Below are 54,004 nucleotides of genomic sequence, written 5' to 3'. Positions count from 1 at the left end.
CCTTCCAAACTGCATGGCTATATAGTAAGGGGGGGAGGCTGGGTGGGCATTTCTGTTGAGGAACATAAATACCCATCCAGCCTCCCCCCTTACCATAGATCCCCACAGCACAGAGTTGTGTAAATAATAGGTATGTTGTCTAGCACTAGTGATCTGCGAAGTACAAACTTGCAGATAACCATAGGTAGCGCCTAGACTATGTTTGCTCTCTGATCAGCAGACACCTTTACCCACAACCAAACCACATTGGTGAGGGCCAGGAAGGAGCTACAAACAGCTGGGTCATCTTTTTCACATTGAATGTATCAGCAATGGTATATAGTGCTGAGGAGAAAAAGGGAAAACAACAGTAAAAGCATTAGATAGAGGTTTACTTCATCACAATTGCAATATAATACATCAGGTACAAAAGGGCACAGGCTAGGGGAATTATATAGGCACAAGGCTATAGCAAGCTGCAGGTAATTTAGAATAGGAACTGTTACCAGAACCCTTCTCCCTCACCACAAGTTAAGGGCTGAAGGCCATGGTAGGCACGCACCTGTGGCCACCTAGAAAATGGTTTGCAGGATAGAATTTAGATATGTTGTTCCATAACTATGGAGGATTGTAGGACTGTGTTCAATAATGTGGAAAAGACATTCAGTGCATATATGCTTCCCCCCACCCCACCCCCAGCAACCTTGAGAATGGTTGGGCACTTCATAAAAGGGGACTGGGGTTCACTAAATATAGAAGGATGGAACCTAGCGGGGAAGCGGTACAGGCCCAACGGGAAGCGGTACAGCAGCTCCAACGGCTGGAGCACAGCATCAAGGGCCTACAGCATGACCTGCAAGCACACAGTACAGCCCTGATGCAGCAAGTGGCGTCTCCTTCCACCACTGCACAGCAACCACTGGCAAACCTGGTGAAAATAGAGGTAAGATTTGAATGCAGAGAACATACAGAGAATGGGGAGCCCTTGACCATGAGGGATGCACACATCCATTCTCAGGGCCTCTTCCCCTCCCCCATCCCCACCCCACAAGGAGCCACAACTGAGTGTGTCCAATAGAGAACAAGACATTTGTACAATGAATCGGGTAGAAACGATCATCACTATCAGAGTCCAATGTATTAGAGTCCACTGCTGTCCCTTGCAATCCTGTTGACCAGCTGCAGTACAAGATGCAAGAATTGTTTGTTTAGCACATACATAGCAGAAGGAGAAGAGGTGGCTGAGAGGCAGTGCTTTTTTTGTGCCGGTACGCAATGGTACGGCGTACCGGCACCTTTTTTTTATCCCCCCCTCCCCCCGGCGAGTCCTGCACTTCCTATCAGTCCCCTACTTACTTTTTTTTAAGACTCAGCAGCGCGAATGGTGCAGGCAGCAATTGAAAGAGGCTGTCAGCATCGGAGCTTCCCTCTGCGAGTCCCGCCTATGTTGTTTCAACTTCCTGTTTCCGCATAGGCGGCACTTGCAGAGGGAATCTCTGACGCTGACAGCCTCTTTCAATCGCTGCCTGCACCGTTCGCTCTGCTGAGTCTGACACTGGCAGGCAGTGGAGAAGGAGGACGGGCTGGGAGGAGGATGGGCTGGAAGAAGAATCGTTGGACATGGGAGAGGGAAGGGCAGGGGAGAGAGGAGAATTGCTGGGCATGGATGGGAGGGGAGGGCAGGGAAGAGAGAATTGCTGGACATGGATGGGAGGGAAGGTCAGGGGAGAGAGGAGAATCACTAGGCATGAAAAAGAGGAGAATCGCTGGACATGGATGGGAGGGGAGGGCAGGGAAGAGAGAATTGCTGGACATGGATGGGAAGGGAGGGCAGGGGAGAGAGGAGAATCACTAGGCATGAAAAAGAGGAGAATCGCTGGACATGGATGGGAAGGGAGGGCAGGGGACAGTAGAGAATCGCTTGGCATTGATGAGAGGGGAGGGCAGGGGAGAGATGAGAATCGCTGGACAGGGATGAAAGGGGAGGGCAGGGGAGAGAGGAGAATTGCTGGACATGGATGATGGAGGGTTGGCGGGGAGAGAGGAGAAATACTGGACTTGGGTGGAGGAGAGGGGAGAGAGCATTATTGCTTTTATGGATACAGGGGAGGGAAGAGAGGAGAAATGCTGGACATGGATGGAGGGGAGGAGAGAGGAGAAGTGCTGGACATGGATTGAGGGGAAGAGAGAGGAGAAGTGCTGGACATGGATGGAGGGGTGGAAAGAAAAAAGAAGTTGCACATGGATGGAGGTGAGGGAAAGAAGAAAGGAGAAAAACTGCACATGGATGGAGAAAATAGGCAAAAGCTGGATCCACGTTATACCTCCTCCTGTCAATTCCCTGGAGGAGGACCCAGCTTTTATTTATGGATGTATACTATTAGGGACTTTTGCCTTTGATTTAGATAGGAACAATGTTTTGAAATTGTATTTCCGACATATGGCTGATAGTTTTTTTGGGTTCAAAGATAAATATATTTCCTGACTTATCAAGGGAATCACAGACTAGGAGGTGTGAACTCTTGGCTTTTAAGCCAAGAATCATTGCCCTAGGTGGAACCTTCCTAGAGCGATTCCTTTGTAAGTGTTTTATTTCCTGATTACTTATTTGTTAAACCCAGGAAATTATAAGAGTTTGTGGAGTTAAAAGAACAGATGAAGAACCCTCTGCAGCAACTTCCTTTAAGTTATCACTGTACCGGCTGCAATTGCCGATTAACCTTCCTCCCTCAGAAAATATGAATTGTAAGATTAACCATTCCGTGTTTTTCTTATTTTCTTTGAGATTGTTTTCCTGATCTTGGATCCCTCAATTGTGGATAATAATGTTGACTAACAAAGATGATATTTTTCCTTAATGTTTGTTTTAATTGATATTTTCTCTTTTCTTTCCCATTTATGTATTGGACATAAATGTAATATAAAATGAATAAATAAAATAATAATAAATAAAAAAAAGCTTTCCTTGCTGGTATCACTGAATTCTTGGCCCTGGCATACCCCACTCCACTTAATTTCTTATATGCTTTGGATGTTGCCTGCATTACTAAATCAGATATATCCAAATCAATGAAATTCAGAAGATCATCATCTGCTACAGTAATCTACAGTTATATTTTCATGTCTGACCTCTGCACTTCCAAACGTGTTCAGAGATTGACAAAAACGGACTTTCTGCTGATGGCTTTTTTCAGGGCCACATTTAACTCTTTACTTCTCAAGCTATAAATAAGTGGGTTCAGCAGTGGGAGAGTGACTACATATATTGCAGTAGGCAGTTTATTTGATTTTGCAGAGTCACCTGAATTGGGTTGCACATAAACTCCTATCAGTGTCCCATATAACAGACTGATGACTGTCAGGTGGGAGGAACAGGTGGAGAAGGCCTTGCTTTTCCCTTCCTTAGTACGGATTTTCAGTATGGTGGAGATGATAAACACATAGGATGTCAGAGTTAATAAAAACGGGATAAAGACCGAAAACACGGATATCGCAAAAGTCATAGTGTCAATAACTGTGGTATCTGTGCAGGAAAGTTTCAGCAGTGCTGTTAAATCACAGAAGAAGTGATTTATTACACTAGAGTTACAAAATGAAAACTGGGATACGACAGTAGCATGTGGCAATGTCTCTGGAAGAGCCATTATCCATGAGGCAGCTGCCAGAAGAGCACAAGCCCTCTTATTCATGATGATGGGGTAGCGTAGAGGATTGCATATTGCAACATAACGATCATAGGCCATGGCAGTGAGAAGCAGAAATTCTACCTCAATAAGAGAGTTAAAGCAACACATCTGTAAAATACAAGCATTGAAAGATATGGTATTATTTTGTGCCAGGAGGATTGTCAGTAATTTTGGCATAGTGACCGTCACAGAAGTGATATCTAGGAAAGACAAGTTGGCCAAGAAGAAATACATTGGGTTGTGGAGGTGTCGATCAACACACACTATGCAGATAATAAGGAGGTTTCCCAGCAAGGCCATCATGTAGAGGAGTGAGAAGAGAGTGAAGAGAGGGAGCTGCAGCTCTGGGAATTCTGGAAACCCCAAAATCAGGAATTCTGTCACACCAGAGTGATTTCCTCTTTCCTTGTACTCATGCTCCATAAGAGTGCTGTAACAAAGAAGACAGAGAATAAGGGGGAAATGAATAGAAACTAGGAAACATTGAGACTACTAAACAGTAACAAACCTTCACATAAATGCTAAAGTTTCAGCGGCAGTCTTGCGAGATTGCCATGGGAACTCGCAGCAGTCTCATGAGATTGTTGTGGGAACTCACGACAGACATTTTCAATAATATGGACAAGAGTAGAAACTGCATGGGCAGGAGCGTATGAGGATCGCTCCTGCCCCAGGTGATTATAGTAACAACCGGCTTGCAAAATTGGCCAAATGTGAGACAGCTCCAGCACATCACTGGGGTTAAGTGACTTGCCAAAGATCACAAGGAGCTGTAGTGGGAATCGAACCTACATCCCCAGGTTATTAACTCATAGCACTAACCATTATGCTACTTTATATACTTTTATAAGGTGCAATCTAGTTTAAGACACTTATTAGTGCTTATTTAGGCCCTGTTTTATAAAGACACTAGTAAAAGAGGTCTGTTTCCAACAGAAAGGAAACGGGTACTAGCAAGGTTCCAGGGCCCCCTCCCTACCTCCCTCCCTCCCTCCCTCCTTCCCTTCCTCATCCTACCCCTGTCCAGGCGGCGTCATTGGGGAACACGGAGCCTGGGCTGCCTTAGCCACGTAGTGCGCACCTCCGGCACACGCAGGCTGGGCTGTTTTGCTATTTTTTTGGGCACTCCGCGTCACAGCTCGTCTCACACTGGCTCGGCCCTGACTCGTCCGGATTCGCCACTCCTGTCATCGCGGCTCCTCCCCTCTCCCCTCTGCTAGCCAATCTGGTGTCTCTTTTCCTTCATAGCCTCCCTCTGATCCTTTTCTATTGGCCCAGATGATTTCCTCTCCTTCTTCGCGCCCTATGGCTGTTCTTCCTTTCTTGCTAGACCCCTGCTGACGTCAGACGCCAGCACTGTATCTACGGATCTCTCCTCCTGCACTCTGCTTCTACCTCGGTAGGTGTTTGTTTTTCCCTGTTACTTACTTTCTATCTGCTTGATTCCTTGTTGCTGAACTCTGCCTGGCTCTCTGACTACTCTTTGTACCTGCTGCCTACCTGTTGACCCAGCATGTACTCTGAGTACTGCTAACTCGTAGCACCCGCGCTTGAGACACGTTGCGTTTTCCCAGGCAACATGATGACATCAACGGAAGGCTTCAGACATTACGAACCAGGCTTCAACTTCCTGGCAGTCAGCTTCAGAATGTTGGAGGTGCAAATTATTATAGTAGATATAGGAGTATGTTTACTAAGATGTGTTAGCGTTTCTAACACACCTGTAAAATGAAGGCACATTAAACTCTAATGCGCCTATACATTTCTATGGGCGTGTTAGCGTTTAACACTCGTAAACAGCTTACGCGCATTAAAACCGCTAACGTGCCCATAGCACCCCTTAGTAAACATAGGCATCTGTAGGTTTTTTTTTAATTACCAGCCTAAGCAGAAATTGCACCTGCATTACAGAAGTGGATATTTAGACCTGCTCACAAGCAGGTGTAAATGTGCCCACTTAGCAAAAAGGTACCAAAAGTGAGGTTACAAATAACAGAGATAAAGGCTATACACGTTTGGAGGGCAAAATCTGAACAACTTTGTACTGTAAACTCTTGTCTGATCTTCAAGGCCCTTAAAGGAAATGGCCCAGAGTACTTGACGAACAGGATCTCCTTCATCACACTTCCTCCCAAGCAGTATCCCTAACCACACCCTCTCAAAAGGACATCACACAATATGGTACCTGCCAATGAGCCTTCTCTGGAGTAGCCCGGACACTCTGGAATGCACTCACTTAAATACTTTGCTTAACAGAAGTCCCTCTCTACTTCAGAAAGCAGGTGAAAGCTTGGATACACACACCACACCAGCTGCACATCCTATAATAGGACATATTTATCCACTCCTTTCCTAGCTGAGATAATACTTCTGACCTATGTGCAACTTTCTTTTAATCAGTCCCCTTATTTTCCAACTCCTGTTACTCTGTCTTATCTATCTATATGTTCCATCTTTGCTTTCACCCTATGCTGTCTATTAAAATATGTTGACATTGTAAATCTGTACTTTGTATTATTTGAATATTTTTACTGCTCTAATTGTCTATTGTCAAAGTTTGACTTCTTCTTGCTGTACACAATCATAAGTGAATTCTTTCATAAAGGCAGTAAATAAATCTTATAAATAAATATAACATCATCGGTAACCTCCTATGAATTACATATATATAGATGTTTTAATTTTTAATTTATATTTATTGAATTTACAATTATAAATCAAGAATAAACCTTGATGTATAATTGTAAAAGAAATTAATATATAAAAACTCCAAAAGAAAAATATAAAAACATAATCATATAGGAAAACTGAGGGTCTTTTACTAAGCTGCAATAGCATTTTTAGCTTGTAGTGGAAATCAGCTGGCAGCAAACGCCTATATATATATTTAATGGGGGGGGGGGGGGTAGGCAGTGGAGGATTAAGGGGGAGAACTACCTTTATCCCTCCTGTAAACGGATGGCCTGAATGAGCTCTTTTTTTTAGGACATAGATGTGCAAAGGAGCATCTGTCAATATCAACATTCAAATATTAGAGGAGTGTCCTAATGGTTATTCAATTGGGCTGAGAACCAGGAGAACTAGATTCAATTACCATGTAGTTCCTTGTGATCATAGGCAAGTCACTTAACCCTTAATTACCCCATGGAAGAAAATTGACTGTGATTCTACTATGGACAGAAAAAATACCTGTATATAATATGGAAACAATAGAAAAATGGTATATCAAATGCATGATCAATATTTATTTATTTTGATTTTGCTGATTCCTTTTTGGTAGTCGATCTAGGTGAGTTACTTTCAGATCTTCTAGGTATTACCCTGGTGCTGGAAGGCTTATCGTCTAATTTTGTGTCTGAGGCAATTGAAAGTTAAGTGACTTGTCCAAGATCACCAGTGGGATTTGAGCCAGCTTCCCCTGGATGTCAAGCCCAGGTTGACCACTAGGTTACTCCTCTCCTGCTTTATGAAACAGGAATACATGTATAGATTTTGGATCTGCACTAGCCCTTCCCACATCACACCCCCTTACAATCTACACACTGTGCCGTTATACATCTGTTAATGGACAAGCAAACAGCAGCAGCAATCCAAGGAAGGACGTGGAGGAGCATTTTCGAACAGGGATGCCCATCTCTAAGGGCACCCATCTCTAAGGACGTCCCTGTGAAGGGGCGGGGCATCCCGTATTATCGAAACAAGATGGGCGTCCATCTTTCGTTTCAATAATACGGTCGGGGACGCCCAACCTAACCTTTCGAGAAATTTAGTATGCCCTATCAGATTGACTCTACACTTGTCTTTTAGATTGTGCACTTGTCTCTAGATTGTACACCTGTCTTTTAGATTATAAACTTGTCTTTAGATTGTACACTTGTCTTTTAGATTGTAAGTTCCTTGAGCAGGGATTGTCCTTCCATGTTAAATTGTACAGCGCTGCGTAACCCTAGTAGCGCTTTAGAAATGTTAAGTAGTAGTAAGTAAGTAGTAACATTTAGGTCGACCTTAGAGATGGAAGACCTCGGTTTTCGCCAATAATGGAAACCAAGGACGCTCATCTCAAAAACAACAAAATGCAAGCCCTTTGGTCATTGGAGGAGCCAGCATTCATAGTGCACTGGTCCCCCTCACATGCCAGGACACCAACCGGGTACCCTAGGGGGCACTGCAGTGGACTTCAGAAATTGCTCCCAGGTGCATAGCTCCCTTACCTTGAGTGTTGAGCCCTCCAACCCCCCCCCCAAACCCACTCCCCACAACTGTACACCACTACCATAGCCCTAAGGGGTGAAGGGGGGCACCTAGATGTGGGTACAGTGGGTTTGTGATGGGTTTGGAGGGCTCACATTTACCACCACAAGTGTAACAGTTAGGGGGGGATGGACCTGGGTCCGTCTGCCTGAAGTGCACAGCACCCACTAAAAACTGTTCCAGGGACCTGCATACTGCTGTGATGGAGCTGGGTATGACATTTGAGGTTGGCATAGAAGCTGGAAAAAATGTTTTTTAATTTATTTTTTTACAGTGAAAGGGGGTTGGTGAGCACTGGGAGAGTAAGGGGAGGTCATCCCCGATTCCCTTCGGTGGTCATCTGGTCAGTTCGAACACCGTTTTGAGGCTTGGTTCGTGAAAAAATTTGACCGAGTAAAGTCGGCCAAATGCTCGTCAGGGATGCCCTTCTTTTTTCCATTATCAGCCGAGGACGCCCCCGTCCTGCCTTCGGTACACTGCCGACACACCCCCATGAACCTTGGTTGTCCTCGCGACGGAAAGCAGTTGAGGACATCCAAAATCGGCTTTCCATTATGGCGATTTGGGCAACCCTGAGAGGACGGCCATCTCCCGATTTGTGTCAGAAGATGGGCATCCTTCTCTTTCGAGTATGCCGCTGAAAGACAGCAAAAGTTTATCAAATGTCAATTTTTATAGAAGCAGGACCCAACCTGGCCAAGTTTCAGAAAAACCTTCATCAGGGGTCACATAGGTTTCCACAGTACAATCACAGATTCAAAGCATGTACTGCAATACCTGCTTAGAAAAAGCTCTGGTCCAATTCCAAAAGTCAGTAACCACCATGTCTGCCATGGGCGTTTGCAGCCACTATTTTGGAATTAAGCATGGCATGATCAAGAAGTCACAGGTTTTGGTTCTGGTTCCGGATCCGGCCAAAACTGAATGGAAGATTTTGTCTGCAGATTAGATTTCAGCTGGAACCAAAACCAAAACCATTGGTTTTGGTTGGCCTCTAGTTTAGAACTTCTAACTAGCAGACTTAAACTAAATAGAAAGTAGCAATGGTGATCACTGGTGAATATGTATACTGAGTATTGCTGTCTATTTTTATAGTGATGCTCAGTATATATATTTAAATGTTACAGCATGTGCATACATCTACCACAGGCTCTAGAAATTATCCCCTGTAAGTAAATGTGTACAGCCACAGGAGAATAAAGTAGTCATGAAATTGACAAGATTATATTTTTAATAATTTATAGCTTTCAATGTTTTGTAACATTCTGAGAAATTCTTATTAGCACATTTCTGTCTATTTTGCACAACGACAACATGGGCACCGAAAGGAAGCTTTCATAGATTTTTATGGTAACCAGTAAATAGATTATTGCTTTAAGATTTCCCATAGGGAAATAATTTTAAAACCACACTTAGAATTCTGGAAATATGAGTTTTAGATCTTATGTAATTATATTATGCAGCTTAGATTCCCATAGCATTATTTACAAGGACATGGGTTTCTGGAATTTGATGAGCATCTCCTGTAAAATTGTTCAGCAAATTCTTTCAGCGGACCCTTTGGCTGTAATGATTAGAAATTAGTCTTTCATTCTCTATGGTAAACAGCTTCTACTCCTCAATAGTAATAGTAAATGATCTGGCAAAAATAGACTGCCTGATATTCAGTCTGTAGTGGTATTGTAAGAAGGAAGAGGCTGTCCTACCCTGGTTAGGCCCCTAGAGGGCGTAGTTCCCCTAAAATGTCCAGGGAAAAGGGCTGGGTGAGTTGCTGAAGGGAGCCAGAAAGGGGAGGTATAGCTGGAGGTCGCTAGGACCGGGGCGAGTCCTGGAGGATAGCTGGAGGTCGCTAGGACCAGGGCGAGTCCTGGAGGATAGCTGGAGGTCGTTAGGACCGGGGAGAGTCCTGGGGATAGAAACAGGTGCAGCAGGTTATGGGCTGGGTCCTGTTTGGCTATTAACTACTTATACTCCTCCTGAGGTGTGGAGGGAGGAAGGAGAGCTGGCAGCTGGAAAAGAGAGCTGGTAACTAAAGCAAAGCGGAATCCCCATGAGAAGTACTGGCTGTGCCCTTTGGACTGGTGGTAGAACTGGGTGTTCCCAAGAAGGAAGCTGGCTGGGGGAAGAAGGCCCTAGAGTGCCAGGTAGAAGAACTATGGGTTCAAAGAGGTACTGTGTGTCCCAGCTGAAAAGCCTGTGTGTCTAGAACAGTGAAGAGGGACTGTGTGTCCGGGGACTGTGGGTCCGGGGACTGAGTTAGTACTGAGCCCAAATGGATGTGTGAGAGGGCTCAGGGGGAAGAAATCTATGGACATTGAACTGTGCAAGAAGAAATGTTTAAAATGGAAGATTGCACTGAGTAGGAAGAAATGAAATGGTTAAGCTGGAAGAACTGTTTAAGCTTGTGAAAGTGTTTTAAGCTAAAAGAAGTGTGCCCCAGAGGCTGGAATAAAGATGTGTATGAAAATAGCCTGAGAGGTGAAACCTGACTGTGTTTGCTGTTTGAGAAGCAGGTCACCCTGAGCAGAAAAGGGTGGTAGATTAATTTGCATAAATCAGCATACTGAGAACCAGCTCACCCTGAGTGAAAGAGGGACCTGGGAGCCTGAGGAGGGAGCTTCATCATCACAGTAGCCTCATCATTTTCACAGTATGTAGCATCTGTCTCACTCACAGGCACTCACTGACCCCACATATTCAATGCTGGGGCATGGGCGGTTCCTGCATTGAGTATCTGGGAATTGGTGGTCACCCTGAAGTTAACTGAGCAGGCACCAACTGATATTCAGACTGGTTACCAGTTAACTTTAGCCTTTTTGCTGTCCTAAATTTATGCAGTTACTTAGCTGGTTAGTGGACTGAAAATTGCCATTAACCAGCTAAGTGCCAAACAAATCTGATTGAATACTTTGACAGAGTAAGAAGAGAATTGGATCGAGGACCTACACTAGATGTCATACAACTAGATTTTAGCAAAGCCTTTGACACAGTTCCTCATAGGAGGCTTTTGAATAAACTTGACAGGCTGAAGTTAGGACCCAAAGTGGTGAACAGGATTAGAAACTGGTTGACAAACAGATGCCAGAGGGTGGTGGTTAACAGAATTCACTTACAGGAAGGAAAGGTGAGAAGTGGAGTGACTTATGGATCAGTGCTGGGGCCGATTCTATTCAATATATTTGTAAGTGACATTGCCATAGTGTTAGAAGGTAAGGTTTGCCTTTTTGTGGATAATGCCAAGATTTATAACAGAGTGGACACCCCAGAGGGAGTAGAAAACATTAAAAGAAAGGATCTAATGTTTAGCTATTAAAATTCAATGCAAAGAAGAGCAGAGTGATACACTTAGGGAGTAGATATCCAAGGAAGCCATATGTGCTAAGAGGTGAGAGGTTGATATGCATAGATGGGGAAAGGGACCCTAGGGTGATAGTATCTGAGGACCTAAAGGTAATGAAACTATGTGACAAGGTGGAGCCATAGCCAGAAGGATGCTAGGCTGTATATAGAGAGGCATATCCAGCAAAAGAAAGGAGATGTTGATGTCCCTGTAGAAGTCAATGGTGAGACCCCATTTGGAGTATTGTGTTTAGTTTTGGAGGCTGTATCTTGCTAAGAACGTAAAAAGACTTGAAGTGGTTCAGAGGAAGGTGACAAAAATAGTATGGGACTTGCATCAAAAGATGTGTGAGAAGAGACTGGAAGACCTGAATATGTATACCCAAGAAGAGAGGAGGGACAAGAGGGATATGATAAAAATGTTTAAATACTTGAAAGGTATTAATATAGAAACAAACATTTTCCAGAAAAGGGAAAACAGTAAAACTGGACGACATGAATTGAGGTTGCAGAGTGGTAGACTTAAGAATAGTGTCAGAAAATTATTTTTTATGGAGAGGGTGGTTGATGCCTGGAATACCCTCCTGCAGGAAGTGGTGGAAAAAAAATCTGTGACAGAATTCAAAAAGGCATTGGATAAACACAGAGGATCTCTAATTAGAAAATGAATGGTATTAAAAAAAAAACCTTAAATGGTTGCATGTGTGTTTGCATGTCAAGTGGCACTTTAGATGGTGACTCTGGTTGTGAAGAACTAAGGCTGGTGCTGGACAGGCATGTACGGTCTGGCTCCCATATATGGCAATCCGGTTTAGAATATCAATGGTCTATGTTTCAGAAATGCCAAAGAGAGACACTGATCAAGTATTTTATATCACATTCATTGTTGGTTTAATCATGATAATGAGTGTGACTGTTGGGCAGACTGGATGGACTGTTCAGGTCCTTATCTGTTGTTACTATGTTATATAACCAGCTAAGTAGGTGTTCTGCCCCAGCACACTCCTAACCTAGCCAGTCATGAGATAGCTGGGTCACTAAGTGGGGTTTAACTGAGCAGGAACTTCTTTCTTTCCTGGTTAAACCCTTTTGAATATCCGGTGGAAAGAGTTCAGGCTTCACAGGACCACAATGCCAACATGAATACACATGAGTTTGCCTCTGATATGAATTTATAGCTCAAGAATTTACTAGGTTCTTCAGTCCAAAAGGGTCCTTTGCCTCACTGTGTCTATGGTACCAGTCTATGGATCAATCATTAAATTAATAATTATTTGCCTTTTAAATTAAGCATTATTTTCACATTTAAAAAAAAATCTCAGATTCCAGTTCCTTTCGTAGGACTGTTACGTTATTGCTGAAGAAGAAGTTTACATAAGCCAGTGAACTTCAAAGCTAACATGATTTTGAATTTATAGCAAACAGTCTAGGGTAAGGATTCAAGACAAGGGACAGTTAAAATTTATTTCGATTTTTTTGCTCACACCTTTTTCAGTAGTAGCTCAAGGTGAGTTGCATTCAGGTACACTGGATATTTCTCTGTCCCAGGAGGACTCACAATCTAAGTTTGTATCTGAGAAAATGGAGGATTATGTGACTTGCCCAAAATCACAAGCAGCAACAGTGGGATTTGAACCAGCCACCTCTGGGTTGCAAGACCAGTGCTCTAACCACTAGGCCACTCCTCCACTACAGCAACATTCCATGTAAAATCTCAGATAGTAGCAACAGAATCTAAAATAATTTATTTGGATTTTACTCGCACCTTTTTCAGTAGTAGCTCAAGGTGAGTTGCATTCAGGAACTCTGGATATTTCTCTGTCCCAGGAGGGCTCACAATCTAAGTTTGTATCTGAGAAAATGGAGGGTTAAGTGACTTGCCTGAGATCACAAGGAGCAGCAATGGGATTTGAACTGACCACCTCTGGAATTCAAGACCAGTGTTTTAACCACTAGGCCACTCCTTCAGCTGCTCATATTATAACTCTCTCATCCATCCCCTCTTTTCCTACATGTTTATTTTCTATTATCACACTTTCTATGGCAGCAGGCGAATGACATCTGGTGGAGAATCCATCCTAGACAATAGCAGGAGCAACATATACATGCAACAGGACAGACACAGCTCCATCCAAACATAGTTACATGGAGGGGTATTTTCGATATTATGTCTACATCTGAATTTGGATGTTTTACACAAAACGTCCAAATGCTGAACATGAAAGAAGAATAATATAACACAGACAGAGAGGGCACTACAGTATACAGTCAGACAAACCAGAAGCAAAAAGCAACACTGGGCCTTCAGAACTAGGACAACAGGAGTTCTTTATTAATCAATGACCCGACACGGGCCGTGTTTCGGCGCCAACAAAGGTGCCTGCTTCAGGGGTCGATGTACTGATGCAATGACGTGCAGATGACAAAACACGAATGCCTTAAGGCACTGAGAGGTTGTCTACAATATTCGCTATGGCGAAAAAAACGCTAATAGCGCTGGTTCCAACAGAAAAACTTTCTCCTGTGTCGTAATCGATTATATGTTGTTGCGCTGAAAAGCGCTGGCTCCGATAGAAAGTTTTTTCCTCTGTGGCGTTTTTTGCCTTTGTTGGCGCCGAAACACGGCCCGTGTCGGGTCATTGATTAATAAAGTACTCCTGTTGTCCTAGTTCTGAAGGCCCAGTGTTGCTTTTTTCTTCTGGTGAACATGAAAGAAGGTCATTTTTGAAAAAGAAAAACGACTATCTTTTTTTTTTTTTTTAAATACTATGGTCGTTTTGTATTGTGGACATTTTTTTGGTCCATTTTGGGGAAAAAAACGTCCAAGTGCAAAACGTGCAAAATCAAGCCATTGGGATGTAGGAGGAGCCAGCATTTTTAGTAGACTGGTCCCCCTGACATCCCAGAACAGCAATAGGGCACCCTAGGGGACTTCATAATATGCTCCCAGGTACCCATCTGACTATTTCTCCCTTATTTTGTCTGCTGAGCCCCCCCAAACCCACTACCCCCAACTGTACACCACTACCATAGCCCTTATGGGTGAAGGGAGCACCTATATGTGGGTGCAGTGGGTTTCTGGTGAGTTTTGGGGGCTTGCAGTTTCCTCTACAATTGTAACAGGTAGGGAAAGGTAGGAGGCTGGGTCCACCTGTCTGAAGTGCACTGCACCCACTACTAGACTACTCCAGGGACCTACATGCTATTCTGATGGACCTGAGTATAACATCTGAGGGTGACACAGAGGCTGGCAAGTAATGTTTTTCATCACATTTTTGGTGGGTGGTAGGGGGTTAGTGACCACTGAGGGAATAAGGGGAGGTCATTCCTGATTCCCTCCAGTGGTCATCTGGTCATTTTTAGGCAGCTTTTTGTGCATTATGGATGAAAAACCTCTAAGTCTTGGGACGCCCAGGTTCCACCCTGAACACACCCCTGGCACTCCCCCTTAAGATTTGGACATACTTCTGACGGACATCATAGAAAAACATCTAAAAATAGGTTTTGAAAATACTGATTTGGATGTTTTTGTAAGAAAAACGTCCAAATGCAGACTTATGTCACTGGGTGTCCATGTTAGTATCAGGCTCATATTCAAAATAGAAAAATGTCTATAAAGTAACAGTAAATGTTGGAAGATAAAGACCTATGTGATCCAGTCTGTCCTTCAAGGTGACAAACGTTGTATCTGCCACTCCATGCAGGCTATACCCCTCTCTGCCCTGTTTAAAGTGTGACGATCATTTATGTTGGCTTTGATTCCATCCTTTTTGATAAAGTTATTCCAGAGCATGCTTTCTATACCTACATACCAAGAAGATGTGTATTGTCTCCCTGCACAAACAATTTACTGATACACAGCATTTGGTCTCTCTATCAGAAATAGTTATATGCAAATATATTAAACAGTAAACAATCCTAATTTAGAAATCTAGAAAGGCTCATTTCTTTTACAAACTTATTTTTGTATGAGATTTCAAAGTATGTCCCTTCCCTTCTCTTCAAAAAAAATCCGCAATCAAGCGGAGAACTCGAACGCCCCACGGGAAAACACAGAAATAGGTAAAAAGTGGGATGTTTGACCACAGAAATACAAATCCTGGAGACAATATCATAAAAGCTTCTTTATTGAAGAAAAGACTCGACACAACTGTTGTGTTTCGGCCTACAGGCCTGCATCAGGAGTCTCCCGCTATGACGTAGCATATATGAAGCTGAAATGCCTGAAACACGATTTGGTCCGTGTGACGAACCAAACGTAAAGTGATTGGCTATATTACAAAAATGGTCTTGAAAAAGACCTTTTGTGGTAAGCTTGTCCAAGCTGCTAATATGGACTGATAATCTATTGAGGCTTTCCTTTATCAGACATGAGACATCTCCGATCGTATTTCTGATCCTGCCACTCTAACCCTTTTGCTATACTAATGTCTATTGGAGTAGTTAAGTCAACTTGTGATTTTTTTATACCCCAAATGCATTTTTAAAACAGCAGACAATTTTATAAATATTGTACTATGCAGACTCGTAATTGGAAAATTCATATCTGGAATAGAAGAAGAATCTGAATCTAGTTAGAGTGGAAAATTCAATTTCAGAATTAACAATTCTACCCACAAATAATAAAAGAAACAAAATATTCACAATAAGAGCATTTGCATACTATTTCCAAGAATATCTCATCTTGGAGAACATTAGTTTGGTATCTAGTCTATGTACTTAACTTGCTCTTATATTCTACTCACACCAAAATATGGTTCAGAGTGGATTTAATTAAGACTGGCCAGTAACAAAATTACTAGGAAAATATAAACTTAAAACAAAACTTATACAATAAATAAATATCTAACGTAGCATCACATACTTCTTGAACAGAATACTTTTGATTGCTTTACAAAAGAGGGGACAACAAGAAAGACCAATCACAGATGTTAGTAAATTGTTCCAGGCCTTAGCAGCTTGATAGAAAAATAGACCAGAAAAATTTATTTTAAAATGAAAACCCTTAAAAAATGGAAGAGATACGACGATTCCATCGGACCCCTCGAAGCGCCGGCTTGGGTCCTCTGCAACAGCAGTCCCGCCTCCTCCAACGTCGTCTGCCGAGAGGGAAAGGGGTTCACCCGTCCTGTGGAGCTCGGTAAGTTGGATTTACCCTTTCTCTTCCCCATAATCAACCAGGGAAAGTTCCAACTCGCGATTATGATGTAAGGGGTCAGGAGCTGCTGTTCATGCGTCTTTCCAGATCGCCATCTTGGAGTGACGTTGAGTCCCCCTCCGATAACAACGCCCCAGAGACCCGGAGGGGAACAGATGGCTATGGAGAGGCAATTGGCGGGAGCGTCCGGAAGTGTAGTCCCTGCCGATAGCAGTGGAGACCCCATAGCTACCTCATCTCCGTTGGAAACACCTTCGCAAACAGGCTTGATGCTGTTAGCGTCTTTGCCTGAGCGACAACTGAGTGAGCCCTCCGTAAGTGTCCGGGAATTAGTTAGACCATCTGTTGTTACAATGGACTCCATCTGGGAGGCAATCCAAGGACTAAACAACACACTACTACGAGTGGCAGAAACTTTGCGTGGAGATATGGGGAAGTTATCTCAGGCTCACTCAGAACTTTCCACAAAGGTAACTGAACAGATGAATAGAATAGACCATCTTGAACCTGAGGTAAATTCTATAAAGAATTCTATTTCTGCAGTTATCAAAGATAATACTATTCAAGGGAAAAAAATTGACTATATGGAAAATCAATTACGAAGGAATAATTTACGTTTTTTGAATTTTCCTAAATCTCCTTTGACTCCAGCTAAGGAAATGTTAAAAAAATACTTTATTGAAGTTCTGGGGCTTCCCTCAGAAGCTTTTCCTCCTCTTACTAGGGTGTTATACATTTCTGGAGCTCGAGTTAACAATATACAACCTTCTCAACCTGATTTGAATTTAACTCAGATTTTGGAAAGTTCAATGGATGTCATTACAGAAAGGACAACATTGTTGGTCTCGTTTGCATTAGAATTGGACCGTAATAATATATTTAGGTTATTTTTTCGCCACATCTCCACACCTTTCCTAGGTTCAAAAATTCAAGTGTTTCCTGATCTCTCTCGAGAGACACAAAGAAAAAGAAAAGACTTTCTATTATTAAAAGTAAGGGTCCTACAACTAGGTGGGTCCTTTATACTTAAATTTCCTTGTAAATGTTATATCTCTTTTCAATCCACTAATTATATTTTCTTTGAGCCGGGAAAACTTTTAGAATTTATAGTGAGTAAAGAGTAGTCTGTTGTTTGTCAGGATTGAATGTTACATCGGCTGCTCCGACTTGATTTCTTGTCTTTCCTGTTGTAAAAATTGACTGGGGTGGGAACCGCCTCAGTTATTTTGTTTTAAATTTGAGTTCCTAGTTCTTGGATCATTAATGTGGACAAACAAATAATTTTTTTTTACCTGACTGGTTTTTTTTTTCCAATAATGTATATTTCTTTAAATTCCAATTTATGTATATGGCATAAATGAAATGTTAAACTGAATAAAAAATGGAAGAGATAGCCTTAAAGAATTCTTTGCATCATGGCATCAAATTAAAACTCTAATCAATGAAATCACCCTAAAAATTCTTGGAGTCACCATTGATCGTCACCTAACACTTGAGAACCATGTGAAAAACATAACTAAAAAGATGTTTCATTCAATGTGGAAACTAAAAATAATTAAACCATTTTTTCCAAGGACTGTCTTCCGCAATCTGGTACAATCATTAGTACTCAGTCATCTAGACTATTGTAACTCACTCTACGCTGGCTGCAAAGAGCAAATACTTAAACTCCAGACAGCCCAGAACACGGCAGCCAGACTAATATTCGGCAATTCAAAATACGAAAGCGCGAAACCCCTACGAGAAAAACTACACTGGCTCCCACTTAAAGAACACATCACGTTCAAACTTTGTACCCTAGTCCATAAAATCATCCATGGTGACGCCCCAGCCTACATGTCAGACCTAATAGAACTACCACCCAGGAACACAATAAAATCTTCTCGCACATTCCTCAATCTTCATCCTCCCAAGTGTAAAGGTCTGAAATACAAACTAATGCACGCATCTACCTTTTCCTATATGAGCACGCAGCTATGGAACGCGTTGCCACGTAACCTGAAAACGGTCCATGAATTGACCAATTTCAGTAAACTATTGAAAACTTATCTCTTCGACAAGATATATCACAAAGATTAACACGTGCAACTGTACAATCTTTAATATATCCAGAAATGTCTCATAATGTCTTTTGCTTTAACACAATCATGTATTTCACCAACATGTAACCCAAAACCCTCTGTAAAACCAAATGTATATTCTATTTCCAGTATCCATGACGAATTGTAAGCCACATTGAGCCTGCAAAGAGGTGGGATAATGTGGGATACAAATGCAATAAATAAATAAATATATACTGGAGCAAATCCCTGAATTAATTTAAATATAAAACAGACTTAAAGATTATCTATAGTGAAAAAAAGGTGTCATCACATACTTTGTTGGTCAATGGATCCTGCATCTCTGGTAGGAAGAGCCTGATGAGTGTAGAGGGGTTATATTGGTTTATGGCACCATTTGAGATCTGATCCCTGGACACGCAGGCCGTATTAATTGCCCTCTGAATCTTTTAGCAATTATATAATTCCTATATAGTTTTGGGACCTGAAATAACCTCTGGGAAGAGAGCAGACCTCAGGATTTTGTCATTCGTTGTCTCTGTAACACATCCCTAAGCAATATGGTACTTTGTATAATAAACTGCTGCATTCAGCCAAGGATATTTTGGGACCTTATTTCTGCCTGCTAAAGCAGAATCAACATCAATATCTGACATGAGCAATGACTACGTACTAAGGACACAAAAATTATAATGTAACATACATGTGAACTTACCTTATCCAAACAGATTGTCAACTTGTAATCATTAACCTAAATTCTATGTAATAAAAAGTGTGGTAAAGTTATGTAGTTACTGAGTGTCGGTTGCAAAAATGAAGAAATAACAACCGCAAAATCTGTTTGACAACTATTGGGGCCATATGTGTTATACATCATGCAGTTGCATCATAAGTAATCATTATAGATAGTACAGATACATTTGCCATCTCCTGAAGTGCATCTGAGGTGGGGGGGGGGGGGGGGGGGGGAGAATAACTTGCATCTGAATTTTTGTGGGGTTAATCGGGCCATGGTAAGGGCATTATTGATAGCACAGAGGCACATACACCTTCTTCTCATGAGGCAGTAAGTGCATCTGTTCTATCAGAACTTGGAGCTTCAAATAGTAGGAGATTATAACTAGCACAAAATTCAATATACTTTTTCTAGAAATGAATGGCACATATGTATTTTACTAAACATTTAAGCTCCTTTCCTTGCTGTTAAATTACTGCTACCAGGATGGGTCAGTAATTGAATTATTGGCCTTGATTTACCCTGCCCCACTCTATATTTCTTGTATGCTTTGAATGTTGTCTGTATGGATGAATTAATATCGGTAAGAAGATTCTCATCTGTATGTAGCAATCATTAGTTATGTTCTCATGCTTGACCTCTATATTCCCAGAAGAGTTTAGAATGATTAAGCTGACTTCCTGCAGATAGCTTTGTCAGGGCGATATTAAACTCTTTATTTTATAAACTATAAATAAGGGAAAACAGGGATATAACAATAATGTGAGGCGATAATAATGATGAGGGTATAACACAGATTACTGTCTATCGCAATATAATGGTCATACGTCATGCCGTTGAGACGCAGAAATTCTACCACAACAAGGGCTATAAAGCGATACATCTTCAGAACACACTCATTGAAAGATATGGCATTATTTTGTGCCTGGATGATTGCCAGTAATTTCGGTATCGTGACCGACAGAGCAATATCATGGAAATAGAGGTTGGCAAAGAAGAAATACATGGGGATATGCACGTGTTGATCGGCACATAACAAAAACTACTACTACTACTTATCACTTCTATAGCGCTACTAGACGTATGCAGCACTGTACACTTGAACATGAAGAGACAGTCCCTGCTCGACAGAGCGTACAATCTAATTAGAACAGCCAAACAGGACAAATAAGAGATAAGGGAATATTAAGGTGAGGATGATAAAATAAGGGTACTGAACAAGTGAATAAGGATTAGGAGTTAAAAGCAGCATCAAAAAGGTGGGCTTTTAGCTTAGATTTGAAGATGGCCAGAGATGGAGCTTGATGTACCGGCTCAGGAAGTCTATTCCAGGCATATGGTGCAGCAAGAAAAAAGGAATGGAGTCTGGAGTTAGCGGTGGAGGATAAGGGTGCAGATAAGAAAGATTTACCCAGTGAATGAAGTTCCCGGGGAGGAGTGTAGGAAGAGATGAGAGTGGAGAGGTACTGAGGAGCTGCAGAGTGAATGCATTTATAAGTCAATAAGAGGAGTTTGAACTGTATGCGGAAATGGATAGGGAGCCAGTGAAGTGACTTGAGGAGAGCAGATAACAAGGAGATTCTCCAGTTTAGCCATCAGGTAGAAGAGAGTGAAGATAGGGAGCTGCAGCTCTGGGAATTCTGAGAATCCCAGAAGCAGGAATTTTGTCACACTGCTGAGAATTTGTGTTTCCCTGTATTCATCTTCCACAGGGATGCTGAAACAGAGACAGAATAAGGTGAAATAAATAGAAACTAGGAAATACTGAGGCTAAGAAATAAATAATAACAAATCTTCAAATAAATGCTGAAGTAATACATTACAAGAGTCATGATACAGTAAAACTAGGTCACATCCTTTATTATGTGGTAGTGACCAGTGAAGACATCATAAGGCCTCTGTTTTCTCTCTGCCTGCCCTAAAGGATACACTTTTGGAGAGTAATTTTAAATGCAGGTGCCTAGTTTAAGAGACCAAGTAAGCATCTACATAGGTGCTATTTTATACACATACCAGATGATATTCAGCTCGTGGTGCTCACCAGTTTTTTAAACACTGAACAGTGCGGGCAGAATTATCCCCAGATTTGTTTTAATGCTGGGCCATGTCCTGGCACTGGCATTGAATATCCAGGGCTACATCAGGATAAGGAAGTCACTGGGTCTAATGCAGGTTTCTGGCTGAATATCATCCAGGACCTGTATAAGGAGTCCTCTGCTCCTGCAAATCTCTCTCCCTTCCTCCCACCCCTATCCTGTACCCCATAGGCCCCCACAAACCTACCTTTTAAATATGCCTTGTTGTCTAATAGGGTCTTATGGGTAGGAGCAATACCCAATTGATCCTGACAGTTATGGTGCTTCTCCAAAATGGCTGCCACGACCTCTAGCAGCAGCCTCACAGTACTTGTTAGTATTGCCAGCATTCCACTAGAGGTCGTAGCAACCATTTTGCTATAGCTGCCATTATGAGTAACATTGAGTGGACATCACACCTGCCCATAAGACCCTACTGGACCACTAGGCATTTAAAAGATAGGTGTGAAGGGACCTACAGCGGTGGGAGGCAAATGAGGGGGGGGGGGCATTGGTGTGGTGGAGCCGGCCCGCACCGGCTCGCAAGAGCCGGTTGTTAAATTTTCTTCCAACTTGCGAGCCGGTTGTTAAAAAGCACGAGCCGGCTCTTCTCCCTCCCTCCGGCTCCGGTCCCACACCGACCTGACTCTGAGTCACCTTTTGTTTCAAGTCCAAGTCCCAAATAGGTGCCTGAACTGACCAGATGACCACCGGAGGGAATCGGGGATCACCTCCCCTGACTACCCCAGTGGTCACTAACCCCCTCCCACCCTCAAAAATACAACTTTAAAAACTTTTTTTGCCAGCCTCAAATGTCCTACTCAGGTACATCGCATCAGTATGCAGGTCCCTGGAGCAGTTTTAGTGGGTGTAGTGGACTTTAGGCAGGCGGACCCAGACCCATCCCCCCTACCTGTTACATTTATGGTGGAAAATGGAGGCCCTCCAAAACCCTCCCGAAACCCACTGTACCCACATCTAGGTGCCCCCCTTCACCCCTTAGGGTTATGGTAGTGATGTATAGTTGTGGGGAGTGGGTTTTTTTGGGGGGGGGTTGGGGGGCTCAGCACCCAAGATAAGGGAGCTATGCACCTGGGAGCTATTTAAAAAATTTTTTTTTACTTTTTAGAAGTGCCCCCTAGGGTGCCCGGTTGGTGCCCTGGCATGCGAGGGGGACCAGTGCACTACGAATCCTGGCCCGTCCCACAACCAAATGCCTTGGATTTGACCAGATTTGACATCGCCAGCTTCGGTTTCCATTATGGGCAAAAACTGATGCTGGCCATCGCAAACCCGGCCATCTCTGACATTTGGCCTTTCTGAACCATATTATCGAAAACAAAGATGGACGACCATCTTTTTCGAAACTACGGTTGGCTCCTGCCAGTTGCGGAGCCGGCCCCGGAGATGGCCGGCCATGGAGATGGCCGGCGCTGTTCGATTATGCCCCTCCACGTGTAAATTTTAGGAATGCCCATGTGCCACCCATGTTCCTCCCATGTTCATACTCACTTTTGAGATCCGCATGGTGGAACTTACAGACACCACTTTATAGAATACGCTTAGCAAGTCATGCATGTAAATTCTAATTAAAGCCAATTAATGTCAATAACTGCTTGTTAAGTGGATATTATCAGCACTGATTGGCTTATTAAGCTAATGTGGTTGATATTCAATGTGATGTAACCAGGCAGGCGGGGCTTCTGCCAGGATAAATCACACTGGCATGGAGTCAGGGTGGATCCAAGAGTTATGCAGGCACCATATTGTTCAGTACCAGTGCCTGCACAGCTAACTGGGAATTTTGCACAAATAGCAGTCCTAACTATGTCCAGTTATCTATGCAGGTATAACACTGAATATCAGCCATAACAGGATGGATTTTGGGTGCCATCAGAGACCCTGATATTCAATTCTGGTATCTAGATAGGGCTGTCACTGAATTTCCAGTCAATTTAGCAAGTGGTTCTTATAAACACTGACTGCTGCCAGAAGAATATTGATCGATATATTTCTAAGTGATGCTGCTCCCAGAATGCCCCAAGTCCAACTCCCATTTTTGGATTGGTAACTGCGGTTATATAATTATATGCATCCAAAACTGTATGTTGAATTTCAAAAATGTACTTATGTGATAGGAACTATTGAAGACCAAATAAGTATGCTTCAAAATCAATCCCGGGTGTTTCCTTAATGCGTTAATAAAAGCAGGGCTGGAAGCATTCCATGTTCTTTTTATAAATTTATGTACATAAAACTGTTCATGGATAAGGAAGTCCTAAGTTCACCTACTAAACTAGCATGCATCTCTTTAGGCAGAGATATCAATTGATAGACTAATGTTCATAATTCTCACTGACAGATATACACATAACTTTATCTGGTTAACTTATATCCTTGCTGTTTTTTTTAATTGGTCCCAAACTATTTGCTTTTGAATATCAGACAGTTTTATTCATATAAAAATTTACATTTTCTTCCTGAATTTTCAATCCAGTAAATGTAGGGTTTGGTAGAAGTCTGCTTTCAAAGTGGGAATATTCAGGTAGCTAAATATCTTTTGGAGGGTGACTTTACCTACGCTCTTAAGTGTTGAAAAGTTACCAACAAAATGAGTAGTATGTAAAAAAATATAAGTGTGAGATGTGACTAAATGTGCACGAGGGAGAGGAGAAGAGGAACAAAGATGTGAATGAAAAGAAAATTAAACTGAAATACCTTTATTTCTTACTCTTAACTCTGTAAAGTAACCTAGTGGTAAAATCCAGAATGACGTCCTTTTCTTTGACTTGTTTTCCTCTACTTTCAAGGTCAAAGAGACATTCATCCAGTGGCGTACCGGGGGGGGGGGGGGGGGGGGGGGGGGGGGGGCGGGGGGGGCGATCCGCCCCGGGTGCACGCCGAGTTCGCGAAACTTCGTCGCTCGTTCGCTGCAGCTCCCTCTGTGCCCCGGAACATGTTACTTCCTGTTCCGGGGCAGAGGGAGCTGCAGCGAAGCGAAGTTTAGCGAACTCGGAGCAGGCACGCTGCGGCACCCCCCCCCCCCAGCGGCGTGCACCCCGGGGGGGGGGGTCATTTTGCAGGAGGGGGGGGGAAGGTGTCATTTAGCGGGGGGGGGGGGGGGGGGCGCATCGGCGCTCCACCCTGGGTGCCATCCAGGCCAGGAACGCCACTGCATTCATCTCTCATAGTTGTAGGAACACAGAATTTTAATTAGATTTTATATCAATAACATCAAAAGTTCATTTTTTCCTCTGTTGAATTTGTTGAGATTCATAATTATATTAGTCTATCAGAAGCCATTCCACTGGAGAGCTGGACTAATGTATCATCACTGCTGGTAATATTATTTACATTTGACCTACAATTAGAGTGCAGCAGGGACCAAGGAAAGCGGCACTAATAGCAATTTCCTGAAATAGGTGTCCATTCAAATCAAACAACAAATCCATGGAGTCAAGGGAGACAGCAGGAGAGCACATTATTTTAAGGAGAAGCTCTGCATTCTTTCTTCTCGCACTAAAGGATGACTGTGTCTGTGTGAAGGCAAAGAAAGCTATGATGAAACTGTGAAGGAGGTGAAACTGGATCTGGTATAGAAGAGTTTTGAACGAGAAAATGATTCTGTGCTTTCTATTTCTGGGACCAAGTGGGATCTTGATGATGGTTTCTGCAGTAGTTAGTCGATGCCAGAGACCTACCTATGGTGAATTTCAGAGCTACTTTAAGGAAGGAGACCTGATATTGGGCGGAATAATTGCAATCACTAAATCTATGAGGAGTCGGTCCAGCTTTAGAAGTAGCAGTGAGACCAGTTTCTGTGTTCCGTAAGTACTGTATTCATTTCCCTTTTTTTGCCCATAGTCTTCTAAACCACAAATCCAAGGCAACTGTCCATCAGTACTGTGCAAAGATTAAAATTCATCAATCACATGAAACAAAGGTCAAATTTCACAATTGTATATGACAACATATATTTTCTACCTAGAAAATACACACTTCACAAAGTAAACTCCTTCAGAATACTGAATTGTCACATCCCATATATTTTAGTTAATATTCTACAATCCTATGTTACGCTTAATTAAGAACTATCTTAAAGAACAGCATTTTAATCTTTTATAAACACACGTATCATCTAACATTTTCTGTAACTTTCTGTTGTAAATTATTCAACAGAGTGGGCTCTGCTGCTGCCTATTGTTTAGAATTAAGGGGTCCCAAGCCCCCTCCCCAAGAAGGCTAGGGTGACCTTAATCTGACTCCATCCCTAAATAGCCCTAGAATTGGGGCAATCAGGGGGTTGTGAAGTTCTAAGAGGAGTTGCTACTGAGAGAGACACTAGAGCTAAGGAAAAGGTACCAGCCTTATGACAAACTGGAACCAGATTACAAGTTATACAATGCAGTGAGAGATAGCTGCTGGATGCAACAAAAGCATTTATACTTACAGCCTTTCATCATTAAGTTAAGCCCACAAATCATCATTTGGAATAAGGATTTTATTTGCACAACAGACTTTAATCAGGTACATTCAGCAGACAGATTCTGGGTACAACCGGACAGAGCTTCGCCGTCTGAGATAAGCGTTGGGGAGGAGTCCAAAGCTATGGCAAATTGTCCCCTCTTTTATACACAAACTCTCCATAGAAGTCAATGGTGAGATACCTAGCTCTCAATTTCTGAGATGATACTTTCCCATGCAGTCTTATCAGCATGTTTTGAGAAGCTTTGAGATAACAGTTCCACATCTGTCTGTGTCGCAATACTTTCACACCATCTTAAGAACCCTGTATAACCCTGTATAACCTCTGTTGCCTTTTATACAAAAGTAATAGACTCCATTTTGCTCATCTGATTTAAAGTGACAGTTGTACCAGTTTGTGTCAGGACTCATTGTTCAGACCTGCTTTTTACAGATTCTGAAATATTAAATCATGTACTTGTTATTTGGCCTAGTCAGTACTTCTTCAGTTATTTTAGCTGTTAAAGGTATGTAAATTGACCCATCACTATTCCAGTGGATGGATCCCAAGCGGGGACACATATTAACTTACAGGAAAAGCAAGTCCTTGCGCAGCCAGTCATAGATTTTTAAACCTGGCTGGTATTTTTACAGCCTGAGTCCTAAAATCTGGCCTTCCCACCCTTCCGGTGGGCATCCAGTGAGGGTCTCTTGCTGTACTATAATTATACATTCCCCACTTGTCACCCCCTCTGAGGAGGGGTGACACAAAGCTCGTCAAGCTTGTCATCATCCATTCCAGAAGGTGGCAAGCTTTCAAACGAGAGGGGGAGTTTTGCTCTTATGGATTGCTAGCAGATATTATGCCAGACAGAAAACTTCATTCTTAGGTGGTATATTTCTGGGCATATGGAATTCCCTTTATATTACCCAACCCCTTGGGCCTTAATCTTGATGTTACCCCTCTTGAGGCGTACTCAAACCTGTAGTGATAGAGGTTTTATGAATGGGACAAAACCATGAGTTCATCTACAAACTCTCATGAAGTATAGGTCATACTAATACTTTCAGGTCTTTCTATGACTTCTATTGTATCTGTTGCATAGTACATAGGGAGATAATCTAATGTATGTATCTCAGTAGTCTTGAGAAGGAACAGTGGTTTCGATTAAGCATTGTTAGGGTGGCTCAACAAATATATAGTTAGTATTCAGATTGCAGGCTGTTTAAGGTTGTAGGTATTCAGAATCCTTAAACAGGTCGGAATTCTTGGATCTTACTATTACTCATCATTGGCATCCAATCATGAGCACTAATAAGTGGATAGCAAGTATGAGGTTGCCTCATACAGCAAAAAGGGTAACAAAGGTCATGCATGGATCTTGACATATGCATAATGACCTGGAAGTATATACTCATTACCCCACTTGGAGCTTAGTCAAACCTACAAAAAGACATGCAACGTAAGTAAGCCTACACCAGAGTTAAACAATTGCATAACTGGTTGATACTCGTATCTGAGCAATATCAACTTCCATTCAAATTACATAAACAGAAATAATAGGGAAACTCTTAGAAAAACAATTAGAACAATAAAGAACAATAAAGAAAATAATAGAAAAATAAAAATAAAACCTTTTCAATATCTAGACAGGATTACTGCTAAAACAAAACAAAATATGAATCTATAATGTCCATAAACAGCAACAGTAGTTCTCAAATTAAGTATCAGTTCTAAAGTCTCTTTCATCGATCATGGTTGAGGCGGTGGAAGCGCTGAAGAATCTGGACGGAGATCTAACAGGACTGGGTTTTCAGGCTGGCCTGTTGAAGGAAGTGGTCGGTCTTGAGATGGTTAGGCTGGTAACATCTGGTTCTGCGGCTGAGTAAATCTGTATATCTTTCACATGGACCCGAGACTTGTGGTCCAGCAGTTTGCAAGGTGTAAAGATTATTGCCACAACTTTGGGGGATCTAACATCATTTGGGCCTGGATAGATCTTAAAGACGTACTTGTGGTGTACAAAGTGGGATCTCTTCATGTCTTTATTCTAGGCATACACTATCATAATCAGTCCATCAAGAGCCAGAGGCTGGCAAAGGAATAAGCAAAATAACTGTATGCCTGAATGATACATTGCTATATCTTAGTGGGCATAGTCAGGGTGAATTGAATAGACATGAAAGTCAATGTAAACATGGAGAAAACAGTGCTAATTAAGTGCAAAAGCAAAAGGGTAACCAGAAGGGTTCAATAATGAAAAGCCAATTTACATAAATAGCAATAGTATATATGAAATTGTATCTACAAAAAAACAATTAGAATTTAGAGATGATGGTAAATGTTCAATTATTGATGTATGGAGGGCAATGCGTTGCAATTTATCGCCAATAGATATGGAATCTTCACCTACGATGACTACCATTCACCAAGGGTTGAGCCCTCAGCTGCAGGAGGCCAGTAGGACTTACGAGCTAGATGATTCAGAAGGAAAGGTAGAGGCCAAAGCTTCTTGCAACTCCAGTAAGTGGAGAGCCTGTCTCTTTCGCTCGTGGACCAATTGATGCATCTGTTGAAACTCACGCTCAACAATGTCTCGTATCTCACGCCGGGTAATGTTGGGGTCTGTGCATCTGTCTTTTAATTTAGCGATTCTTTGCTGCAACATAGCCTTCAGATCAGATACATTATTGGGTAGTTCTTCTTTGCTAGCAGTCGTCTCCTCGGTGAGGGACGTCAACGGAATTCCTGTATCCATCTGGGGAAAGGCAAAACTTAAACAGACCAGTAGTGCAATTTATGTGGTTAAGTTATTGAAAGAAGTCAGAATGCTAGGAGGCGGGTCATGGGTATAAATGGGGGCCAGGAAAGAGGCTTGGTAAGAAACAAAGCATCGAAAATGAAAAATTATAAAAAATCCCCCCCCCAAAAAAATAAAATATATAAAAATAAAAAATAGGCTTACCTATAGAAATAATAAAAAAAATTAAAAATAAAAAATAAAACAAAATATTATACATCTGAATTGCAGCAAGGCGTATTCAGACGGCAATGCAAGAAAAAGGTTCCTCGAAAAAGACAAATGGAAGAAAAACATTAAAAAGTGCAGCCACTTGATTGACCTTCACATAGAGTTTAAGTAACCCTTTTCAGTCAGTCAAAGAAGTAGAGAGAAGCATATCGCTTTAAGACAAAGCCACCATGTGGTAAGAGTTAGTTGAAGCAAGGTGTTAGTTAAATACACAAAGCATAAATTCCAGGACCGCTGCACACGAATAATGTACACCAGTTCTTCTCACAATCACTCACAGTGAAAGACAGAGAGATAAAAAGAGTAATAGTTGCCATATTGTGATAACCTGTTTTGAATAGAAAGGAATCAGAAAGTGGAGTGTATAATTTTCCCAATTTATGTCTGAAAGCTTTACCAATTCTCAGTCCAAGAATATTACAAAATCTATGATCAGCGCAAAATGCTCCCCCAAATGGCCAGTTCAAGGGAATATTTCTCGCATTCATTCCATATAACGGATAATGGTTATTAAATATTTCTTCTTTCTTAGACAAGGAAATAATGAAAAGCTTTCAGATGTCACACATATCATAGAGAGATTTCAAAAATGAAGGCTTTATATTCATGAAAAAACTAAAGAAGTGAATGTCACATCAATTTAAACATCAATTTAAACAGCGTAACAGTTAAAGCAGAAAACATTTTAACAATGAGCAATACACAGCTTTTATTTAAAAGGGATCCCGTATAAAGTAAAATGGCATAAATAAGTCAGTTCAGGTATATATAAAAAAAACATAAAATGAACATCCTCTGGGGATCGCTCTTCCCTGCAGTTGATAAGAACTCCCCTGGGAAGGTATGCTTAGAAACAAATAAATAACTTGCTGACTTAGTTAGGTCATTTGTGTGGTACCATAAATATACACTTGCAATTAAACCTAGAAAAAATAAAATAAAGACATGTCACCTGTAATAGAAACAGAAACATCATACCAATACATATACAGAGAAATGGTTTCTGGATACTAAATGAGGAGCTGAGTAGTATGAGTAACTGAGAGCAACAAAATCAGATCGGGTTCGGACTACGTCAGTTAGTATGGACGGGTGGGGTGGGCGATTTTGATTTCTGGGCCAGCGTTGAACGGGTAGTAGACACTGTGATGCAGAATGGTCTTCTCTTCTGTGTTTTCTAGGTATGCTTAGTCGTGGTCGTGGACAGACGGCTGCGTAATAGCCGCATTGCCCGAACTTGAGCTCGGGGCAGATGCCGTCGTGGTTGAGAACACTGAACGGCATAATGGCCATATTGCTGGCAGCGATAACACTGGATATTGGCATAGCAATCAGGACTAGGGCCAGAATAGTAGTCTCTAGGTTGTCTATTAGCGATGGGTGGGCCTTTTTCAGGTTGAGACTGGCGGCCACGATTATTAGGGTAATCATTCCTACAGTCTTGGCGAGGTGGGTTGTCTAACGAGGGGAGGTCACTCGGTCGCTTGCGGTCTTTCTGTGGCTGTCGTATCTGTAACCGCGAGACATCTAGCGATGGGGAGTCTGAAGGAGGTTGACGGTTTTGACTATGAGCAAAGTGCCAGCATGGACATTCCAGGGTGCAATGTCCCAATTGGAAACAAAGGTTGCACTGTACTTCAGCTCGGTGGCGACAGTCCCGGCACTGATTGTTAACACTAGGAGCATTGAATTTATGAGGAATGGGTGAATCGCCTCTTGCAGGGGGCCGTCTACTAGGTCGTGGATTAAGATTGACCTCACTAGGTATCAATAACGATGTCAGATCGACAGTGTCTGGGATCACGTAATCAGTGATAGTCAATAGCCATCTACTGAGAATCTGATAGTGGAGATGACGGGTGGAATCGGGTGTGTATGTGTAAATAAAGTTTAATAACCTTTGCAGAGTTTTGGTATTGAAGGTGCCCTTACGGGGCCACGAGAGTCCAGGCTGAAACTTATTCCAGGAATGCCATATTTGGCAAAACTTTATAAGATTTATGTGGTCTCCTGGGAAGTGATTTATCACTCTCTCAAGAGGCAGCATAATGAATTGGGTACCAGAACACCGATATCTGGGTTGTGTCAAATTGTATTAGCAAATCTAGTCTTATAAAACACTTATATCACTACAATCTGTTACTATTATCTCCACAAGAAATCCGAATATAAAATTGCCAATAGAAATCCAACTATGAATACAACTAAAAATCACCAACTCCGTAGATTATCACAACTAACGTGACAATGAACTACAGAACCCGGTACAAGGTCAGTGGTTCAAAAGGCAGCTTCAGGGATAGCAGGGAGACCTAGAAATGAAAATGTGCTAACAGTTTACAAAAACATGCACTGATTATCCTGATAGTAGAACATACAGAGACACAATCATACTCACGCATCTATTAATGTGCTCCAACAGAGGGACCTAAAATAAAAATTACCAATTAGCGGAAAGCTCAACGCTTTGACCGCAAGTGACATTAGGAGAAAGCAAGACAAAAGCTGCAAACAGAAATATGCATAGAGAGACAGTACGAAAGTAAATAAATACGTAGTGTCAGCTATTATATATTTATACTACTCTATCCCAAATTAATAAATACTACTCCCCAGAGTGTGCTTCTAAAGACAGGAATAAATCTCGGTTTCCACTGCCTGCCAAGAATTTTCCCGGTTACTTGGCCATGAGCCCCAGGCCATGATAGAGTCCCCAAAAAGGGACATTGCAAACACTCCCAAAATGAATTCAAAAAACCAGCGAATAAGGTCCTATGAATTGAAGAGCAGCGGTCCAATGGATTTCCGCAGATTAGGAATCTTCTCTTTTACCACTAACCCCTCCAATGGACCAACAGTGGTTTGGAATGTTTCTCGTTTACCACAAAACACTGAACAATTTATGGTGAGGAATTTTCTCTGTTGCCACTAACCCAACTAAAAACATTGGAAGACTATGAATTTTCTCTGTTACAACTAGCCGTCCAAGAATATTGAATGCCCTAGTCAACCTGTATACAATCGCAACGAAAGTCATTAGACGTCTCTTTATTAACCCCGCGCTCATCTATACAAGTAACTCATAGGTGGGCAATAATGCCGAAACCGCAGGCCACTCCGACAATGGAATGGAAATCTGCTCAAAATCTAATAAATGAGATACCGTCATCCATTGAAGGATCCCCTTCGATGGATGTGAGTCCCAGACATCGGTATCAAACCCAATGGTTATAGCGTGACACTGGTATATAAGAAAACAATAAAAGTATAGTATGTCCCAGGGAAAAGCCCCTGAAAATTACTATAGAAGTGATAGAAAAATAGAGAGAGAAAAACGAAATATTCCAAAGCAAAATAAAACAAATGTAAGCTCTTTGGGAAAGTCACAGTCATAAAAAGAGCCTTTAGTTGGAACACCTTAGTCAGGACAAAAAATGTGAAAAATTCCACGTTCATCATTCACTAGACAATATATTTTCCACTCAACAAACCAGGAGAAGGAAACTCAAAAGCATTAGAGCGGAACAGTAACAATAAGAAAGCCTGCAATACAAGGGCAAACAGTACAAATAAATTCATTCATACCTGTAGTAAAAGAAGAAAACTAATTAGGAAAGATAAGTGTACATATTATATGATAAAAACTGGGCCTACCTAATTTGTAATGTAAGGCAAAAATAAGCTGTAAGGGTAGGTTGAAAGCTGTATATGAAAACAAAATATAGACTTTAAACAAGACATGAAACTACTACATACTATAATAAGAGTAACAGAGGAGAACCATATATGTAACTGGAAAACCGATTTCAGCAAAAGGCAAGAAAATGTATATTAACAAAGACATTATAACATGTGTAGTCCGGAGCTATACCCCTAGAATAAATGAAATAAAGGTAAATACATATTAAATGCTTTTGGGGCGGGTACCGGATAGGTTGGAAGTCGCATCTAAACAGGAAAATATAAGAGAAGCATATAATTCAAGAAATTGTGAAACAGGACACTAGAATCGTTGTGCAAACATGACAAGTTAATACCCATAAATATGACAAATTAATATCCATACACTCAGAAAAGGAACATAGTAAATAAAATAAACCCCAATGCGATGGCAGGAAGCTTTTGTGACTAAACAGGTAAAAGGGGAAAAGAACAAATTAAAACATGTGATTCTTACTGGAATGTCCATGCTGGCACTTTGCTCATATCTGTACTATAATTATACACTATGAAGTTCTCAAATTTGTAGCTTTGATTATTGGTAGACAGCAGAGAAAATCAGATCACAAACCTCTTTGATAAAAATGAAAGTGACCTTAAAACATTCCTCTTTGAAGATGCCTTCCCCAATAGCTGTTGAATTTGCTGAACTTGGGGCTGCCCTTGATATGAGCCTTCTTGCCACTATAACTACCACTAGTTTTTACACATACTAACCCTTCTTTCCTATCAATTATTCTAGTTCCTTTCCCGCCCTCCCTCCCTCCGTATAGTGCTTCCCCCTTTCTTCTTTTTTTTTTCTCTTTTTAGAATCTTTCCTATACTTTAGCCCCTTGTATACTAAGCCACACAGCAATGCTGGCACAACCCATTCGAAGTGAATGGACTGTGTCGGCATTAGCACACGGCAGCCACTAGTGAGGCTTAGTAAATGGGGGGTAGATTTGTTAGCCACTCAGATATTATATATGATGTGCAGGATACTAAGGGACCCTTTTACAAAGGCGTTAGGCTCTACGCACATGCAGCCTGCACCAAAATGAGACTACCGCCAGGCTACTAATGTAACCTAGGGGTTAATAAAAGAAATAAAATTACCCAAGTTGTCCCAGAGTTCCATTGTGGCCAGCAGCGCAGGTCTTTAGAATTAGCTGAGAGCTGAGCTTTGCTGACTGTTACAGAGAGGCTCTCTGGCTGGCAGTTGGGAGATGGAGCAGCAGCTGTGAAGAGGGAGGATGTGAGAGGCTGGATGGCAGAGTCTGTGTGATAGAGAAATTGGGTTTTTATTCTTATTAAGGAATGAGAAGGGTTTAAAATAGTGGGGAATACGTTAAAGTGGGTTTTAAAGTGTGTGTGTCATGGCCTGTTGAAAGCTAAAGTATTTATTGACCCAAAAAGGGAATAGCCTCCTGGGTTTTGTAATAGAAATGTGAAAGTGTGAGTGAACCAGATAGGATTTACTTTTGTGAGGGGAAAGTTGTGACCCTGGAGAGGATAGAGAGAAAATCAGTGCCATATAGATCTATAAAGTAATGCAAAGGATAGCAAGTGACATAAGTTTGAATGGTAGACTGTTCAGTGAACAGATGGAATGAGAGAGTGGCTGCAGGAACTGAGCGGATGAGCTGCAGGACCGCTCCTCAGAGTAGGGTCCCAGTAAAATAGCCTAGGTTTGTAAGAGATAGGAAATTGTTTAAATTTTGTTTCAGCTAAAACCAGCCCACAGTGTTGATAAAATTAAAAGTAATGTCACCAGGTAAAAGGCATTTCGTGTAAATAGGGAGTAAGGATTTTGCCTCCCATTTTAGTTGCTTAAGGAAGGTTTAGGGAGAAGAAAAATTCGGAGGACAACCCACCTGGACAACTGGGCCCCCACGCAAGCAATGCTGGAGTTAAGCTTCCTTAGCTAAGTGACATTTGATCCACCAAAGCTAAAAGAGACTGAAGTGGGTTAGGGGGTGTATACTAAAGCTACAAGTAGGTTGCAGAGTGAAAGAGAGAGGAGAGAAACCAAAACATACTTACCGGGGTTTCCTGGTCCGAGTTAGGAGTTTTCAGATGACAAATTGAATATCTGGAAAACAGAAAGTTAATAACAAAGAATCAAATTCTTTATAGAGAGAAATCAAAAGAGCTGTGGTTCTAAGTCTGAGAAAATAAATAGAAAATGCGTATTATTTAAAACAGCACTTATCTGATGGGGATGAAAGGTTGAGTTGAATCCTGTGGAAAAGAAAAGAATATATGAGATCAAATGAGTATGGTTATATTTAGAATCTTCACTAATATACGCTGAATATTAGTTAAAATTTAGAAACATTGTTGTACAGTCACTGTTCCATGTTATATGCTAGAGCGTTGCAAAGGTACCAAATTTATGTACAAAGTGAAATATCACATCATTAAATGTTCTTTAATTAACTGAAGATTTGACTGGTGTGTTCCATCAAAATCTGAGAAAAATCCCTACATTTAGATTACTTTTCTCTCGTGTCCTTTGAGGGCACGAGACGAGGTTAGTGTATTTGTTCTCCCTCCACGTCGGGGTGCTGGGTTTTTGAGCCACGATTACACATAATAGGTGGAATAGAACCCAGAGCTTAACATGCATCTTACCCAGAGGTGAGGGGTGTGAGAAGGAAGAGGCTGTCCTACCCTGGTTAGGCCCCTAGAGGGCGCTGTTCCCCTAAAATGTCCAGGGAGAAGGGCTGGGTGAGTCACTAAAGGGAGCCAGTAAGGGGATGTATAGCAGGAGGTCACTAGGACCGAGGAGAGTCCTGGAGGAGGAAACAGGTGCAGCAGGTTATGGGCTGGGTCCTGTTTAGCCATTAACCACTTAAGACCCCACCAGAGTATGAGGGAGAGAGGAGAGCTAGCAGCTAAAGAAGAGAGCTGGTAGCTGAAGCAGGAAGAGCCCCATGAGAAGTACTGGCTGAGCCCTTTGGACTGGTGGTGAACTATGTGCAAAGCAAGGAAGCTGGCTGGGGTAAGAAGGCCCTAGAGTGTCAGGTATAAGAACTGTGTGTTACAAGGAAGGACTGTGTGTCCAGGTTACAAGGAAGGCCTGGGTGTCCATGTTACAAGGAAGGACTGTGTGTCCAGGTGCTTAAGCTGGAAGATTGAACTGAGTAGGAAGAAATGTTTAAGCTGGAAGAACTGTTTAAGCTTGTAAAAGTGTTTTAAGCTGGAAGAAGTGTGCCCCAGGAAGCGGGAATAAAAGATTTGTATGAGAAAAATCCTGTTGAGACCTGACCATGTTTGCTTTTTGAGAACCAGGTCACCCCGAGTAGAAAGGGGTAGTATACTAATTTGCATAAAATCTGCATACTGAGAACCAACTCACCCTGAGTGAAAGAGGGACCTAGGATCCTGAGGTAGGAGCTTCATCTTCACAATAGCCTCATTTTCACATGGGGTGTAACACAAAGCTCCTGGTGGTAATTTCAGATGTGCCGTACACCTGTCCTAGCTGGATGATTTATTTATTTATTTCCTACCACACATGGCATTTCTGCCGTAAATCAGCAGTTGGCGAGCTCCGAGCGGCCACATATGGCATGTGAGCCCCTACTGCTAGATCAACAGGTGGGTTTAAGGGCTCAGGCCAGAATTAGGTACGCACTGGTTTCAGTTTTACAGCAGGCTCTTTTCCCATCCCTTTAAAATAAAGCCCTTTTTCCCAAACGCCTGGCATACACCAAAAAGACATACACAGAGTACCACAGGCCACTTTTTGCTGTGGTTTATCAAAATGACCCATAAGTGCTAAATAAACTTGGGAAAAGTAATCAACTTCAATTTTTTTGATCCCAAACAACTAGATGATTTTCTGAAACCTAAAGAGGAGATAAATGTAACCATGTAACCCACATGTTCACTTCTTACGGTGGACTGAGAAGCAATCTTTGGTTAGTAGTTCTTTTGGATGGGTTTTCTTATAGTTTTATTTTTGTTTGTTATGTTTTCTTAATCTTAGATCATATTTCCTGCTTTGTGGACAGAAAATATTATAATTATTTCTAACACTTCCTTTTTTCCTTTATGTTTTCTGATTTCATTTATATTCCAATATTTTAGTGTTACTTGGATATTATATATGTAAAGTTATAAATAAATAATTAAAAAATAAATAAACTTGGAAAATATTATCCTGATGGCAACTGGTGGTAGCGATAGTGATCTCCAGACAACCTCTTCAAATCCAAATTGGTTAGAAATATATTCATTTTGGTTTCTAGTCCACTCCTCCAAAGTAATTAGCATTCTACATTTAGGACTCATGCAAAGACAAACTCTACATATTTCTCCCAAAAATATTACAAACATGCAATTGAAAATAACCAAGTTCTAACTAGTGTATGAAAGTCCAAATTATTCTGATATGATTATTCTGCAAGACTGTACTTGTGAATCACTGGTTAGTAGCTAATTAGAGCAATATATCAACTGGTCAAAAAGAAATAAAACAAGAAACAAGATACCAAAAGAACTGGGTGATATATTGTTCTAGGAAAACAGTGACATTGGTTATTTTTTTTTTTAGTATGGTCAAAGTGGCCTGAATAAAAACTGTTCTCCTCACAAGAAGTTAAAGGTTGATGAAGCTTTTATGTAGCAGAAATCACATCTGCATTGGAGGTGCAAGCATTTATACCTGTTTGAGTACTAGTATAAATGTCTACCCCTAGCACATAGCACGTTTTATGATCAACATGTAAACTTGGAAATTCTGATCACACTCTGCCAAACCTCCACCTGTGCACACAGCTACCAGAAAGGGACAAGCCATCATGTAAATGAACATTTTGATACTCCAGCATGCCATTTATTCACATATGTTGCCACAAACATGAAATATGAATTTATGTTTAAATCTGTTTATTATAAAGTCATAACCAAACTTGACAGACATAATCCATATACAAACATCTCCACTGGTTCAAATGTGTCTGACTAACAACGGTGTGCTATTTTCTCCCCACCCCCCTTCCCCCCCCCTCCCCCTCCCAAATAGAGCGCCCCCCCCTCCCCCCCTTTTCCTTTCCCCCCCCCCCCCCCCCGGGGCCCGCAACACAAGATAACGTTCCACAGTCTGTCCTTCGTTCCTATGACACTATCAATTCAAAAGCCTACTGCGTGCTAGGGGTTGCAGTGTGTCCCAAAAGCCTGCCCATGTTCTTTGAAACCCCCGACCCTCTATGGAATCCAGATCTTGAACTCCGCGCCTCTCCAACTTCAGCAGTTCTATCATTTGTGACCTCCATGCTCCAATAGATGGTCCCCTGTGTTCTCTCCAATGGAGGAGGATGACCCGTTTTCCCATCAGGACAGCCCGCTGAACAAACGAGCAAAAACCTGGCAATGTGGGTTTAGTTTGCTTAAAGTCTCCGAAAAGAAGTAAAGGTTGTCTCTTAACAGTGCGCCCCCAGTATTTCTTCGTCTCCCCAAGAATGAGAGTCCACAGTTTGGACACATGTCGACAGAACCAAAACATGTGGGCCAGCGAGGCCGGGGCCCCCGCACACCATGGGCAGGCAGCTGAAAGACCAAAGCCTGCCTTAAAGGCCCTCGTTGGGGAGACATGCAGTCTTAAAGCAAATTTATATTGCATCTCCCAGAATCGAGTGAAAAGAGATGTTCTGCGTATGGAGTTCAAAAATCTGCTCAATACTTCTCCTGTAATTTCGACCTGCAGGTCGACCGCCCATTTTTGTGCTCTGGTATGGTAATCTATGTCCTCTGTAGAATCCTGCAGGAATCTATGATGGAATTTTAACGGCACTGAGTTTTGTGCTCCCAGTGTCAGGGCAGTGTTTAAGGTATCCTGTACGTCTTCGCTCAGGTTGCTCCAGCCCAAAGCTGTGATGTAATGCTGGATTTGTAAATAAGCAAACCGATCACGTTCAGTCAATTTAAATTCCTGTTGCAGGTCTGCAAATGTTCGCGTCTTGCCCTCCTCCGACACCAACTGACAAATGAATCTTATTCCATTCCTCCTCCATCTGGCGAAGGCTGCCGAGGAAGTCCCCTCCGGGAAGTCTGGGTTGTTAAACAGTGGTAGGAACGGGGTCGCCCTCCATTCGAAATGATGTCTCTTACATAGCCACTGCCATGCTGCTCTGGCTGCTGTCATTAACGGGTGCTTTCCAAACTCCTCCTCCAATCCCTGCCCTGAAGAATGTAATCCCCATCCCAGGTGTGCAGTGGGGGCCAAACCCATCTCTAAGAGCGTGGCCGAGAAATCTTGTGCTCCCGTTAGCCAATCTCTGATGTGCCTCATGGCACACGCTATCGTTAGGTGTCTAATGCTGAGCAGTCCCATCCCCCCATGTGATTTCGGTTTCTGTATCACCTGTATTGGCAGTCTGGGTCTCTTCCGATTCCACAGAAACTGCTGTATCAAATGGTTAAGGACCCGCTCCTCCCTTGACTTCAGATATAGGGGCAACATCTGAAACGTATAAAGCCATTTTGGGGCGATCATCATGTTAAAAAGACCCACCCGACCCGCGAGAGAGAGAGGACATGCGCCCCACGTCTGTAGTAATCTCCTGGTTGTCTCTATTAGGGGAAGGACATTGATCTCATATAGTTTTGTCATATCTGCTGGTATAATGACTCCCAGGTATCTGATCTGATTTTTTGCCCATAATAGTGGAAACGGGCCCCTCCATGTGTGTTCCATTGTCCCACTAATTGGTAGGGCCAGGGACTTTGTTCGGTTGAGCTTGTAGCCCGAGAGATGTCCATACCTATCTAGAACGGAGAGGAGAGCCGGCAATGAACTTTGCGGCTCGCTCAGCAACATCAGCACATCATCCGCATATGCGAGCACCTTTATTTCCCTCCCGGACACCTGTATGCCCTTTATGTCTGTATTCTCCCGAATCTCCGCCAGCAGCGGTTCGAGCGTTAACAAGAAAAGCAATGGGGACAGGGGGCAGCCCTGCCTGGTGCCCCTTTCAATGGCGAAGCTTTCTGTGAGGACCCCATTTACCCTAATCTTAGCCCGTGGAGTTGTATACAATGACCTCACCGCTTGAAGGAACCACCCTGACATTCCTCTGTCCTTCAGGACTTCAAACAAAAATGGCCATTCCACTCTGTCAAAAGCACGTTCCGCGTCTAGGCTCGCAAGCATCTTTTCTGTCTCTGGATGTTCCCCTGACAGCACTGCTAAAATTAGTTTCCTGACATTAAGGACAGACTGGCGGCCCCTCACAAACCCGGCTTGCTCCTCGTGCACCAGTTGTGGCATTAGGGGCGCCAGCCTATCTGCCAGTATGCGTGACAATAATTTAACTTCTACATTTATGAGTGAGATTGGCTGGTAGGAGCTAGGTTCTAGGGGGTCCTTGTCTTTTTTGGGAATGAGGCAAATGGCGGCCATATTTTCATGTCGTGGGAGGCTGCCCTCCTCCACCACCGAGTTAAGGTAATCCATCAGTGGGCCTAGAATCTGCATTTTCAGCATTTTATAGAATTCCCCGGACAGCCCATCGGGACCCGGTGCAGAATGATGTTTCAAGGCCCCTATGGCTTTCTGTAGCTCCTTTGCCGCCACTGGCTGATTTAACAAGTCCCGGTGGGCTGTCAGGACATCCCCCAGCTCTCGGTTTTGCAAATAAGCCTTAAAATATGAATTTATAAAATTGCACCCTAAAGGCCTCTATCCCATATCACATCCCTTTACTCTCAAGCCGTTGTAATTATTGTCCTCTATATCTGTCCCAATCAGAGCATTCATCTTTCGATCATATTGGAACACTTGGGCTGATTGTCAATCTGAATTTCAGCTTTCGTGAGATCTAGCTTTGTTTGTAAACCTCAGTTCCCAAACAGCCCTGGTTTCTGATGTCCTACTGAAGGCAATGGAACTGACAGCATGAAACAAAGAGTTGTTTAAGGTCCATCATGGAAACAGCAAACATTGTTGCAGGTTAGGACAGCGCCTGCTTGCATATGAATTTATGAGTCACCATAATGGAATAACCTGGAGTAAAGCAGTACAAATATTTAAAAAACGTACTGGCCAATATTTAACTGGCCAAGAGCAGCTCCTGGCTGGTTAAATAGCCTAAAGCCTGCTAAGCACTAATATTCAGCATGAGATAGCCTATTTTCTTGGCTGAATATTACCGCTTAGCAGCTAGCCTGGTCACCGCTGATGTCACACGGCATTGCTGGTTAATATCAACATTCACTTGCTGACTGGCTGAGTTTAGTGGCGAGATAGACCCCCATAAATAGCAGGTCTATCTTTGACTTAGCCAGTCAGAAGATGAATATCAGTTTAACAGGTTATTCTTTTAGCAGCCAACCCCCCCCAAGCCCCCCCACCAAACAAACAGAAATTCAATGCATGTGGTCGGATACAGCCAGGGGTGTGCTGGTAAATTGTTAACAGGGGGCTCTCTCTCGCCAGCAAAGTAAATATGTCTTTGTCTAACACTACCCTTTAGCTTCCCATTGTCCCCTTCCAATTATTTCTATGTTGATGTCCCATTGTCATATTCCTAATTTGATATTTAAATGTCTCGTATATCTTTGCACAATGTAATCCATAACCAAATTGTAACAAATGTATTTCTATTATTCATATCCTATTGTAAGCCACACTGAGCCCGCAAAAAGGTGGGAAAATGTGGGATACAAATGCAATAAATAAATAAATAAAAGAGAATTCAGGAGGGGCCCAAGCCCACATTTTGGGATTCATTTGTTAAAGTAGCCATGGAGAACCGGCTCCCAAAATTCTTAAAAACTTAACAAACGGCTCTCGAGAGCCTGTGAAAGCCTGCTCCAGCACACCACTGGATCATACAGCCCCGGCATTGAATTTCCAGGTTTGCTGCCGACTGCGTGGGTAAGCCTCGTTCCCTCCTGTGGTCTCAATAACAACCCCATAGAAAAATGAAGGCCGATCAAGATCATATGGCCTATCCAGTTTTCCAATCCATGCCATCTACTATCTCTTCCTCTTTCTTAGAGATGTTATATACCTGTTCTATACCAATAACGGCAGTATTCTAAATCAGTCACTTACTGGGAAAATTAATATATCACCCTTCAATTTCAACAATCCCAGGTCTTATTCTTCCAACCTCCTTTCTTCACACATTACAATTTTTCAATAAATCTTCAAGACTTTTAAATTCTTGCCTCAGTAGTGCAAAATTGCCCAAACAATTGTTCCTTTGATAAATGGGTCAAGCTGGTGCTAGATCGGCGTAAGGGGAAGGTCTTTGATACAGCCGGGAGGCAAAACATGCATGTCGGACACACTTGAGCCCCCAGTCCGAATGTATTTAGTGTCTTAAGATAAGTGTCTTAAGATGATATATGAACAATAGAAGCCGATGAAGATTCAAGTGCAGTTTAGAATTGCCATAAAATTAAGTTTGGGCAATTTTGCACTACTGAGGCAAGAATTTAAAAGTCTTGAAGATTTATTGAAAAATTGTAATGTGTGAAAAAAGGAGGTTGGAAGAATAAGACCTGGGATTGTTGAAATTGAAGGGTGATATACCTGTTCTAAGCTTTTCTGAATTCAGATACATTTTTCAGAATGAATTTGCCTCAGCAGATCTTTGGGGGCTCTCAGAAGCACAAAAACATAGAGTACTGCAGGGTGTAGCTAAGATTCAGTGACAAAACTGACTGGTAGGTTTTGATAGTGGAGAAGGATGGGTTCCTGCAGATAAGGATTATATTGAATTAATATGTTTTAAATATATGCTTGATTTCTCACAGATCTACCACCCTACAATACTTTCAGCATCTCTTGGCCTTTTTTTTTGCCATTGAGGAGATCAACCAAAATGCGGACATCTTACCCAATATCACGCTGGGTTTTCATATCTATGACTCCTGCTCTGATGCTTGTTTTTCACTGTCTGGTGTTCTGAGTATATTATCTGGAAAAGAAGAAGCAGTTCCTGGCTATACATGTCATCGTCAGGGCCATGTTGCAGGTTTCATTGGAAGCCTCTCTTCAGAGATATCACATGAAATTTCCATACTCACAGGGGTCTATAGATATCCACAGGTACTGAAAGAGCCAGTCTCAATATATATTCTCTAAATGTTGTTGTATTGTTTTCTCCTTTCCATATTGTGCTGACCTGGATTATAGATGGTGGTTTATTGGTTGATAGCTTGCTGGAATAAATAGGGATCCTTTGCTAAACTGCAGTAAAAACAGTGGCGTACCAAGGGGGGGCGGTGGGGGCAGGCGCCCCGGGTGCACGCCGCTGGGGGGTGCCGCGGCGCACGCCTGCGGACTCCGAGTTTGCTATGCTAACTTCGCTGGTTCACTGCAGCTCCCTACCTCTGCCCCGGAACAGGTTACTTCCTGTTCCGGGCAGAGGGGAGCTGAAGCGAACCAGCGAAGTTAGCGTAGCAAACTCGGAGCCCACAGGCGCGCGCCGCACCCCCCCCCCAGCAGCGTGCACCCGGGGGGGGTGTCATTTTGCTGGGGGGAGGGGAGGTGTCATTTTGCGGTCGGGGGGCGTGCTGCACCCGGGGGGGGGGGGGGGACACGCATCGGCGATCCGCCCCGGGTTGTCATCCGAAGGCTAGGAACACCACTGAGTAAAAGTGTCCTCAGTGCACCCTTATTTCACAGTAACACAATAACACCCCCCCCCCCCCCCGTTTACTAAAGCTTAGCTCGAGTTGTCTGCAGCAGGGCCTATTTTATTCCTATGGGCCCTGATGCAGATAAGTCGAGCTACGCTTTAGTACACAACCCCCCTAAGGCAGTAACACAATAAATGACAACAGATAAAAACCTGCAACACTGGTTGTCAGTTTTCACCATGCAACAATATAGACAGCCAAATGTGGTGGAGTCTTGGTTATAGCAACACTGGGCCTTCAACAAGAGATAAGTGCCGTCCTTTATTGTGAGAAAGACCCGACAAGGGCTGTATTTCGGCGCACAAACGCCTGCCTCAGGGGTCAGAGTGTATCTTCACCAACAATCACAAAGCTTTGATTGTTTCAAACAGACAGCATCTGGCTAGCCAGAGCGTTCATTTAACGGTTGCTGGCCATTTATCTAGACTGTCTGACTAGCTCTAGTCATACAGATTGTGAAGATACACTCTGACCCCTGAGGCAGGCGTTTGTGCGCCGAAACACGGCCTGTGTCGGGTCTTTCTCACAATAAAGGATGGCACTTACCTCTTCTTGAAGGCCCAGTGTTGCTTTTTTGTTCTTGTTATACTAGTAAAAAAGGCCCGTTTCGAAAACGCTATGAAATGGGCGCTAGCAAGGTAAATTCCCACCCATCCTCCCTTCCTTCCCTCCCGAGTTCCATACCCCTCCCCCCTCCCTCCTGAGTTCCATACCCCTCTCCATCCCTTCCTTCCTTGCTGAGTTGCAGAACTCCCTCCCTCCCAGTTCAAGGCCCCACCCGAAGCATATCACACACCCACCACACATATGTCCCTCCCTCCCAGTTCAAGGGCCATCAAGCCCCTCCCACCGCATTCCAGACTACCCCCTCCCTCACATTCAAACCCCCCCTCCGCTTTAAGTCCCCTGCACCCCCCTACCGCGACCCTTTGTACACCACCCTTTTCCTCGAAATACCTCCCCTGAAGCCGTCGCGTACCTCTGCAGAGCTGACGGATCAAGTTCTGTTCTTTCTCGGCTGCGGGGCGTGGCTTCATGATTGAGCATCTGTGAAGGTCTATGTGCGTGTGTCTGACATCAGACGCACGCACAGAAACTTCCCCTGATGCTCAATCATGAAGCCACGCCCCGCAGCCGAGAACAGAACTTCGGATCCGTCATCTCAGCAGAGGTACGCGACGGCTTTGTTGATGCACGAGCGGGGGGGGGGGGGAGGTTGTTGCACCACTCCCTGCCACTTGCTCTGAAGTGGCAGGGAGCGGAGCAGTGACAGCTGTTTCCCAGGCAGGGGGAGGAGTAGGGAAACATGCTCCGCGTGTTTCCTTACTCCTCCCTTGCCTTGGAATCAGCTGAGAATGTGGGCGGAGCTATTATGATGCCTATGAACACTTCAGGCTTTACTGCAAGGCTGCTGGCTTCAGAAACCTTGGAGGTGCTTTTATGGAATCAGCTGAGAATGTGGGCGGAGCTATTATGATGCTTACGAACACCTCAGGCTTCAGAATGTTGGAGGTGCTTCTTATTATATAGGATACTTGTATGCTGTATTACCCTCTCTTTTGTGATGGAGTCTTGGTTATAACTACATATTCCTAGGTATTGCTGACAGTATTCAAATTACTAGTTAAGATGTATTCCCCTCCCTCTGAGCTGAACAGCACCCTCACTCACAGCACGTAACAATAAAGTGACCTACAACACTGGAGTTGATGAAGCTTCACTTGTCTTTTCCAATTTGCGAGGCACAAAACATATCAGGTTATTCAATTCAACTCTGCCTTATAGCAGGCGTTTGATACCATTGTCCTTCCATACTAAGGACACATTCTGCTGCATCCAATGAAACTTGGTATATGCCTAATCTGAAACTTAGGATTCAACTCCGCCATGCTGAAAGATGCTGACACTAGATCCTTGCTTCATTAAGCACTTTTAAAGGTATTGCATCCATTTATAAGAAGGCTATTTTGAAAGCAAAATTAGATCATTATTCAAAACAAATTGCTAAGGCCCCGAACATCTCTGTGTTGTATACAATTGTATGGTCACTTACCACCCCTCCCTCACCAGTAGATTCTCAATCTTCATCCCCTGATGCCCAGGATTTAGCTGATTTGTTTCTCAGACAAAATTCAAAATTTACACAATTTATTCTCTGCAAATTCCCAGTAATCTACTCCCCTGCCATCTCCTCTCCTCCTAGTACCTTGTCAGCAACCGAGCACCTTAACATGCCGACTCTCTGTAATCTATGAACACAACTACAGCCCCACAGCATCCTATTTCATCTTTTATTCTGAAACATTACTCTATATTCACAGTGTGGTCACAACTAGTCTTTCTCAAACTCAGATGCCCAGTACTTGGAATAATGAGTTTTGAGACCACAATTAAAAAGACACTACCAAATCCTATGTCATCCTCCAATTATTGCCCAATCTCTAATTACTGTTTATTGCTAAATTCAATTTTCAGCTTGCAGACTTCATTGACAAAACAAATGTACTCGACCCAAACTAGAATGGGTTTAGGCAACACTATAGTTCTGAGACTTCCCTTTTAGGGGTGATCATTCATATGAACACTTGAATTATTTTAATTCTGTACTTCTTCTTTTACTTGATCTCTGATCTGCATAGGACAGTGACCCAGCATTAGGCAGTCAGAGGTGGCCCAGCACAGCATGAATAGGAAGTACGGGGGGGGGGGGGGGAGGGTGATGGAAAGTATAGAAGAGCTGCAAGCACAGGCAAGTTAGGAAAGGGATAAATAAGGGGGAGGCACTAAGAATAGAGGACCTATAGGGAGGCATGTAACAAGACAGGAAGTCTAGGAGGTGGGGAAAGAGGTGACCTCTGGGAGCAGTGTGCCAGGTGGGCGGTTTACTGCCCAATGGGCGGTTTCCACGACCCGCCGCGGGAAATTTTGCCGGCAGCGGGTTGCGGTTTTTGGGCGTTTTTTTCAGCCGCGCGGGGGGGGCGGGGTTAGTGACGTTTGGGCGGGGGTAGTGACGTGGGAGGCGAAGCCAATGATGTGGAGGTGGGGCGGTTACGTGGGAGGCGGGGCCGGTGACGGCGGGGGCGGGGGCCGGTGACGTGGGAGGCGGGGCCGGGGGACGGGGGGGTGATGACGCGGGGGTGGGGGTGTCAGGGGCGCGGTTTGTGTTTGGGCGGGTTTTGGGCTGTTTTTTGGGCTGGATTGGGCTGGCAAAAAATTTTCCACCTGGCAACCCTGTCTGGGAGCAAGAAGGGCAGTGCCTGCAAGGTGCAGTCACCATTTTAGTCTGCTGCTCCCTCAGCTCTGCTCTCTTCCACTGAAACATTTGGTAAATTCTTTTTAATTTGTTTAATCTCATTCTCTTTCTTGCCTTTTGCGTTGTTTGGTCCAGGGTGCCTTCTCTGTGGGCTGTTGGTTGTGGCCAGGAAGGGAGCACAGGGGTTTGGCTCACAGCAGAGGGCAGAAGAGCAGTGGGCTGCTCAGGCGCAGGCCGTTTGACTATTTACAGTGCTGGTATGGGGGCCCTCACTGTTCGGTTTGCCCTTCTTTTTGGGACCTGCGTCTTCTGGGTAGGGTATAATGTGCCCACAGAAAGGCGGAGTGCTGGTGAGCGTGCCAACAGCCGTGGTGAGGAGGAGGTTTGGGCTCACGCAATCAAAACAGCATGGTTCCATTTTATAGAAGGGTGCTGCTGGATTGGTTGGGAATCTGAATGCATCTATGGCTCTGGCAGATGCGTTTCCACCTGCATGTGCAGAGCAAACCATGGTCGGGTAAAACGACTGCGCTGCAGGATGGGCGGTGGTGTGCAAAATCATGAGCCATCAGCTGTGCACTCTGGGGGCACAATTAATGTCAGTTGTGCTGGTACCAGGCATTGTTGAGGGCGGATTACAGGTAAGTTTCAATTGAAATGTGTTTGTGCCAGTGACTCGGTTACCATATAATATAGGGTTCAGTATGGCCCCTGGGTGTTAGGCAACATCTGGATAAGGGATGCCCCCTTCTCTGTGAACCATCAGGTCACGGGTTGGTGACCATGAAAGGGCGAGCGTTGCGCATGGTCGCATCTGGGAATGTGGACTATTTTAGTCCTTCGTTTGTGCCGTGGTCCTCCTGATTATGCAGGTGTGTTTTTCCTTGCATGCACGTGACTCTGTGAATGTGCCGCTTTGATGCACAAATTGCAGTGTCAGGGTGGGGGACATGTGTCAGCTCATAGTGCCCCTGATCAGTCTGTGGGTGATTGTGAGTCACTGCATATAGGGCCATTCTGTGCAAGCCTGTGGCAGAGAAGGAGTTCCAGGTGAATCACTACAGCACCTGGCAGTCATCTTAGGAGGGGTTATAATCATAGGCACCCCATATAAGAGGCTTGGGGAGGCTAAGCCTCCCAGCCCAACCGTGACCTTCCCTGGCTGCTGCCCCCCCAAACGCAGGGCTGCCTGGTGCAGCAACGCTGCAGCCAGGTAGCTTTCGGATGGTCCCTCCGCTCCTTCTCACCCTCAGCTCCATGATTGACAGCCCTCCTCTCCGTTCCTCTCCACCCCACGCATGTTTAACCCTTTTACTTTCATTCGCAGTGACGTCAGTGAAGAAGACAACACAGCGGGCTTGCTCCAGCTTCTCCCTTCCCTCACACAGTGTTCCGCCTTCTGCGATGATGCATTTCCTGTTTCCATAAGGGCTGGACACTGTGTAAAGGAAGGGAAAAGTTGGAGGCAAGCCCGCTGTGTTGTCTTCTTTCCTGACTTCACTGCGACTGAAACTAAAAGGGTTAAACTTGCGGGGGGAAGGAATGGAGAGGAGGGCTGTCAGGAAGCTGAGGAAGGACAGGGAGAATCGCTGGACACGGATGGGAGGGGAGGGGGGGGAGAGAAGAGATCGCTGGACAGGAGAGGAGGGAGGGCATGGGGAGAGAAGAGATCGCTGGACAGGAGAGGAGGATAGAGTAGGGGAGGGAGAGAGACGCTGGACAGGATGAGAGGAGGGCAGGGGGAGAGAAGAGATTGCTGGACATGGATGGGAGGGAAGGGCATGGGGAGAGAAGAGATTGCTGGACATGGATGGGAGGGAAGGGCAGGGGAGAGAAGAGATTGCTGGACATGGATGGGAGGGAAGGGCAGGGGGAGAGAAGAGATTGCTGGACATGGATGGGAGGGAAGGGCAGGGGGAGAGAAGAGATTGCTGGACATGGAGAGGAGGGGAGGGCATGGGAGAGAGGAGAATTGCTGGACATGGATGGACAGAGGGGAGGGCAGGGGAGAGAGGAGAAATGCTGGACGGATGGATGGAGGGGCAGGGGAGAGAGGAGAGTTGCTGGACATGGATGGATGAATGGGGGCAGGGGAGAGAGGAAATTTTCTAGATATGGTAGGATGGATAGGGCAGGGGAGAATGGAGAGTTCCTGAACATGGATAGAGGGGAGGGAAGGGGAGAGAGGGGAATTGCTGAACATGGATGGATGAAAGGAGGGGGAAGGGGAGAGAGGAAATTTGCTGGATATGGGTGGATGGATGAGAGGGCAGGGGAGAATGGAGAGTTGCTGGACATGGATGGATGGAGGGGAGGGAAGTCAGGAAGGAGATGCACATGGATGGGGGGAGGGAAGATTGGAGAGAAATGTTGGACAAGAATGAAGGGAAGGAAAGACAAAGGAAGGAGATGCACACGGAAGGAGGGGAAAGGAGAGAGGAGAAATGCTGGACATGGTTGGAGGGGAGGGAAGACAGAGGAGGTAGATGCACATAGATGGAGGGGAGGGGAATGAGGAGAGATGTTGGATATGGATGGAGGGGAAACTCCTGAATTTAAGGGCTGGTTCAGAACACTTTGAGGGCAGATACTGAAACTTGAGGAAGGATAGGGACAGCGCTACAGATGGTAGATAGGATGCATAAGGACGCAGGAAGATGATGGACATGGTGAGAGAAAAAATATCAAATGTAAAGAAGACACTGCATAAAACAGAAGACATTGGGACCAAAGCGAATAGAAAAACTAAATGATCAGACAACAAAGGTAGAAAAAAGTATTTTATTCAGAATTTATTAATTGGAATGTGTCAGCTTTTGGAAATGTGCATCTGTGATATTTTGCATGTAAGTTTCAATTTTTCTAGTATTGCTGCATGCTGAGTCTAACTTCTTGAGGTAACTTTCCAGTTTAGTATTTTGCCTTCATATCTGTTGTGTCATGTGTTTTCATGTGTGATCAAGGTGCAGTATTCTGCTAGCGTTTAGTATTTGCAGACCTTTCTGTTTTGTTTTTCACTAGGTTGTGTACTGGTATTTTAGAGCCCGGGTAATTATAGTGCTGCCTTTCCATGCATAAGGTTGTAGCTCGTCCTGTCCTTGGAATTAGTGCTGTTATGGTTTGGTAAGGTTATGATGTGTTTTGCACAAGTTTGTGTATAGTGTTTTGCAGTGGAGAGATTGTTGTTGGCCTTACTGAGTTGGCACCAAAACATCAGAAAGGGTGTAGAGCCTAAATCATGACACACCACCTCTTGAAGGATCTACATATGGTTGTTAATAAAAGGAGCTCATTGTGAACACTATCCACCCTAAAAGGGTGTTTTGTGGCTCTACATGAGAATTGTGATGATATGATCCCTTGTTTCATATTGTTGACGGTCTGCATTTTCCGTATTTATTTTTTTTTTTATTTTAGTTACATTTGTACCCCGCACTTACCCACTCATTGGTGTATTAGGTCTGCCCAGTGTAATATTTATGGTACAGTAAGGTTCTGAGTGTGTTTTACACAAATTTGTGCATAGTGTTTTGCAGTTGAGTGATTGTGGTTAGTATATGCTTTGAACAACCACTTTATTCATTCACATATGATACATATTTAATATCTAAATTTAATAAAAGGTATTAGTTGTGACTATTTTATTTTTACTTATTTTTTTCTGTGTGTTGTCAGACAGTTATGAATATAAGCTCCACCCCTGGCCCCACCCCTAACCCTTCCCTTTAGCCTCCCCAAACAGTTGGGCCACTACCGCCTATGGTTATAATACCGCGCAATTCAGTTATTGTGGCAGCCATACTGGTGAGGTCTTAGGACACGTGGAGGGGCATAATCGAACGGCACCAGCCATCTATATGTGTGGCCATCTATATGGCGGCGCCCATAGGCGCCCGGTATAAGAGGCTTGGAGAGGCTAAGCCTCCCCCTGCTGCAGCAGAATGGATCAGCTGTGGAGTATAGCTGCTCTGAGGGGATTAAATTGTTGATTTACCTCCATCCTCACAGCAGGAGCTGCAGTGAAAGCCCTCTAGCAGTTGTTGAAATTGGTTTATGGTTTGTTTACCTTACTGCTGGGAAAGCAGGGGGGGGGGGTTGGCTGGAGGTGTCCTGGGTTGCCAGGGAGATATTTAAGGAGGATGACTTCCTGACATGCACTGAGAACAGATAGCAGCAGAACGGATACTGGGCCAGCATGATCAGAAAAAGTCACCAGACAACAAAGGTAGAAAAGATCATTTATTTTCATTATAGTGTTTGGAATATGTCCACTTTGAGAAGCAGGTGCTCAACATTAAAAGTTTATATTTATTTACTTATTTATGGCATTTTATCCCACATTAAACATGAATTAGGGTGTTTTGTGGCTCTACATGAGAATTGTGATGATATGATCCCTTGTTTCATATTGTTGACGGAGCAATTTTTGAAGTCCACTGCAGTGCCCCCTAGGGTGCCCGGTTGGTGTCCTGGCATGTCAGGGGGACCAGTGCACTACAAATGCTGGCTCCTCCCATGTCCAAATGGCTTGCATTTGGACATTTTTGACTGGACATCTTTGGTTTCGAAAATCACAGAAAGTCAGAAATGTCCAAATCCAAGGATGCCCAAATCTAGGGACATCTAAATTTAAAGATTTGGACGTCTGTGATGGTATTTTCGAAACAAAAGATGGATGTCCAACTTTTTTCAAAAATACGGTTTTCCCTGCCCCTGGATTTCAACGTTTTGCAAAGATGTGCAAATCGTAACTTGGACGTTTCTTTCGAAATGCCCCTCGTGTATCGCTCCATGGTGCATCCGCACATTGATTATTGCATTCAATTCTGGTCATCATATCTCAAAAAATAATAATAATAAATAATAGAGAAATTGAAAAGGTTTAAAGAAGAGTGACTAAAATGATAAAGGGGATGGAACTCCCTTGTATGAAGAAAGGCTAAAGAGGTTAGGGCTCTTCAGCTTGGAAAAGAGACGAGAGGGGAGATATGATGAGCTCTACAAATCATGAGCAGTGTAGAACGAGTAGATCAAATTTTACTCATCCAAAAGTACAAGGACTAGGGGACATTGAGGAAGTTACATGAAATACTTTTAAAACAAATAAGAGGAAGTATTTTTTCACTCAACAAATAGTTCAGCTCTGGAACTCTTTGCTGGAAAAAGGGTTAACAATAGTTAGTGTATCTGAGTTTAAAAAAGGATTGGACAAATTCCTGGAGGAAAGGTCTGTAGTCTGCTATTAAGACAGACATGGGAAGCAACTGCTTGCCCTGGGATTTGTAGTATGGTATGATAGTTAGAGAAAAGTGGGAAGTGGACCCTATCTTTAATCTTTCCAGCAACACACTTACACAGTTAGAAATGGATGTTTTACAAAAAGGGTTGTCATTTGTACCTACGGTCAAATACAATGCCTTTCAGACCAGGATTGACCTCTTTAAATTTAGTTGGAAATACAGATCATCCAAACCTTTTCCAACACTACAACTCCGATGATGGATATGTCCATAGTAAAGAAGCCATCTACCTGGATTCCACCAGGTCCAGCTCATTCACTTATACAGCATTCTCCGCATGTGTAAAAAATGATGTTATCAAACTAGAAAAGAAGAAATGATTACGTTACTAAAATACGACTAGAAAAAAACAAGACGCTGTTGCAAATCTCAGCCGCAATGAAGAAATAGTGATCAAACCAGCAGATAAGGGAGGAGGAATTGTGGTTATGAATCGTGAAGACTATGTAGAAGAGGTCATAAGACAACTTTCAGACCTCAAATTTTATATCCCCTGGAAAAGATCCAACTCCAGAGCTGCAGAAGGACATTTATATGCTTCCAAAGATTCACAAATCGTTAGAGAATCCTCCAGGCAGACCCATCGTATATGGAAATGGATCTGTGCTGGAGCCTTGTCTATTTTGTAGATTTTTTCATTCATCCTTTGTCCCTCAAATCCCTCTTATGTACGGGATACACAGACATGATAAAATATTACAAGATTATGAAGGACCTCTGGCAGATACAATTATGGTTACATTAGACATAGAATCACTGTATACCAACATTCTCCAGATGGAAGCACTCAAAATTATTGAAACAACCCTTCTGAAGAGGACCACACAAAAGAATCCCTAACCACCTTATTTTAACTTTTGCAACTCTGGCCTTACCAAGAATTTTCTTATTCCAAGATACTTTTTATCAGCAAATTAAGGGGACAGCCATGGGATCTACCATGGCCCCCAATCTGGACTAACCTATATGTGGTACGTTGTTCAATTTCAGAAAGAGATGTCTCTAATATTAATGAAATGTCCAACTGTGCTTGAGAATCCTGGGGTATATTCCTCAAATTGGTTTTCTTACCACCATCTCCTGGTTCTGCTTGCGAAGGAATAGGTAAATAGTATATTCTATTGAAAGGAGGAATAGCTGAATCGGGTATAGTAGAATTTCTTGTAAATACTTCTTGAACATTTCAGTAGGGCTCAATTCTTTAATCCAAGGAAATTTAGTATTCTAAGGTTCAACCTTCTATTAAAATTTTCAAATTGTTCAATTTTCCTGTGTGTTACCATTTTGTCTGTTACCAAGGATTCAGTCACAGATTTTAAGGATTTTACTTCTTGCTGAGTTTTTCAGTTTGTATAATCGATTCCTGTTTGGTTTTTTCAAGGGAATTAGTCAAAAAGTCAATTTTACTTAAATTGAGAAGTCTCCTGGGCAGATTTTGTAACGTCTGGTTTAAACCCTGCAATATCTTCCAATCATCTGCAGGTTATCTCCGCCCGAGGATTCCCCTACAAAGAAGTTTCCTCAGCGTTCGTGGGGGGGGGGGGGGGGGGAGTTAGCGCCATCTGAGGTTTGGTCTAACACGCCTTCTGTAGTAGACTCATCCTCCTCTCTCGCCCCGGAATCGCTGGTGGTGGAGGTTGATTATCTGGCGGCGAGAGTGATATTTCCCATTCCGAGGGAGTCATGGCTCCTCAACGGCTCCCAATTGGCATCGCTCGCCATTGTAAGGGGGATAGGCATTGTGAATCGGTCCAGTGTTTGTTGGGACGGGGAGGAGTTCGGGCCGCTGGCGTCAGGCCCTTAACTATCCCTTCCTTTTGGTATGGGGCATTTCCAGCTAAAAAGTAAGAAAAAAGGGGAAAGCAAGGCTACCAGCAAATCCCCATACTCGATCCACAACCGCTCAGGCCGCCATCTTGACACGCCCCCAGTAAGTATATTATCTAATGCTTATGTTGACTTAAACTTGAATAGATAATGAATGTGACTGCTGGGTGGATGGGATAGACCGTTCAGAACATGGCACTATGTTACTATGCTTATGTTAATAGCATTCATGGGGCACGGTACATCTACACATATTACATACCAACATATACAGCCTTTTCCGTATGGTGCCTGCAGGAGGGAGCCAGATCCGACTAAAACGTATCCATGGCTTGGATCATGACAGATGGCATTCTACACACGCACATCAGCAACTAACCACTGAATAGCAGTCAGATCATATACATCTTCACAATTCAGTTTTACATGCACACACTCACATGTAACTATGGGCCCCAGTTTAGATCCTTGGTGTACACCTCC

At 43.1% G+C, this 54,004-nt stretch overlaps 1 protein-coding gene across 1 annotated transcript; it reads right to left on the bottom strand.

Moving 5' to 3' along the window:
• Nucleotides 1–3,128: 3,128 nt before the first annotated feature.
• On the bottom strand, nucleotides 3,129–40,130 carry LOC115459625 (olfactory receptor 3-like; the record flags this gene model as incomplete). Its single annotated transcript, XM_030189432.1, has 2 exons — nucleotides 3,129–4,095; nucleotides 39,253–40,130. Coding segments are annotated over 2 exons (1,845 nt in total), but the record flags the coding sequence as incomplete, so codon positions are not given.
• Between the last annotated feature and the right edge of the window lie 13,874 nt (nucleotides 40,131–54,004).

Source organism: Microcaecilia unicolor, unplaced genomic scaffold, assembly GCF_901765095.1.
Source record: "Microcaecilia unicolor unplaced genomic scaffold, aMicUni1.1, whole genome shotgun sequence".
Taxonomy (NCBI): domain Eukaryota; kingdom Metazoa; phylum Chordata; class Amphibia; order Gymnophiona; family Siphonopidae; genus Microcaecilia; species Microcaecilia unicolor.
The sequence above is the reverse complement of the archived record's forward strand: the minus strand, read 5'-3'. Positions and strand labels throughout refer to the sequence as shown.